The following is a 72,089-nucleotide window of genomic DNA, read 5'->3' as shown; positions in this document are numbered from 1 at the left end:
TGCAGGGCACGCCCCTTAGTGATGTAAATGGTGTGGAATAATACCAAGTCCCTTTGCATACAGGCCCCTCCCCCTTTTCAAGTCCCACGTTTACAGGACACAATGTTGGGAGGTATGACATTGTAGTGATGGGGCTCCTTTGCTGAGATCCATTATTTATGGAAACCGGCCATCTGCAGACATTGTGGAGCCGCTGTCAGGTCCAGGATGGAGGGTCCTGATCCAGCCCCCATGTGATATGATCCTCCAATGGTGGAGCCTACAGAGGGCGAACCGCCATGAAGGATGAGAATCTGAGACACAATAAATAAAAGGCTGCAGGAGGACTCAGCGGTGAGACCACTGGACTAGTGAGGGACTAGTGAGGGGTTACATCTACTGCTAGATGGACTAACGTGGGGATTACAGCAAAGGACTACAAGGAACAGCCGTCATCATCTTCTTGCCTGTATGCTGTACGGCCTCAGGTCACAACAGAGGGGATTGGGGACCTCCTCCCTATACAACAGTATGACAATTTCTAATTTGGATCTTGATTCCATGACTAGTGAGGATGGCCAGATGGCGCTTAACATTTCTGGAGATAAGACTATCGGATACAGTGATGGCGTGTGTAAGATTGATCAGGCATTTAGGACCTTATTCAGAGTCGGTCGCGAGCGCTGAGCGCTCGCAACCGACTCGATGTTGGTCCACAGGGCATGCGCACGACGGAGACGGCTCCGTCGTGCACATGCGCGAGTTCCCGCTAACGACGGATCACCCGTCGTTAGCGGGCTCGAAGCAGACGGAGCGAGCTGTCGATGTTGATTGACAGTTCGTTCCGTTTGCTGGGGGGGCAGGGGGCGTGCCCGGCCAAACAGAGGCGTTCCCGGCCAAACGGAGGCATTCCTGTCGGAAAGCTTGCCGTTTTGTGGGCGTCCCCACTGACATCATCAGTGATGTCAGTGGGGAGCTTCCTGCTCAAACAGAGCAGGAAGCTCCCTGGGGCTTAAGGTTGACGAGACCCTACCCTAGGGTCTCGTCGTAAAGCCCCGATGATCGCGATGGTCTTGACCATCGCGACCATCTCCCTTAGTGGTCGTTAACCCACAGCCTAACGACCGACCTGGAGGCGGCCGTTCAGGATGCAAGCGGCCGCCCTGTTTCTGAGCGACCGCTTGCATCCTACGACCGCCTCTGAATGAGGCCCTTAGTATCCACTTCATAGGCAGGAATGCATTACATGCTACTCCATAAATCTTATGCTCCAAAACTGAGGTGTATGACAGGTGCCTCACCTGACTCTTAGGGGTATATTTTTTTCTACAACTGAGAGTTTTTAGAAGTGGAGATGTTGCCCATAGCAACCAGATTCTAGCAATTATCTTCTAGAAGGTGCTAGTTAAATGTTAAGTAGAATCTGATTGGTTGCTATGGGCAACATCTCAGCTTCTAAAAACTCTCGCTTTAGTAAACATATTATTATTACATATTATTTATAGGGTGCCACAAGTGGTCCGCAGCGCCGTACATACGGTAAAAGGTACACAGAACATTACATTACAATACAGTAACCAAAATATAAACAGAACACAAGTAACAAATAGCAGCACAATTCTCCATACACCGTACAGGTGTATGAAGGCTGTCATAGAAGTGCTAGAGAAGAAGGCTGTGAGAAAGTGGGGAGGAGGACCCTGCTCCTAGGAGCTTACAATCTGGGGGAGACGGACAGATGACATGAGGCATGAGTGTGTAGAGGGGGACCTGAGTGCAGGAAGTAAGCATGGTAGAGATGGCTGAGGCGGGAGGGACAGAGACTATAACATACCCCTTATTGTTATAAATGTTCTCTCCCTGACACTGATCTCCTACTTGGTATGTGGTCATGTGACCAGGTGCAGCTGTTTTGGATGTCTGTACAAGATTATATCACAGGGGACTTCATGGTCAGTTGTGAATGGCCCCCTCTGGGATATATAGGTGATATACCAAGCCTTGGAGGGTGATAAGGTAAATACGTTGCCTAAAGCAGCCAATCGGCTTCTAATTGTCATTTCAAAGACTGTGCCAGACAAATGGCAGTTAAAAATTGATTGATTGCTTTGGGCAACTTCTCTGCTTTATCTCTCTCCAAGGCTTGACCCATCTCCTTTATATGCTGCTCCTTCCTACCACAGGTTATCTCCTGGCATCAGGCTACTTTTAGCGAAGAATGCTTCAGCTGCCAAGAAGACTCCCCTCTCACAATGGGGTCTCTACTGATGTTCTGAGTATGTCACTTTTGTTTCCCCGGATTTCCCATCTCTTATCGATGGACAGGACGGAGGTGTCCGATGCTGTATCTTGGTACAACCTAGAAACCCTTCAACAGGTGCCCCTCCTGTATAATACTGTTACGTGTCTTATTATAGCGCTGCCTAACCAGCATCTCATTCCTTGTTACTCCACCCAGCTGTTATATTGTGTTACGTGTACTCTTTTCTCTTTCTGCTTTATTTTATGTGTTTAACACCTTTATGGACAATTTATCTGGATGTGTGTTTCTGACACTTTCTGTGTCTTGCTTTTATTACCTTTCAATAAACTAGATAAAAAAAATGACAATATAATATAAAGAAATGTAGATGTGTGGACAGGAGATACAGATGTCAGGTGGGTTGTCAGATGCAGTTGTCAGCTGATGGGGGCAGGGCCAGACTATTTCTGTCATTAGGCCCCATCCCATCATGGCAAAGTTTCATGGATCGCGAGTCTGAGAAGATGGGCAAATCCAAAATAATGTCATTATCATAGAATTGCATCATATTGGCCTTGACCCCTCTCCACAGACCACGATTCCCGGGATTATTCTCCACATCCTGCCCACTTTTCCTGAAAATTCTTCACTTATACAGCCTGACGGGAGATTTGTAAACATCTAGATAGAAATGGGAGAAATACCATATAGTTACCTATATGGGGGAATTCTAATTTTAGCTCGGCTCTTACTAATGCTATGTACATGACTCGAAAAGTTACTGTAAGGGTATTCTTGCTGGCCGTGATGTCTGTGTTCTGGACTCAGAGAAAATACTATCTTCCCAACCTACACTTTTACATGCACCTGCAGGTGCGTCACCTCCCTCGGTTCTCAATCTTTACCACCAGCTGATGGCCTGGAATCCCTACTGACTCTCTTCCGCTTGAGAAGGTACAGTAATTATCTGTACCCTGACGTCACATCTACCGACAAGCATCCAATCTGTGGTCTACGTGGCAATGGGACATCCCGCACTTTACCTGGACCTGCTATCATTCTCAGCTCTACTCAACACATGATGAAAGAGCTGGAGGCCAACAACTTCATGATCAAATCCTCAACTCAATAGCCCAATAAGTTATTATGATTCATTGGACATCACCATTGTGTCCCTCCGACAACTACCACCAGCATCCTCAATACAGTTAAAGTAGAATTATTAGGCCCCGCGACCGCATAACACAATTGCAGAAGGCAGACGCTGGCTCCCTTCAAGGTCCTTTTACAGACGGCGCCATTTTGCAGACACTGCATATACAGGAGACAAGGTACTGTATGTTACCAGTTAAAGCCCTATACTGGAGAACGTGCAGCTGCTTATAAACAGAAGTCTTGCAACTCTATACTTCTTTTGAAACCCCAGCTATAGCTGATGATAAATTTGGCAATATTTATGTACATATCCTTTACTCTGGGGAATAGTTACAGTGCCAGCTTCTACCACCAGATGGTGCTCCAGCCCTATTTTTCAAGTTACTTCACAATTATTTGAAATGTAAACGATCTCCTGTCTGTGATCACAGCCATTTCTAAGCAACACACTCCTCAGTACTATCATAACCTGGTGAAAATTAGGACCAATCTCTACATGGATAAGTTCATGGCTCCACAGCCCACCCCCAAGGCAAATCGAGCCAGGGGTAGTAGCAAACGTACAGATCAACCTACAGACTCTGTGGAAAACATGCCACATACACATAGTTCCGAACCCGCTACTACCCATAACACAATGGGCCCGGTTCCTGCTCCTCTCTCATATGCAGAGATAGTTAGAGCCATTAAAGAAACAGTGGAACCACTACTGCAAAACCAAGCGGATAAATTCATGGGGGCACTGGCGGATATTAAGACGCAAATGTCTTCTGTCTCACAACAAGTGCGTGAAAATGAAAACAGGATCGGAGTCAACTTTCATGAACTTTTGGAACTAAAACAACAAGTTGCTACCATGTCGACCACTCAACAACAATTACTATCCAAGGTAGACGATCTGGAAAATAGGTCCAGACGCAACAACCTGAGACTTCTGGGTCTTAAGGAAACGATTAAAGGCAACGATCTCACTAAATTTCTTCAAACCGATCTCCCTGAGCTACTCGGCATCTCGGCTGAACTGAATAATTTTGAGATAGAACGAGCACATAGATTAGGTCCCTTTCGCGATTCTAACATCTCACGCCCTAGAGCTGTTATCTTCAAGTGCTTAAATTTTCGTCACAAGGATCTGATATGGTCAACTGCTCGACAGAAGGGCCCTCTTCAGTGGGATGGCCAACGTATCCTCTTGTTCCAGGACTACTCCGCGGAGGTTGCCAGAGCACGCAGAAATATGTCCCCTGTCTGTTCTCAGCTCATCCAATCAGGGACTCGCTTCGCGCTCTTATTCCCAGCTAGACTTCGCATTTTCTCATCTCAAGGCCCTAAAGATTTCACAGAAGTTGCTGACGCCCAAGCTTTCCTTAATGAAGTAACAGAGTCCTCGGACCCCTCCACGATGGATCATAATGATTGATTACGGGAAGGTGTCCCATACCTATTTTGATGCCTTTACCAGGATTTACCCTTTTCTTCGAAAATATTTTATAGTCTGATTTAGGATTATAATTACATATATGCTTGTGACGTTGCTCTATAGTTATTATTAATACTATTGTCTTTTTTTTTTTCTTTTCAATAGGCTGAGATCAATGACTATAGTTTTGGTTATATGTTTGCATTTGATTCGCAATCTCTGCATATAAGCGTCTATCTTTATTTTCTTTTTATGTCTATGTCCATTTGTCTATTTGTTTCTTTATACTGTATGAATCACGAAGCTCATGACCTTCATAGCTTATTTATGACTTATACTAGAGCCGACATTCATCTTATTATGAACCTACCTAGCACCGACCGGTATTATGGGGAGTATATTAACATTTATACTACACTTTTTTACTATTTGCATTACCTAATTTCCACACCTTGTGATGCCTTCCCACCTTAGGTTTTGCACCTGGAATGTCAGGGGGATTCACTCACCAGTGAAAAGAAAGCGCATATTGACATATCTTAATAAGCTTAAATCCGATATCACTTATTTACAGGAGACTCATTTAACTCCCACAGAACACGCCAAGCTAAACACACTGCACCACCAGGTATTGGCGTCATCATCATTTGGTTCTAAGTCACGTGGAGTGGTAATCCTAATACGCAAGGGTATTCAATTCGATATTCATTCCTCTGATGTAGACCAAGAAGGCCGATACATTCTTATGGATGTCACGCTAGACGGCACTAGATATTGTTTGTGTAATGTCTATGGTCCCAATATATATGATAAATCTTTTTTCCTAGGATTGATTAACAAATTATATTCTTTTGCAGATTCTAAGATTATATTAGGGGGTGATTTCAATCTGGTCGCTTCCCCAACCTTAGATAGGAAAACTTTCTCTCATTCCTCTCCCAAACAACCAAAAATAGGTTTAAATTATATGGCCAAAGAATTGAATTTATTAGATGTGTGGAGAATGAGACACCCCACTGATCTGGAATACACGTACTACTCAGCCACTCATAACGCCTTTTCTAGGCTTGATTATTTTTACTTATCTAACTCAATATCCCCAATGATTATCGATACATCGATTGAAACTATAGCTATTTCGGATCATGCGCCGGTGTGGGTGGATGTACAGGGGAAATTCCTTTTGGGTTCATACTCCCAGTGGCGATTTCCGGCAAAATTAGCCTCATCCCTTAAATTTAAGTCAATGCTAGAGTCTGCTTGGGCCAGTTACGAAATGAACAACCAAATACATAAAGATAACCCAGGTTTATATTGGCAAACTGCTAAGGCGGTGATTAGGGGGGAAATTATCTCCTTTATGACAAAATATAAGGCTGAACAAGACGCCACTTATAGATCTGCACAGACGGCCTTAACATCCGCATTTCAAGCTCTAAGAGCTTCACCCTCACCGGTGACTAGAGCCGCATATGGTGAGTGCAAGTTACACTTTGATCAAATCCTCGCTCAAATGGATGATAAATATGTATACTCAGGTAAATTACATTTCTTTCGATACGGCAACAAACCTAGCCGACTCCTATCAAACATGCTGAGAGGTACCAAGCCACATAATAATATTGCAGCTCTCAAAGATGAAAGCTCTGCCATACAATTCAATGGCAAAGATATCGCGAATATCTTTTTCCGTTACTACCAAAACCTCTATTCCCAAGACCCAATAGATATCACTAAAAAGGAGGCTTTTTGGGAATCACACACCCTGCCACAGATTTCATCTGCACAGGCTGATATATTGATTGGCAAAATTAAACATGAAGAGGTAGATCAGGCTGTTAAATCTCTCAAGACGTTCAAGGCCCCAGGCCAGATGGTCTGAGTGGGGAGTTTTTCAAAATATTACGTCCCCAAATCACAGAGACTTTAACCAATGTATTTAACTCCATAATGGATAGTAAAATAATCCCTCACTATTTTAATTCGGCCATTATAAAAGTTCTGCCGAAGTCAGGCAGGGACCCCCTTTTGCCTTCATCATACAGACCCATTTCTCTACTTAACGTAGACTATAAATTATTGACAAAAATTTTAGCAGAGCGGTTGAAGTTGATTCTCCCGTCTATCATACACCCGGACCAAACCGGGTTTATTTGTGGCAGAAATTCTGTCACAAACATTAGGAAAGTCCTTACGGTGCTGCAGTCTCTGCATATGGGCGAGACGGGTGATCCCAGGTTCTTGTTGTCTTTAGACGCAGAAAAAGCGTTTGATCTGGTAACCTGGGATCACCTGTTTGAATCTCTGCGTCGGTTTGGTATGCCCGCCCTTTTTGTTGAGATCATACGATCCTTATATACTTCTCCCCTTACTCAGATTCTCACTAATAGATATTTGTCACCTGTATTCTGTACACAGAGAGGGACGAGACAGGGTTGCCCGCTTTCTCCACTTTTGTTTGCAATTGCGCTAGAGCCATTGGCGATAGCAATAAGACAGGAAACGGAGGTAAAGGGTATTACTATCAGAAACCAAACATGTAAATTGTCTTTATTTGCAGACGATATGATGCTTTTTATATCTGATCCCCTACGATCCATCCCTACACTTCTGGATCTAATTACCACATTTGGATCATTTGCAGGTTATCGCATCAATGTGAGTAAATCTGAGTTGCTCCCTATTGATGCAGCTACTTTTTTAGCTACACATCCCCACATAGCCTCTCTTTTCACAATTGCAACACATAAATTAAAATACTTAGGTATACTTATACCAGCTCAATTATCCTCTCTATATGCTTTTAATTTTTCTCCATTGCTAAATAGATTAAACTCCCAACTCCAGAATTGGAAAGATCTTAAACTCTCTCTACTCGGACGAGTAACTGTAATAAAGAGTGTGGTGTTCCCGAAACTAGCCTATCTTTTACAAACTTTACCCATTACTTTAACAAGAGCGGATGTACTGAAGTTTACGCAGATCTTTTTTAAATTCATTTGGCAGTACAAGAAACCCAGAATGCCGCGTTCCCGAGCTTACCTACTGAAAAAAAATGGAGGGCTGAGCATCCCAAGCATCTCTGCATTTGCAAAAGCTGCCATATTCCGATATATAACTGATTGGTTATTACATACCGATCACTATACTAATCCTGACTTGGAGGAAGCATTATTTCACCCATATGCCCCAGCAGCCTTGTTACACACCCCTAAAATACACATTCCTAAGATATTTTGTTCTAATATTTTATTCTGGGACACTTACACTACGTGGTTGAAGGTTAATACACATTTGGGGAAAAATCCTTTTTCATCCCCGTACATCCCCTTATGGGGTAACCCCTGTTTTCCCCCTTCACTTGACATTCCTCTTTTTAAAATGTGGAATCAAAAGGGAATCATGTCCATCAAAGATGTATTTGATCCGGGTGGCAATTTGCTCTCCTTTGTACAATTACAGGATAAATATGACATCCCTCGTACACAATTTTTTATGTTTCTACAAGTACGTCATTTCATTCAATCCTTAGATAATCCTTTATGGATCTCAGTTAACACAGATACAATGGGTCGCATTCTACTCTTATGTCGCTCAACCAAATTCAGAATAGCTCATTTATATAAATACCTGATTGAAATTCCTATACATGCTTGGGCACCAGTTGCGGAAGCTTGGCACACAGAGATACCAGAATTATGTGACTTGGAGCCATTTGTTGCGAATCTGGATCGTGTTTTACCCTGCCTTAAGTCAGCGAGACTTCAAGAAATTCATCTTAGAATTTTAAATCGTACATATATGTCCCCGGCCCAACTGAGACATTTTGTGCCACTAGAGGAGGGAAATTGTGTGAAATGTGACTGCTCTAATGCCTCTCTCTCGCATAACCTCTGGTACTGCAGAAAGATCCATAGATTTTGGAATAAAATTTTGTGTTATCTAAATAATACAATACATCTTAAGTTGTCCAAAAATGCGGCAGCTCTTATTTTCGCAGAATTTTCAATATGGGAGTCTGAGTCCTCCTTGGGCCCATGGAAACCTGCTCTGAGAGTCATGGTTACAGTAGCTAAACAACTTATCCTTAATTACTGGATCTCAAAATCAGCACCTACACTAATGGAATGGAAAATTGCGCTGCTGGAGGTAATTTATGCGGAGAGACGTATGGCTATCTTTAACATCGAAAGAGGGGTACGGATTTTTTCCAAAAAATGGGAACCATACATACAATGTTTACCGGTCCAGATTCGGAATAACATATGGAAAGTCTTTGATCACACGGAATGGTTTATGCTAAGAAATATCACTTAAAATGCCCCTATTGTTGCTATTTATATGTAGCTCTCTGTGAATCCCCCCAGACAAGGTATCTCTCACCTTCTGTCAGTGATTCCCCCTCTATTTCACCTTTCTTTCTTCTTCTGTTTCTTTTATCATTTTATTCTAACTCTCCCCCTTTTTCTAATATAATTCTGCATTGATGTAGATTATATTGACGCAACGATTGACTGATATACCGAAGTTGATGTGATAATTGGTTGCTTACACTGGCTCTATAAGTTGCATAGTTTGAGTGACATTGATTGTATATTTACTTGCATTTCTATACGGTGTACTATATCGATTTTTTTATACAGTATTTGTAATTTTGTAATTTTCTACATTATATTATATTCAAGTACTTTGTTTCTTTGTACTTTGACATAATTTCAATCTATATTTGTACTATTTTCCAAAAAAGTTTGAAAAGATTAACAGTAGTTTGTATATTGTTTGTTCCAAGAAACAGACTAGTCGTTTATCAGATAATTTTATTTTCTTTAATTCTTGGATTGTGCAATGTATAATTGTTTTATTGCTGTTCAATAAAAAGATATTTAAAAAAAAAAAGTAGAATTATTAGAACTCTATACTTTGATAGACGGGCAGGGCTTCTAGATATAGAGAAAGGAGTAGAACACTTTGCTAAGAAATGGCAGCTTTATACAAAGTCACTGCCGACAGCTGTGCAGGATAAAATGTTTAAAGTCTTTGAGGCCACCACCTGGTATATGCTCCGACAACTGTAGGACACCTGTCCATGTGGTATATTGCCAGCCTTATATCCTGTTCTCTTGCAGCGATTTTTGATTGACAAGACAGATGCAGTGATACATATCTTGTATGATGGGACAGAGAAATGCACTCTCCTGTATTAAGTGACAAATTAGCATTGCACAATCTTAACACCCATGTCTACTAGTGGAACATGAATATTACAGAGTACGGGAACTCTGAGGGAATGTTCCAAACTGGACATACGCACTTGCTGCAGTAATGGTGTATACCACATAACGACAGAGACAACAGCAATTGTGTATACTGTGATGATTTATAGAGAATGCTGGTTGGGTGGATTGCACTTGCATACGTCAGTTATCACCCACTTTTTGGACAATGTTACACCAGTGGAACATGAATGGTAAGGAACAGAGGGCTTATTCGGAGATGTACGCTATTCCCATTTGTACGCAGTTGACAGATTATGTGTAATGACGAGGAGTCTTATGTAAAAACATCGGAAAACATTCGTACCCAATGTTTAAGACTAAACAATGTTTTGTAAACAATTCTAAATACATAAAGTTGTCATTTGAGAAAATGCGGAGATTTGCCGTAGATAATTCCAGCAAATATACCCAGCATCTTCCTCCAGTCCTCAGACCACAGCTGGGGAATGTACAGAGAGGTCGCTACATTTGTCCATGTATAAGGTGGAACTGTGCTATCAGTTCTGGATGATGCCATAGACCAGATAGAGCTAATTACTGACATACGAACATCAGGTGACCAATCAGAAATAGGCCCTTGTATCGATTAAATCAATTAAATGAATCACATGTGGTAGTGTCTTCCATGGAATGCATTTCCTGATTACTGAACATCACCATCAGATACATCACCATACTGTACATGGGAATCCTGCAACACCGGGACAGACACACAAGCAGGAGATAAAGTGGGCGGAGCTGGAAATCTGTAACTTATAAGAGTTAGAATGGTGACAGCAGCACAGAGTATTCCAGCTCATCCAACTCCGTTACAATTATGTCTAGCCAACACTGACACGGACGCAGCTATGCAAAAGAACAGAGTTTATTATACATAGAGTAAATACATAGAATAAATCCTGAACATAATTGAACTGTAACGTACAGTTATTCAAACAAAGCAATCCCTCTTATTCATGACATATCAAATTATGGTCAAACATTAAACTTTTGTATTAATCACGTATTATAAGCTGTAGGGTATGAATCCTCGCACAGTGGTTCCCAAACGTGGTCCTCAAGGCACCCCAACAGTTCAGGTTTTAGAGATATCCATGGGTGAGCACAGGTGGTTAAATCAAATTGACTGAGGTACTAATTAAGTCATGGATATCCTTAAAACCTGGACTGTTAGAGTGCCTTGAGGACCAACTTCGGGAACCTCTGAATAACACATTATCTAAGACATATGCGCCAACAAAACACAGACATATATCATGATAAGAGATAACGACTGGACAGACCAGTGTACCCATATACAGGTGTTTATCTGACAGCAAATCCCCAACATCGCAGCGGTGTCACAGTGACAGGAGACGGGCGAGAGGGGACACGTGTATGACAAAACCTTTTTAGTTTGGTTTTGAGAAATGGAAACTTAAGACAGTCACAGTATAAATGTACTAAAAGTAAAACTAAAACTAAATACTGCATAACCAGAAACCAGGATATCAGTGTTGTTCCCTAACTTCCTCCTAAACTCTCTGACCTCCTCACTGTAAGTTATTACCATAGCCTGAATTGTCCTCTGGGTGTTGCTCAGTGTTACTGGTCTGGTCCTTACAGATTCCCTCACTGCCAAATAATCTCCATCTCCTGACCCTGCACATTACTGGTGCTATCACCACTGTGGGAGGTGAGACAGTGCAGGACATACTGAGGACAATCTGTACTGATCCTACTTATCCTGTGATGTTCCTGTATTATTCTTCCATTACTACGTACCCTGCTCACATCTGTACTCAGTATTCTGCTGGGGATATTGGGAGTCTGATGCACCTAATGGACATTACCGGTAGTTGTTTATAACAAGACCAGCAGCTTCCTGTGTCCCAACACAAATTACATTATCTAATAATGTACACATTAAATAATCATGATATTAATGTCCTTAACTTTTGAATAGTCTAAATAGTAAGTTACAGAGGATCTAATCAGAAGTAACACAACTTCTGGCTGCTATAAGGAGACTAGAAATCCATTTTACCAGGAAAACCCAACCAGAGAACACGGGAACAAGTGAGATAAAATCAGAGGTTACAGATCTCCTTACATGACCCATCTCACACCGACAATTACAGCCAAGTGATCACATGATGTAATATTTTTTCACTTCCCATAGTACATCCCCAGCAATTTGTCAAGATGACAGATTACTTAGGAGTCTATATTACGCAAGTGGTCTTATTATAGTGCGAAATGCAAATGTAATTTACATTAAGCAAGGACAGCAATCTAAGATTTTATGTATTCTTTGGAATTTTTAAAAAAATTATAGGATTGCAAATACCTCTGCAATTTTTATATTTTTAGACGCTCGTATACATTGTTTTCCTCCTGTGTGACATTTCTAATGACTAAAAAGAGCTGATTTATGTTTACAATATTTCCCACATTAAGAACATGAAAATGGCCTCTCACCTGTGTGAGTTCTCTGATGTTTATTAAGATCTCTTTTCTGTATAAAACATTTTCCACACTCAGAACACGGAAATGGCCTATCACCTGTGTGAGTCCTCTGATGTTTATTAAGATCTCTTTTCTGTATAAAACATTTCCCACACTCAGAACACGGAAAAGGCTTATCACCTGTGTGAGTTCTCTCATGTCTATCAAGTGTTCCCTGCTGTGTAAAACATTTCCCACATTCAGAACAGGAAAATGGCTTCTCACCTGTGTGAGTTCTCTGATGTGCAGCAAGGGTTGAATGATGTGTAAAACATTTCCCACAAATAGAACACGGAAATGGCTTCTCACCTGTATGAACTCTCTTATGTCTATTAAGAGCTCCTTTTTGTGTAAAACATTTTCCACATTCAGAACACGGAAATGGCTTCTCACCTGTGTGAGTTTTCTGATGGTCATAAAGGGTTCTCTGCTGTGCAAAACATTTCCCACATTCAGAACATGAAAATGGTCTCTCACCTGTGTGAGTTTTGTGATGTTCATCAAGTGTTCCCTGCAGTGCAAAACATTTCCCACATTCAGAACACGGAAATGGCCTCTCACCTGTGTGAGTTCTCTTATGTGCAGCAAGTTTTGAATGATGTATAAAACATTTTCCACAAACAGAACACGGAAATGGCTTCTGATCTGTGTGAACTCTCTTATGTTTACTAAAAACTCTTTTCTGTGCAAAACATTTCCCACATTCAGAACATGAAAATGGTCTCTCACTTGTGTGATTTCTCTGATGTACAGCAAGTGCTGACTGGTGTGTAAAACATTTTCCACATTTAGAACATGAAAATGGCCTCTCATCTATGTGAACTCTCTTATGTCTATTAAGAACTTTTTTAAGTGTGAAACATTTTCCACACTCAGAACATGAAAATGGCCTCTCACCTGTGTGAGTTCTCTGATGTTCATGAAGTGCTGACTGGATTATAAAGCATTTCCCACACTCAGAACAGGAAAATGGCTTCTCACCTGTGTGAATCTTTGTATGTCTCCTAAGAACTGCTTTTAGTCTAAAAAGTTTCCCACATTCAGAACATGAAAATGGTTTATCATCTATATGATCTGAGCTGTGTGTAACAATACTGGGATCATCACGGGAACACTCTTGATGATTAGAAGGATCAGATGATAGATCTGCCCTGTGATATGCTGGGTGTATACTTGGGGTAAAGGGGGTTTCTCCTGGAGAGTCCTGTGAGAGGTTATCATCATCTAGTTCACAATCTGGAGATAATATGAGATGTCTCCCCGAGTTATTCCTGCTGTTGTGTCGATCTGCTGGGAACAGAATAAATATATGGGAATTAGCATCCCTGCAGCACTATACCACACTGTGTTACTATAATAAGACGTGGATTGCTGTACCCCAACATTTCCATACACTCAGAGACTTCATTGTCACGTCTCAGTTTGTGACTGAGGAAGTCTGAGATTAAATCAGGTTCTATTACATGCTATGGTTTAACACTGCTGTTTGATTTATGGGTGAAGGAGTAAAATTGGCTTTGTAGTCATCACTAAAAAGGACAAAGGATGTATGAAACCATAAAGAGAGATAAAATCCAGCATTGTAGTTAATTTCTCTTTCATTTTTCTTCATAATGCTTACGAGGAACATAGGGAGCAGGGGAGGAGAGCTCGGGCTATATATAAGAGCTACATCCTCGGTGTTCAGTTCATTAAACCCCATCTCCTGGTTAGGTATTCCTGAAGACCGGATGTTATCGCCAAAACCGGAAGTGGTCATCGGAGTATAGGGCTCCGCTGGAAATATATATTTTTTTAACTCAATAAAATTATATTTTATTATTTCATTTATTTATTATATTATTTTATTATTAGAAACAGATCATGCTAAATAATGAAAGAAATAATGGGAATTGTAGTTTTAGTAATCTGAAACATTCTGTTTACTAAATATTCATCTGGGAGTTTGGAGTTTACATGATTATAATAAAGATATCCAGCAAATGGGATGCTGGAGAATTAGAATTACTACTGCCATAGTCAACCACTTATAGTAAAAAAGGGTTTCTTTGGAACCTAAGTAACCTGAAAAATAATAAGACATGTGACTTAGTGAGAAACATCCTTATTAATAGATCATCAGAATAAGAACAATAATCTTCATAGATAAAAAAAATAAATAAAATTCAGTATATATATATATATATATATATATATATTTATATATATATATATATATATATACTGAATTTTTTTTTTTTTTTTTTATCTATGAAGATTATTGTTCTTATTCTGATGATATATACTCAAAGTCCTTAAATAAAGAACAAGACGGCACTCCAAATCATCAAGTAGAAAAAAGTGTTATATTCAACGTTTCAAAGTCATTTAGACTTTTTCTTCAGGATGTATCACAACAAGTATATCAAACAAGCCGTACATATATATATATATATATATATATATATATATACCGTTATTCATATTTTCAACATTCTTAAAATACCCAGGAGTTGAATACAGGACCTAAAAATAGCAACCAATTTTTATAAAAAGCACTTTAACTCAAATTTCTGATTGAGTTACTTTGGACTCAAGGTCTTGAGTCTGAAAATTTATTTGGCAGGATTCCTTTGGATATTTTTCTCTCTCCATGTGGCTTTAATATGCCAAATTCCCACAAACTGTTTGATGTTTTGGATAGAACAATTATGCACTGGTGTGAAATAATTGGCAAGATGGTGGGCCTACAGAGCTTTTTTTTATATTTCTCAAATGCACAGATATTCTAATTCTTGTTGTTCTTTCAACGTACGAGAGAGACCACAAGTGCATTCAATCAAATAAACGATGTTAGGGGAGCTGCAGGAAATAAAATCTTTAATTTTTAGATTTATATTATTAATCTTTACTTCTGTGTGTTTAGTTAGTGGGTCTTTGATATTTCTGCATCTAATACATTTCCCACAACAGTGGAAACCTTTAGTTCACATAAGATTGTTTGGGACCATAGGTAGTGCACTTTCAACAATATGATTTTTTTTTAGACTTTTAGACTTGCAGTAAATGAATTTTGGTTTCTCTTGAATGGTTTTGCACAAAACTGGATCTTTTGTGAGTAAATGCCAGTGTTTTTTTTTTTTTAATTCTATTTGTTCGTGTGGTGTATCGAAATCTGTGATTAATGCCCACTTCTGTTTGTTATCTTGATCGGGTTTAATATCTTTTCTGTCCTTTGGGCAGATGAGTATGGTTCTATTTTTCTTTTCTGTCTCTTCCGTTATTCTTGTAAGTTCTGCAGCTTCATAGTCTTTTTCTAAAAAGCTGTCCTTCATTTGACACATTTGTTGTCTGCATATGTTCTTATCGCTGCAATATCTTCTAGTCCTCTCATGAACTGGCTTTTGGGGATTCCCCTTAGCCATATGGTGTGATGATGACTGTCTATAGGGATGTAGGTATTCTCATCTGTAATTTTTGATACATTTTAGTGTTAATTTAATTGTCACTGATATAAATTGTCAAAGCTAAGAAATTGATTTGTTCTAGGCTGCAGGTTAAAGTAAAATTAATATTCATATTATTGTTATTCAGAGTGGTAAAAAACTCTTTGAGATTGTTTCTGTTCCATCCCAAAACAATAGAATGTCATCTATGTACCCGTACTACTTAATGAGATTTGTACCCCAAGTTACACTATTGAAAATGTATCTTTCTTCCCAAAAACTCATAGAGATTAGCGTAACTTGGGGTACATTTAATTCCCATTGCAGTACCAGTCAGTTGTACAAAAAAAGTCTCCATTAAATAATAAATATTTTCCAAGATGAACTTAATAGATTCCAAAATTAAACGAGAACTCTGATTTCTCCAGAAACCATGCAATTACTTCTCAGCCTTTATGTTGGATGCAGGTATAAAGAGATGTTACATCTGCCGAAGCAAAAAATAGTCCATTTCAAATCGTTAATTTTCATGAGGACGTCACTAGTGTCCTTTTATGTATGAGCGGTTCCTAATAACTAATGGCTGTAAAGTAGAGTCAATTAGCGAGGCAAAGTTTGATGTCAGACTATTAGTTCTGGCAATAATAGGTCTCCCGGGAGGATCAGGAGTGCTCCTATGAACTTTCGAGAGATTGTATATAGTCGGAGTGATGGAATCTTCTATATTGATAAAGTCATATTCTTATTTGCTAATTCCTCCTTTCTTTAGATGTATTTCTATTAATTTCTGAAAGTTCTCATTTCTCCCATTGGAGCGGTCACTTTTCTTTTTCTTGTAGGTTGTTGCATCAGAGAGTTGTCTATATATTTTGTATAGTCATCCTCATTAAGAATAGCTATGCCTCCCCCTTTATCACAATACTTTCATAATTGCTGAGGTTCTGAATTACCTCCCTTTCTTTTTTTTTTTTTTTTTTTTTTATGTAATCTGTTTTTATTGAAAACGAAAACAGCACAGTACATATATGGCCTACAACGGCCCACAGAAACATCAAATAAAGTCAAATAACAATATGAATTCACTGGACAAATATACTCATACAACATAAAATAAAGGAGCAAGAAAGAATAAGTCTTAAGTCGCTTAGTTTTAAACGTGCTGTCAAATATTACTAACTGAGGTAGAATGAAAAACAAAAAACAATATAAAAGCAAAAATCAAAATAACTAATCAACTAAAATAAGAAACATAAGAATTTAAGAAAGAAAATAATAGAGAGAAAGAAAGATAATAAAATAATGGGGAAAAGTAAAAGAGGATGTCGCCACATCCTAAGAGGCCCTTAAATATTTGTTTTGTACTCAGCCGTCTCTTTAAAGTTCAGCCAGCAATACCAAATGTCAGTAAAATCTAGGGGAGATGATTTAGACAATGAGAGATCTTCCATATGCATATACTGATCTATTCTCTGGAACCATCGAGAGATGGGGGGACAAGTCGAAGACCTCCAATAACACGGTACAGTAGCCCTCGCAGCATTCACCAGATGACGCAACACGGATTTTTTATATATGGATATTGGAATGTCAGATAAATTTAGCAACCAAAATTCAGGTTTATCAGATAAAGGAAGACCAATGATCAGTTCCGATAATTGTCGAACCTTCCTCCAGAATTCGGCTATCACCGGGCATTGCCACCAAATATGGAAAGGAGTGCCCACCGCCTGTTGACAACGCCAGCATAAATCAGATAAATTTGGAAACATCCGGTGGATGTGAACAGGGCATCTATACCACCTTGCCAAAATCTTATATTGGGTTTCTAGAACTTGGAGTGAAGAGGAACTAGCAAAAGTAAAATCAAATATTTGTGACCACTGAACCTCAGTTAGGTCCCTCCCTAATTCACTATGCCAAGCAGAGACATAAGAGGGTAGAGATGGGTTAGAGCACTCAAGACATATTTGATATATGGAAGAAATAAGATGTCTTGGTGGTTCTACTGCCATGCATAAAACTTCAAATTTAGTTGGAGTCCAGCGGGGTTCATTAGCCTTAAGAGAATTCACATAATGTCTTAGTTGGAGAAATACCCAAAAAGAACGAGCCGGGAGATTATATATTTGCTGGAGTTCTGAAAAGGATCGTATTCCACTAGGTGTCACTAGATGGGATATACGTGTAATACCTTTTGTGGACCAACTAGATAAATTAGATGCCGTAAGGCCTGGGGGAAAATCCGGGTTATCTACCAGCGGAGTAGGTAAGGAGGCGCATGGGCTAAACAAGGGGAGGTTTCTACATTTATTCCAACAGCGTAGAGTGGGGCCTAGTGTCGGGTGAGATAAAGATGGACATTTAACAATCCAAGGAAGGACATGAGGTGGTTTACCTACTGTGTGACCTACTACACATGCCCATTGTTTGGTTGCAGACAGACGAGACATTTCAACAATCCTAGACAAGTGGACTGCATGGTAATAAGTAAGGAAGTGGGGTAATTGCAAACCACCTCTCAAACGGCTTTGCGTTAATACAGCCTGTGATAGTCTGGATCTACTTGAGCCCCAAACAAATTGTCCCACTAAGCTTTGCAATTCCCGAAAAAAGGAAACTGGTATGGTAATAGGCAACACTTGCATCAGGTATAAGACCTTAGGTAAAATAGACATCTTAACCGTATTAATTTTACCCAACCAGGATAGCTTCAATAGAGACCATCTCTGAAAGTCTGTCTTAAATTGTTGAATAAGAGGGGGAAAATTTAACTGGTACAAATTATTATTTGAAGGGGATAGAAGAACACCCAAATATTTAAGACTAGAAGAAGTCCAAACAAAGGGAAAAGCACCTCTAAGACTTGTCACAGTGCTGTCAGGTGCTGATACATTCATGGCAATGGATTTGGAATAATTGATTTTAAAATTAGAGATCCCACTGAATCTATCAAACTCATGCATGATGGCAGGGAGAGAGGTCACCGGCAAAGAGATAGTAGCAAGGAGATCGTCAGCAAATAGTGCCAATTTGTACTCATGGTCTCCAATCTGCACACCTTTAATATCCCCATTACACCGGATAGCCCTCGCCAATGCCTCCATGCAAAGTACAAATATAAGAGGAGACAGTGGGCATCCTTGACGTGTACCATTATTGATCGGGAAAGCCTCTGAAAGGGCCCCATTGACCCGTACTCTGGCCGTGGGAAATTTATAAAGGGCTAAAATACGATGAAGACAGTGAGAGCCTAATCCCATATATCGAAGAAGGCCTTCCATGAACTGCCAATCAATCCTGTCGAAGGCCTTCTCCGCATCTGTTGAGAGTAGGATAACAGGGGACCCAGTACCTCTAACAAAATGGATTATATCAATAATCTTAGAGGTATTGTCTTTAGCCTCTCTACCGCGAATAAATCCAACTTGGTCTTCATGTATCAAGCCAGGGAGAAGAGAACCCAGCCTATTTGCCAGCATTTTAGCATATAATTTTAAATCATTATTTAATAAAGAAATAGGCCTATAGCTAGCACACTGGGCAGGGTCCTTCCCTTCTTTAGGGATTATTGAAATATGTGCTTCAAGTGTCTGAGGGGAAAAACCTACCCTATCGGAAACTTCATTACAGGCTTTCAAAAAAAGGGGCAACAGCATAGCTCGAAACGTCTAATAGTAACTTACAGGAAAACCATCGGGGCCAGGGCTTTTCCCAAGAGGGGTATTTGATAGTGCAAGATCTAGTTCCTCGTAAGTAAAGGGGCGATCGAGAGAAGTCAGATCACTCTCATCAAGTTGTGGGAAATCAACTGAAGAGAGGTAATTTCTGATCGCTTCATGAGGCGTTAATGAATGGGTAGGCGATTGTTCCTTACGTAAATTATAAAGTTTCAAATAATAGTTTTGAAAGGCAGCTGCAATCTGAGGAAAGGTATGGACAACATTCCCCCCTGAATCCCGAACATTAGAGACATAAGATTTTAACCTCTGAGTTTTTAGAGCTCTAGCAAGCATTTTGCCAGGCTTATTTCCCCATTGATAAAATGTATGCCTGCATTTCTGTAAATCCAATTTAGTTTTATCCTGAAGAAGCTTATTAAGAGCCTGTCTTGCTTCAGTAAGTTCTCTCAATGTAGTTGCATCTAAAGAGGATTTATGGGATGTTTCCAGGGACTTAATACGGGCTAGAAGTTGTTGCCGCTGAGCCATTCTTTCCCTTTTTAATCTAGAACCCAGTTGGATACAGTGTCCTCTAATCACACATTTGTGTGCCTCCCACACCATTATCTTAGACACATCTGGAGTGTCATTAATATCGATATATTCAGTGATGGCTTTGAGAAGATCGTTTTTAGTACAGGGGTCAGTAAGTAAGATCTCATTAAAGCGCCATGTCCATGGTCTGGGTGTCGAGTTAGGAAAACATATATTTGCAAAAATTGGGGCATGGTCAGACCAAGTAATATGACCTATTTGACTATGGGGAAAATATTGAAGGTTTCTATGATCTACAAGAAAGTAATCAATACGTGAATATACAGAGTGCGAGTTAGAGTCAAACGTATAATCTCTAACCGTTGGATGTTGAGTCCTCCATAAATCTATCAATTGGTATTCAGAAAAGAGCTGACGTACTCTGTGATGGTCACGCAAGGAGACTTGGGGCGATCCCAAAGAACAGTCTAACACAGGGTCCAAAGACCAATTAAAGTCCCCTCCTATTATTACACATCCCTCTCTCAATGGTTCCAAAAGTTTCAAGACCTTGTTAAAAAATTGCCTCTGCTTCTGATTGGGAGAATAAACATTTACAAAAGTGTATACTTGATTATATAACTTACATTTCAATATCTGACATCTGCCTTCCATTAGAATATGATCTCCCTTTCTTTTTTAGTGAGGTTTGATAGAACTTTTGGTTTCTTCAACTGTTCGATTTCTTCTAACACCACTTTAATATGAGCTGGATAGAAAGTAGATTTTTTTGCCTTTTTATTTTATTCCTACAGTGTCTTCCTCTAGATCAATGGGTGATTTTGTTCATTCTCTTTCTCCTTCATGGTGTAAAATTTCTTAGTGTAATTTCTCTAATAAATTTTTGCTCATCTAGAAATATTTCTAATCCATATATGAAGTGGGGGCATATTTCAAGCCTTTTTTCAAAACTTGTTCTTCTTGTTTTGTCAGTAATCTGCAACCAAGGTTGAAAATATGACTTTTTGCTTTAGTTTCCTCTGATAGGTTTATTTTTGCTTTTTTTTATTATTCTTTTGCTCAAACCAGCTCTACAACCACGTTTTTTAGGATTTTTCATCTTCAATGTTTTCTTGTTTTTGGATGGTATTTTTTTTATCGTTTGTGGACTTCTTGTGTGATGATTTTCCCTTCTCTTTCATTCTTCTAAAAAAGGTGATGGTAGGGATTGTGGAGTCTATGGTGTTCACCCTGGTTCCTATCTTTTTTGTATTCTCTATTTTATCTCTTCCATAGCTAAATTGGCGTTGTCCTGGTCTATTAAATCTATACTTTCTTGGTGGAGATGAACATACATCCACATATGTGTGTGTGTTGGTTCCTTCATAGGATGATTTCTTTTTGCATATTTTCCCATAGCAAGATGTTGTAGGTTCTTCTGTTTTCTATCTTCTCTGTGTTCTGTTGTGACTGCTCTGATTCCGATCATGGTGTTAGTCCTGTGTGTTGTAGAATTTATATACCCCTTTCCATTGATATGTGAAATTCCGTTTCATTTTATGATAATTAGATTCTATATGGTGGTATTGACGTTTATTGTGCTGAGATTTTGCGGAATTTTGGAATATTTTGAATTACACCTCCGGCCAGTGGTCTCTATTTTCTCATCATATGTGGTTGGTTTGAACAGTGTACTATGTCCTTTCTTTGTTTAATTATACAAAATCTGTACAAATCGTAGTCTCTATTACGGTTTCCCTGTTTCTTCTTAATAAGAAATACTACAAGATTGCAGGATTGATTGATAAGCAGTTGCAAGTCTAGAACGGTCCATGAGAGGACCGAGGTCGACCTACGATAAAAGTTGGATTTTTTTATGCTTGGTTGAAGTTTAGCCAGTTTACATTGTATTATATGGCTGGATTATAATTATACCATAGTGCCTGGAGGCAGTTGATTGACTGGATTGTTGCCTAGGACATCCCATAAGTACAGTTGGTGAAAAGACAGTGGTCTTTTTTTTTAAGCATTTGAATTGCAAGGAAATTGATTACCATTGTGAGACTGTGGGAAGTAGTTCTATGAGCTCATCATTGCTATAGTGTGTGAGAACTAAAGGTCTGTTTATCATGTGTTACAGATGAACAAAATATACATATCTGTTTCCTGGCTAATAACTACCATCAGAATTGTCAGAATTTTAACCATTGCTGATTCACTGGGTGAAATATCACTACTATAAATAAAAGTGAATTGAATAACTAAGTTGATGTTCATAATTTGGAGAGTGGCCATCGTTGGATTTTATATATATATATATATATACACACAGTCACACAGTCACACAGTCAGGTGCATAAATATTGGGACATTGACAGAATTTTCATATTTTGGCCTCTATTCACCCCCACAATGGCTTTGAAATGAAACAAACAAGAGGTGCTTTAACTGCAGAATTTCAGATTTAATTTGAGGGTAATTACATCCAAATCAGGTGAACGGTGTAGGAATTACGATGGTTTCTATATGTGCCTCCCACTTTTTAAGGGACCAAAAGTAATGGGACAAACTAAACAATCCTAAATCTAACTTTCACTTTTTAATACTTTGTTGCAAATCCTTTGCAGGCAATTACAGCCTGAAGTCTGGAACGCATAGACATCACCAGACGCTGGGTTTCATCCCTGGTTTTGCTCTGCCAGGCCTCTACTGCAAATGTCTTCAGTTCCTGCTTGTTCTTGGGGCATTTTCCCTTCAGTTATGTCTTCATCAAGTGAAATGCATGCTCAATCGGATTCATGTCAGGGGATTGACTTGGCCATTGCATAACATTCCACTTTTTAGCCTTAAAAAACTCTTTGGTTGCTTTTGCAGTATGCTTCGGGTCATTGTCCATCTGCACTGTGAAGCGCCGTCCAATGAGTTCTGAAGCATCTGACTGAATATGAGCAAATAATATAGTCCCCTCTGGGACTTTTATCAAGATACCACAACAGGTGTCCTTATCCCGATATTTATACCCACAAGCATCAAAAGAACAAACCCATAAAACAATCCATCCTGATCAGTAACCCTTTCATGTCACTGATCGCTCCCGATATGTGTTAGGAAGCTAAACGTCGATATGATATAATGGGCTGATGGCTTTTCTCGGAATAAAAATTTTCCTTGCCGATTTCATGACAAGACTGGTGAGTGTGGACTAATTTGGGGAGATTTAAATATATATATTTATATTTTTTCATATTCTGGTGATCTATTATTAAGGATGTTTCGCTCATTAAGTCAGATGTTTTATGAATTTTCAGGTTACTTGGGTACCAAAGAAGAAACCCGTTTTACTATAAATGGCTGACTTTGGCAATAGTCATTCAAATTCTCCAGCATCCCATTTGCTGGATCTCTTTATTATAATCATGAAAACTCCAAACTCCCAGATGAATATTTAGTAAACAGAAAGTTTCAGATGATTAAAACTACATTTCCCATTATTTCTGTAATGATTTTGCATGATCTGTATTACACTCTTTTCAATAAATAAAAAAAAAAAAAAAAAACTACAATTTCCCAGCGAGCCCTATGCTCTGATGACCACTTCCAGTTTTGGCGATAACATCCGGTCTTCAGGAATACCTAAACAGGAGATGGGGTTTAATGAACTGGACGCAGAGGACATAGCTCTTAAAGAGCCCTGGCTCTCCTCCCGTGCTCCCTATGATCCTTGTAAGCATTATGAAGAAGAATGTGAAAGATAAATGAACCGAACGCTGGAACCGGAAGTGCCTTCATTTTCAGTCACTCGTCTTACTATAGAAACGGCTAATCTAGGTGATTCCTCCAGGTCTTGAAAATGAGAGTTTCTATCAACACGCGTTGGTTAGAGGTGGTGTTGTCTGGTGGGACTTTTTTGCAACATCCCTGGAAAGAGGTAGGACCCACATCTTTTATTCGTTTTTACTAACTTTTGCTGACATTCGGGAACCGGACCTGGATCCACCTTTCTGGGTCACACTCAATTCTAGATTATGCCTCCCCCCTATGAGCTTTTTACTGCATTGTATTAGTATAAGTGAGGTATGCCACATCAATCTTATAGAAGAATCTCTGTATGAAAAAAGAATCTCGGGCATAAGGTCGATGTTTATCAAGACCCTGCCAAAGATACCTTTATAGGAGTTTAGCCCATCTCTGAATAGTGAGTTGGGTACGCTCGAGATATTATATTAATTCAACTGTACCGTTACTTGGGAAATACCCTTATAAGATCTGGTTTACACATTGTGATATCCTCTTTAAGCTCCGTACACACGGAGCGATGCCTCCGATCAGACAACGCTCAGATGACCGATGTCTGATCGTCGTGCATGTGCTGGATGTTCGATATCGAACATCCAGCACATGTAGCAACTCCCCCAACGACTATAACGACCCGCTATTAACGATCGCGGGTCCCTATAGTGTCCAGGTTGGCCTGCATGCACGGACGATGGTCGATATCGACCAGCCGTGCCCGCGCATCGACCATCGTTTGAAGAGGTACAAAAATTAACAATTTGAACTATATCGTTCAAATCGATCATAAAAATCTGCCCGTGTATACGCATCTTTTTATTATTTGAATAATATAACACCATCGAGGACATGAATAACACAACAAAAACAAATAAGACAATTTTTTCTTTTAAGTATACATTTTTTTATTTTGTATACTATTAAAGCTACATATATATTTTGTACATCCATCTTTAGGTGACCTGTATTTAAATTAGGGATGTGCAGGCTCGAATAGGTTCGAGTTTGCACGCGGAGTTCGGATTTTTCCCTCCGTAAATGATGTCCAGGAATGATGATGTTCGTCCATGCAAGATGACGTTTTGCCTGTTTCTGAGTTCCGTTTTTTTGGAGGGAAAAATCCGAACTCCGCGTGCAAACTCGAACCTATCCGAGCCTGCACATCCCTAATTTAAATACCGTTACTTTTTTTTGGATCTCTGGGATAGATCCTTAGGTGTTGGCTAGTGGCAGCAATTATCTCTAGTGAAGCGCCTAAAATTTACTTATTTTTCTAGTTGAGACGTTATCTCACCTAGCTGCACCCTGCTGTGAGCTCACACTCTCCAGATCTCCATCTCAGTATATGTAACAGAGTGCAGGCATGGTCTATTATCTCACACACAGGTCATACTAGCTGTATCCTGCTGTGAGCTCACACTCTCTGGATCTCAGTATATGTAACAGAGTGCACGCATGGTCTATACATTTGTTATATCTGTACTTGGCTGGTCGAGTCTAGACTGAATCATTGGAATGGTTGCTGACTTATTCACCTGTTATGATGCTGTCAGCCAGGCGTTGGCCTGATCGACTGTGATTGGTTTGCCAGCAGTTTTAAGCAGGTGCTGGTTTTTGGGCCTGTGTGGGTTGTTCTATTCTGGCTGAGTCTCCCACAGGATTCTGGACCTCATTCAGAGTCGGTCGTTGCGGCCGCACGGTCGTACACAGCCAATGTTCGCTAAACTGCGCATGAGTAAAGTTCGCAAAGCGCGTGCGCAAACTAGCTGCTACGATCAGAAATTTCTCTCTCCTTGAACACAGCCAGGTCGGTAGTTTGAGTGACAGATTGAACCGTTTGTGGGTGGTAACAGGGGAAGGTGCTTGAAAACGGGGGAGTGGAGATCCGAACGCAGGCGTGCCTAATTATGCGAACGGCGTTTAATGGGAGTGCATAATTAACAAAGTAGTGTCATGGCACATGTAACATGGGAGGTTTGAACACTGACTTGATCGTAGTGCTTAAGAGAGGGTATGGTCAACCTTAAGATCTACGACCTACGACCAGTTCCGATGGTTCCCGATTAATCCTTATATCCCAGGAGATGACGTGTGTGGTGAACGAGAAGGGGGCGTGCTTTAGTCTTACGGCCGCTTCTTACCCTCGGTCGTTCAGCTAACGATCTCATCTTAGGACCGCAACTTGTGATTGCTTCATTTGCATATCCGGCCCCTTTCTCCTACGACCGTGCGGCCGCAACGACCGACTCTGAATGAGGTCCTCTATGTCTTGCCTGGACCCTAGTTCTAGCTGTTTGCAAGCTGCCTAGGAAGGATTGCTGGTGTCTTCATCTACTAAGTATCCTGAATACATTCTATTACATATTATTGCTAGCAGATATACACCTGGCTAATATACTACTCTGGATATTCCATGTGTTTTGAAATGTCTTTTCCTGAAGTTTGCTGTATATCTAAAGAAATTACAATTTGTAATTACTCTCATGTTTATTAAATTATCATTCTGGAATAATAATAATTATTATTGCTTAAACATGTATACATTATTAATGCAGTGAAAATATAACTGTATACCCTTTTGTTGGTTGCTTAATTATAAGTAGCTAAATTGAACCCTTGTTACTAGCTTGCAGTGATGTGAACTGCAGGCACTGAATACAAGTGTTATTTGTATTACTACATCAATTAGCTTTAGACAGACATCTTCTGTCTTGTTTGGGAAGCTAAGCAATAAGGACTTGGGTTTATTCCTGGATGGGCAACCTCCTGAGAATATAGTTGTAGTTCTTAGAGTGTCACATTCCTATTTCTATTATTTTGATACCTGTGTTATTACTTTAAGCGCAAAGTCCCCTTCGGTGCGAGACCCATAACGATGGCTTGGCCATCGTTATTCGGGTCTCGCGCATGCGCACGACGGAGCCGCCTCCGTCGTGCGCATGCGCACTTGGCCAACATCGACCAGCTTGCGAGCGCTCAGCTCTGAATTAGGCCCAGAGTGCACACATGGTCTATACATTATCTCACACACAGGTCATACTAGCTGCATCCTGCTATGTCCTCATACTCTCCGGATCTCCATCTCAGTGTAACAGAGGGCCTGATTCTGACCCGGTCACAAGCGCTGAGTGCTTGCAACCGGGTCGATGGTGGCCCAGAGTGCATGCGCACGACGAAGCTGGCTCCGTCGTTCGCATGCACGAGACCCGGACAGCGACGGGCAATCCGTCGCTCCGGGTCTCGCACCAAAGGGGGCATGCTGTCGATGTTGAGTGATAGCACGCCCCCTTTGGTGGGCGGGCCGGGGGGGGGGGGGTGGTTGCCCAAACGGATGCGTTCCCATGAGAACGTCTACCGTTTGGAGGCCGGCCCCACTGACATCACAAGTGATGTCAGTGGAGAGATTCCGGCTCTGTTAGAGCCGAAATCTCTCTGGGGCTTGCGGCAACGAGACCCTACCACAAGGGTCTCGTCGCAAGCCCGATGGTCGCGATGGTCTTGATCTTTGCGACCATCATCATGGCCGCTTGCTACAGCTGTGGGTGGTCACCCACAGCTATGCGAGCGGCCAGGAGGCCGTTCTAAAAAAAAAAAAAAAGGAAGACAGACCAACTTTTTAAACACTGGGGTCCCACCAGAGCCCTCACCATGGACTCCAGGCTGCCAATGTAATACAGATGTATCCCCCTACACTGTGGCTCTACTTACGGCAAATTTGCCCCTCATGATGTGCCAGGTCCCATGTGACTCCGCTGCGCCGGGTGTCTTTCTATCCCAAAGTGTACATCTCATTCACATAAATAAAGCAACTGGGAGCGGCAAAACTACACTGCAGGCTTGAACTGATCTATTTGTGCAACATTTTTATATGTCTGTGAATGGGTCTGAATCTGAGTACGAAGGACTACGATGCCGCTACCGTGATCTTTTCTTATGCCAAGTTCCCTTATGCTTCATCTGCGACTTTATACGTGTTGAAAACTAAGTTATGTGTGGTTAAAATATCAGCCCAACGTCTCTAGTACTCCTTACCTCTCAGAGCAACTCAGTTGCGCTAGGCGCATTGAGCCATATGGCGTATGGACGCTAGGTGTAAGAGGCCACATCTGAACTTATGCAGAACAGAGTATTGTATTTAGATAAATAAGCAGATGTGGTTTAAAGCCCAGTTAAAACAGAATATAATCAGAAAAGACAGCATGTACAAAGATGTTATTACCATCAGTGATCATTGGTGACATCAGGAAGTAGTTGTCAGGAAGGATCATAGGTAATATCAAATGGGATAGCACTTAGAAAAGATCATGGTTAATATCACATGGTGGGACATGGTGAGGATCATAGGCAAATGTCATATTTGTAAGTGACAAGGAGGAACATGGGTACCTGGTAGCACACAACAATATGATGTGAGGAGGACAGCAGGAGTATAATATGGGCTGATGGCTCCTGATGTATGAGATACACCAGAGAGTGTGGAGAGGAGACTGGTCAGATATCTGGGCTGGTAACACACAGTGACATGATGTGAGGGGGAGAGCAGGAGTATAATAGGGGCTGATGGCTCCTTATGTATGAGATACACCAGAGAGTATGGGGAGGAGACTGGTCAGATCTCTGGGCTGGTAACACACAGTGACATGATGTGAGGGGGAGAGCAGGAGTATAATAGGGGCTGATGGCTCCTGATGTATGAGATACACCAGAGAGTGTGGGGAGGAGACTGGTCAGGTCTCTGGGCTGGTAACACACAGTGACATGATGTGATGGAGAGAGCAGGAGTATAATAGGAGCTGATGGATCCTGACTACCCCACATATATTTTCCCTCATTAGTTTTTAGTGACAGAGGAAGATGTAGGATAAGAGATTGTTGTAGTGACAGAGGAGAGTGTAGGATAAGAGATTGCTGTAGTGACAGAGGAGGGTGTAGGATAAGAGATTGCTGTAGTGAAAGAGGAGAGATAAATTAAATGAATGGAAATTAGATAGACTTTGTTTATTACAATAACAAGTGAATTGTAATGAATCAAAGCTTTTGTATTGTAGCTAGATTCAAGATGCTTACACTGAGAAGATTCTGGCACTAGGATAAGAGATGGCTGTAGTGACAGAGGAGGGTGTAGGATAAGAGATGGCTGTAGTGACAGAGGAGAGTGTAGGATAAGAGATTGCTGTAGTGACAGAGGAGGGTGTAGGATAAGAGTGCTGTAGTGACAGAGTAGGGTGTAGGATAAGAGATTGCTGTAGTGACAGTGGAGAGTGTAGGATAAGAGATTGCTGTAGTGACAGAGGAGGGTGTAGGATAAGAGAATGCTGTAGTGACAGAGGAGGGTGTAGGATAAGAGATTGCTGTAGTGACAGGAGGGTGTAGGATAAGAGATTGCTGTAGTGACAGAGTAGGGTGTAGGATAAGAGATTGCTGTAGTGACAGAGGAGGGTGTAGGATAAGAGATTGCTGTAGTGACAGAGGAGGGTGTAGGATAAGAGATTACTGTAGTGACAGAGGAGGGTGTAGGATAAGAGATTGCTGTAGTGACAGAGGAGGGTGTAGGATAAGAGATTGCTGTAGTGAAAGAGGAGAGTGTAGGATAAGAGATTGCTGTAGTGACAGAACAAGGAGAATATGTGACTGTTCTGTACTTAGTGATTATTACTCACCTGTGCTGATAGCTGTAGGGATTTCCTCCTCCTTACACTGCTGATCACCCATCAAATACTTCTCCTCTTCCTCTATTATATCTTCTACTTTAATAATAATTAGACTTTTCCCCTAAAATTGTAAATATCACAATGTAATGAATCCTCAGGTACAGAACAGAGACCATACAGAATATCAGTGTATAATAATATTAGACCCACACAGCCGCTGTACAGATGATACATTGCGGAGTCCCTCTGGTATCTGGGGGTTATGGGGTAAGTAACAAGCATTACACATGGTAATGACCATACTGCACTGAGGACCTGACAGGACAGAGCAGGACTGAGATGGGTATAAATGTACAATTCATTGTTTTAGTGATGTAGAGAAAATAGAGGAATGGAATAAAGTGCTCAGAGTTAAACTGAATACATCAACATGTGAAATAATACATGTGGGACACATACATACAGAGGCAGAACTATGGGACGTGACCTTGGAGTCCTAGTATCAGATGATATGAAGGTCAGCAGGCAGTGTAGTCACCGAGAAGAGGGTGGGGTTAGAAGGCAGTGTAAGTCACTAGAGGTGGGATCAGCAGACAGTGTAGTTAACAGGCAGTGGGGTTAGCAGACTTTGTAGTCACCAGGGGTTGGGGTCAGCAGGCAGTGTAATGACCTGGGAGAGGGTGGGGTCAGCAGACAGTGTAGTCACCGGGGTGGGGCAGGATATTTACACCTGCTGGACACAATACTCATCCACTGCTGAGGTTAGTGTCTGACAGGATGCTGGGAAGGAGCCAACACAGACTAATATATATATATATATATATATATATATATATATATATATATATACACACACATACATACACACACACAATGTACTGTAGACATACATTAGAAGTAACACTCAGCATAATCTGGGTTAGTGTAACATTTTACAGTTAGAATAAAGAAATAATGAAATTCCCCCACCATAGATAACCACTCCACTTGTTTAGTTGGATCAGTGCTAACAGGGGTATTCTAATGTATTTATATCACCAATATCTTTATAGATATCTCATTAATATACAGATCCTGGCAATGGGACAGGAGTGTAACTGATGGATTTTGCATAAAGTTATGGGTATAGAAAGAAAGAGAAGGGGGCTTCTTACTCAGTACACATACCCTTCATTCACATACAGGTGCATATATTATCATTATACGTAATCTTGCGAGATTAAAATATACCTATTAGTGAAGCTCCAGGCCCTGACCGCTTTATTAATTACTTTTATGTGACTTTCCAAGACCACTTAGTCCTGATGGTGACGACCATGTATTACAGGTTACAGGCTCGAGGATTTATCCTCTCGAGATGTTGGAGGCTCAAGTCGTGACTCTGCCCAAACCCAGGAAAGACCGGGTATATTGCCAGAACTACGGACCCATTGCACTTTTTAATGGGAACATTAATCTTTACTCACCTCAACCTTCTTCTTCCCACTCTGGTTCATTCTGACCAGGTGGGGTTTGTGTCCGGCAGACATGCCTCGGCCAATACCCGTGGTGGGTTGGGTAAGTGATTCCGATGGTCGGGATACCACCAGTCAGAATACAGACAGCGGCATCCCGACAGTCAGAATCCCAACACCATCAGGTAAGTACCCAAACGCTAACCCTTACCCCTAACCCTCACTCCCTGGTACCTGAACCTAATCTCACCCCCTAGTACCTAAACCTAACCTCCCCATGCCCACATCCTAATCCTAAACCTCTCTTCTTAGTACCTAAACCTAACTATCCCCCCTAGTGCTTAACCCTAACCCCTGATACTCACCTTCGGGGTGCCGATGGGATACTAGAGCCGGGAACCCGACGCCGGTATTTTGACTGTCTGCATCCCGTACGCCGGGATACGGACTACCTCCCCCCATAAAGTCTTTATTGTGATTGATTGCTTTCTACCTCTAATGCTGGCCTTGGATTACTTTCTTTTGAGGCAGAGAAAGCATTCGACCGGCTGAATCAGTACAATGCTTTCTAGATTTGGTTTTTATGATCACATTTTATCATCTATTCTAGATTTATACAGTACTCCTAATGCCAGGGGGTTTAGTAATGGCTCTCTGTCAGACCCTATGAGCAATGGTACCCGGCAGGCTGCTCCCTATCCCCTCTTATTTTTGTTTTAGCAATTGAGCCATTGGCAGCCAAAATTAGGGCAGACGGGGCTTTCCCTGGTGCTGGAGACACGTCTCATAAACTTTGTCTTTTTGCGGATGATGTTCTTCTATTTGCTAAAGAGACTGTAACCTGATTACCTCATCTTCACTCTCTGTTGGACGAGTACAGTAAGGCCTCTTTTTCTAAGTTAAACACCACAAAAAGTGATGCATTACCCATTACTGACGTTTATACCCATTACTGACGTTTCTCTACTTCGCTCTCAATTTCCGTATGACTGGCGAACTACTTCTCTTCAATATCTAGGCATCCACATTCCTCCACTCCTTTGTTCAGTTTTTGATGTTGAAAGGCCATTTAGTTTAAATGAAGTTTCTCCCTGAATTATCGTTTTATTGTGTGATTCCTGCTAGTTTATTTACAATATTTAGGGCCATATTCAATTACAGGCGAAAACCTGTTACGAAGTCAGTTTCGCCTATTGTAATTATCCCCATATTCAATTACAAAGACTTTTCGCTGGGGCGAAAAGTCTTTGGAAAAAAATGGGGATAACTTTTCTCCAGTGCTTTGCTGGCGAAAAAAAGTGCAGAAATGGGGTTTAGGGGTGTAGGCTTAAAAAAAATAGCCTGTCCCCCCTGGGAATGGCCCCTAAAATTAATGTATGTGAAAAAAAAATACAAATAAAAAAATCGGGAAACCCCCCAAAAATGTACTTTAATTTTGGGGGTAAAAAAAAATAAAAAAATTAGGGAACACACTTCTAAAATAGTGAAATTAAATCCAGAGGGCTTCCAAAGTATGCGGCAGGTGTTTTCTTCATTGCGGGGAGTAGCGGCAGGTGCATTTTTGAAGAATTTTTTAAGATCATTTTAGGGACTTAAAAACATGCTTGCACCCATTTTCTTGTACCCCAAATTTGATGGGCATAGTTATTTTTCCCCAAAAAAAGTTTTCTAAATGCTCTTCTGCATCACCTTCTTCAAAGCCGCATTTATGCACCTGCCGCGGCTATTTTAAAACCCGACTTCCCTTCAGCATACAAAAACGGGGGTACCCATAGTGATCCCCCATGTCTGGACATCTTCAGGGGGGCCCAAGGATGATTTCCCGAAAATTGCCACATTTTTTCCGACACTTCCAGAGTCGCAGGGTCCCGTTATGGCGTCCATGGAAATTGAATACGAGGATAAGCGTGCACGCGCGCGATACTTTTCCGACTGGAAAACAAATTGAATACGGGCCTTAATTGTTAATTAATGTGTATTATTTCTTGTATTGTATAGTGTGTATTCGATTTTCTGCATCCCTTCTCCTTATTTCCTTCCCTACCCATTCTTTTTTTTCTGTACCGGTTTCCCCTGAAAATTTTTAATAAATACTGTTTATGATAAAATATACCTTTTGTTTTTGTTAGTTAAAATCAGCAACAGGATACTGTATGATATTAGAATAAAATATAAAATATATTACAGGTTGAGTCTCCCATATCCAAATATTCCAAAATATGAAATATTCCTAAATACGAAATAATTTTGGCATGGCAGATAATAAAACCTTTGATTTTTGATGGTTCAATGTACACAAACTTTGTCCAAGGCACAAATTATTAAAAAATATTGTATAACATTACCTTCAGGCTGTGTGTATAAGGTGTTTATGAAACATAAATGAATTTAATTTCTGTACACAAACTTTGCTTGAGCCACAACATTTTTTTAAAATATTGTATAAAATTACCTGCAGGCTGTGTATAAGGTGTATATAACACATAAATGCATTCTGTGTGTATATTGGGGTCCCATTCCCAAAATATTTCATTATGATTTGCACATATTCCAAAATACGGAATATTCCGTTATCCAAAATACCCCTGGTCCCAAACATTTTGGATATGGGAGACTCAACCTGTATATAGATTGTGATGTAAGTAGGAAACAGGGTGAGAAATAAAGTACGTTAAAACAATGTGACTGTCTTTATCACAATTATTATTTTCCAATAGATAGTTATTTCTATATATTATGTATGCTTTGTACAACAATTCTTCAGAGTCTGTTTTGTCTTTTAGGAATGATTTTGTACAGTAGTGTTATTATTAAGGTTTACTTTATTCTTTGTAAGAAATGATGTTTGTGATTTGTCATTATTTTTTATTTTTATTATTTGTTATTTTATCTTAACTTATTATGGTTTCCCTTATCCTGTGATGTATATTTTCATGTTGTAGTTTAACGTGTATGTTTTTTCTAAGATTAGTGATCACTATAAAACTAGGTATTTAATATATAATAAATAAAATTTTGTGTGTGCTGCGCTGATTACATGCATCATTTGATGATGAAACTGCGATACAAGTAATTACGGTTAGTTCTCTGCCTAGCATGGAAAAAAATCTTAATATATAAAACTCAGTTCTACAATAAATATCTTCTAATCAAAATGTAACATATTATGGGTTTAGAAAGAAAGAGAAGGGGTTTCTTACTCAGTGCACATACCCTTAATTCACATACAGGTGCATATATTATTATTGTTTAAGTAATCTTGCGAGATTAAAGTATACCTTTTTATTTTTGTTATTTAAAATAAGTAACCGGATACTGTATCAAATTAGAGCAAAATATAAAATATAGATTGTGATGTCACTTCACAGCAAAGTAACAGATATCTGTTTATGTAAGGATACATAGTATCCAGTAACTGATAGAAAGTATCTACTAACTTGATATATAATATCATTTACACCTGACTCAGAATCACATCATTACAAGGTGTAACAGATTGCAACATAAACATCTACCAGAAATGAAGCTGGGTAACCTAGGGGTAAATTTGCTAAAGTGAGAGATTTTAGAAGTGGAGATGTTGCCCATAGCAACCAATCAGATTCTATTTAACATATAACTAGCACCTTCTAGAAGATAATAGGTAGAATCTGATTGGTTGCTATGGGCAACATCTCCATTTTTAAAAACTCTCACTTTAGTAAATATACCCCCTAGACTCTAAATTTTATGTTATGTTTATTGATCGGGAGTCAGACTATAGTTGGATCTTGCTCAATGCTGTTTATATATGATTATCTAATGCGTATTGGGAACGGAGGTTTCTACATTATGTGCCCTAACATTTAAGTGTTAATGCTCTAGCGTAAAATATCTTGTATTCTGCACTGTTTATTTTTTTTTTCGTATACTTATATAATATGTTTATATATGCTGTAAATTTAGTGTTTTCTTTTTCTATGCTATGCTTTTCAATTTGCAAATGTTATTTATATTTGTGATGAATGTTTTACAATTTTGATGTGTGAAAATTATTATTTGTTATACTGTATAGTTCAATTGGAAAACATTTTCAATAAAAAAATAAATAAAATTAAACTGGGTAATAAAAAAACAGCCAGCTTATCAGCACTACTGATAAAAGAGAATGATCACTTTTTGGCATCAATCCCACCTACCTGATCCTCCTGTGGGACACTGTGATTCTCCTCTGTATCATCCTGGGAATATAGAGGACGGGGACATCTCTCTGGGGTATTCCTGTTACTGGCTCCATCTGTAGGAGACACACAGTGACTGATTACACTGTATATATGTGATTATCAGATGATGTGCATCTAGGTGGCCCTGAAATGCGTTATCAGGCGGATATTTTGCACCAGGGATATGGCTAGTGTAAGTGCGCCCTGACAATAACGACTATGAAGTCAAGCGTACTGATAATGGTGGTCCGGCCGCAGAGATGCGTACAACTCCACAAATAAACACATTGCTTTCCCTGCGCGCAATTGCAGGAGCAACAACTCTACATAAGCCCTGTGTTAGCTACCCCAGCCAAGTGTTTCTTCCCTGGAACCAACAAGCACCGTGACACTAATTATGTTTTTATTGTGTATATATCATTAGTATATTCTATTTCTCTATCATTCAGTCTAGGGGACACTGAGATACTTTGGGATGTGGCGAAGGCACTTCTGCAAACTAAGCATGTCTGCTGCTGATGCCGCCTCCACTGGTTACACCCCTCCGCAATCTTAAGCTAGGTAGACACTAGAACAGTGGTGTCAAACTCGGGCCCTCCAACTGCTGTGGGACTACATATCCCAGCATGCCCTTCCACAGTTTTAGCATGCCCTAATAGCAAAACTGTGGCAGTGCATGCTGGGATGTGTAGTTCCACTGCAGCGGGAGAGGCCCCAAGTTTGACACCACTGCACTAGGACAACGAATTGACGTTCCGGCCGATCCGCCATCCTATCTGACAATGTGCAAGTGCATAGACACTTACCAATCACTGGGCGGGGAATTTACCCAGTTGAGCGGTCAGTCACCGGCGGCCTCAGCAGCAAGTGTACAGGTGGTTGGGTGACCTCCCATACACACAGCATGATGTGCCGATATAACTGCAGATATATATATATGGGCCATCGGCTGTGCTGCAGAGCCACTGGTTCCTGCCAGTTCTGAGCCGAAGGGCTGGAGAGCGGTACAACAAATGAGTGTCTGCAGGGAACAACCTCCCTGCCTAGTTCCTTCAAAAACTGTGTGCAAGTGTACCTAGAAGAATTGATGCTGTTGTGAAGGCAAAGGGTGGTCACACCAAATATTGATTTGATTTAGATTTCTCTTCTGTTCATTCACTTTGCATTATTGCATATTGAAAGCATTCTTACTTTGCAGCATTTTTTCCACACCTGCCTAAAACTTTTGCACATTACTGTATATATATATATATATATATATTTACTTATTGTTGCGATCTTGCTAGTTATAATGCAATTTAGAAAGTACCAATAACTTGTCATGTTCTGTAACGATACCCATTTTATATACTGGGCACTGAGTTATAAGCTCACACGTTAGGTCACAATACTCTCTCCATGTATATGGGCTGGACAGTGACTTACTAGCGCTGCTGCTGTGTCACCAGGTTCTTCAGTGAGTAGTGACCACCTGGCTGTCATCACTGTCACCATACACTAATAATGGTGAATGAGTACTATTAGGACTCTAATAATGGTGAATGATTACTGACTTCCTACCAAATCTGTTCCGTTACTTTCGATGTTACTTTAATCAATACCTTACTCCCTAAAGGCTCTGTGTTATGTGTTATGCGTCATCATGCCATACTGGTGGAGTAGCGAGTGTTCCCCCGTACTTCTATGGAGTACTGGCTCGCTGGGTCTCCTGTGTTGTCACTGTCCGCTACCAGGGTTTGTTTTTTTTACCTGTGGACTTAGGAGGACACCAGGGTGTGTGTCTTGTGCAGTGACTTGCTTGCTAGATTATGCAGGCACTGTCCTCTTCCTGGATTCTCTGTTTGAATGGCTACTTAGATCCGGATGTCTAATGTGCGGATCATAACGACACCAGCCTAAGCTCCCGCACTTCACAAGTGGGCACGTGGCAGGGGTGGAGGAGTTGGCCTGGTAATACAGTCACTAGCCCTATCCTTGACATCACAGATGCTGGGCCTCTTATGGTGTAAATGATCCTCTGCTTTTTCATTCCTTTCATGTTTTATAGTCTGATTGATGGTCACAGGCATAAGCGACATGATCTCTACAGTCTCTATGTGTTTGTGTTCCAATCTCCTTCTGTGATACAGCTCTAGTCGCGGATCCATTTGGGTGAGTGGCCAGCTCTGACGGTGTTAATCAGCCATACTATGGACCAAGAGGTCATTCTGGGAGAGTCCTCACAGTCTCCTCTGGTTGTTGTCGCTGTTCGTCTCTGGGAAAACTTATAACAGGCAGTGACCTATTTCCTCCTGTGCTGTGTCAGCTAACAGCAGACAGGCTGAATGCTCAAGTTGGGTTTTTAACACTCTCGGATCCACCTCTGAAAAGATGAGAGTGGAGAACTAGGAGACAGTAAGTCCAGGGTATCAAGGCTCCTATATGGGTAGGGTAGAGATCAGCAATATTTGGATATAGTTGTTATCTGAAGATCAAAGTGCGGTAGGTATAGAGGTCAGTGTCCATAAAATCTGAACCTTGACGCGTTTCTCCAGGTATACCTGCTCCCAGTTTCCTTGTGAGGCTTGATACCCTGGACATACTGTCTCCAAGCTGCTTCCTAAACTTCCCTGGAATAGGTTTGAGTTGGATTTTTTTAGATACATTTATTTCTCTATAGCCGCGGCCAGTCCGTCACTGTCTCCCTAGGATTGCACGGCCGATGCACGGCTGACAAGCATTTTGGTATGGGACTGCAATAACCACCTCCGGTATATAAGCTCCATATGACAGCCGCACTCGGCCCTGATACTGTATGCAAGGGAGCTCGCTGTCGGTGTGTGTTACAGTGATCGGCCAGGAGTATTAGCACTCCCCCTACCCAGCACCACGTATACCAGCTCTGCTCGGCTTCCCTGGATAGGAGCTACTGACTACATTATACATTATTACTCTTAGGATTAACAACATCTACGGGTGAGTTCCTCTAAATTACGGGCTCTGTCATTTACATACCGGGACTAGAACCTTGACAGCATACATGTGGATTACCTCACAGAGTTCTCATACATTCCGCTGCCACAGGGCACTGTATATTGGATAACCTCTTAAAGTTAATGTGAATGCTAGGCAATATTTTTCCATCTTCCTATTGGATACAATAGATGCCATACTGATTATCAGTGTTGCAGTTTATTGTGTATAAGAGCGCAATATTAGCCATTCAAGTAGTGTCCTGTGATTTTTTATTTTTTTTTATTAGATATCATTTGTTTCATCAAGTGAAAAATGTGTTTTATTGTATATTGATACTTGTTCTTCACATCTTCCTGTCTAGTAATACATTTTCTAAATTATTAACAGCACTCCAGCTCCACACTCCTCTTCTCTGTGGTTGCTATTTTTAGTGGGCAGTGTAACCCACTGTGAGAGCTATCGTCTAGACCAGGAGTGGGGAACTTTTTTTCTGCTGAGGGCCATTTTGATATATATAACATTATTCGTGGGCCTGGTGCAGGCCACGCCCCCTGCATGTGATGTCACAGGGGGCGGGGCCATAAACACTGCTGATTACAGCAATCCTCGGAGCATCGCGAGGATGCTCGGGGTAGCTGTAAGGACAGCGGTGTGACCGTCTGAAGCTTCCTAAGGATGCTCCTGGCGATACTGCTGTATAGATTCTGGCTGCAGGGTGCCATTCTAGGTACCCTGCTAGCCAGATGAGGCTAGCAGAGAAAAGCTCAGAGGGCCAGACAAAAATGACTCCGTGGCCTTAAACGGCCCCCGGGCCTGAGGTTCCCCATACTTGGTCTAGACTTTAGGGTGACCCTAAGCATACACCAGCTATACTTCTTTCTTCCTCGGCCTAGTGGGCGATGTCCTAGGTCTCCTCTTCCACTCAGACTTCTCCGGGGAGGAGGACGTTCTAGCCATTTGGATTCGGGCCACAGATATGCTCTCTTGCTGTAGGCCACATTGCTGGTGTCCGGTTTAGGTGACACATTCTGCTCTGTTGTCCCACCGGCCGCTCGTCAGTCCTCTTTGTTTGTGGTGGCTACCGTACCGCTATCTCCATAGGGATCCAGTTGGGTGTGGACATCAGGGACATGGATGCAATGACAGGAGAGGAGGAGAGCAGGAGTATAATACGGGCTGATAGCTCCTGATGTATGAGATACACCACAGAGTGTGGGGAGGAGACTGGTCAGATCTCTGGGCTGGTAACACACAGTGACATGATCTGAGGGGGAAAGCAGGAGTATAATAGGGGCTGATGGCTCCTGATGTATGAGATACACCAGAGAGTGTGGGGAGGAGACTGGTCAGATCTCTGCGCTGGTAACACACAGTGACATGATCTGAGGGGGAGAGCAGGAGTATAATAGGGGCAGATGGCTCCTGATGTATGAGATACACTAGACAGTGTGTGGAGGAGACTGGTCAGATCTGGAACTGTAAAGACACAGTGGCCGCGATTCAATTCAAACCAATGCTGAACAGCCCCGGGAGGGAACTTCTGGAGTTATTCAATTCACCGCAATGTTTAACTGGGTGTTTAGTCGTAAGAACCGGCACGCTCCAACTAAAGTGCAGGCCGCGAGGCTGTTAGCGCCACGCTAAGCCAGAAAATAGCCTCGTGGCTGGCACTTTGGTCGGATTTTCGTCGGATTTGCCCTCGCACCCTCAGGAGGGTGCGAGAAGAAATCTTATTTGGACTAAACAGCGCCCCCAGTGACATGTTGTGTTAAGGAAAGCAGGAGCCTAATACGGGCTGATAGATCCTGATGTATGAAATACACCAGAGAGTGTGGGGAGGAGACTGGTCAGATCTCTGGGCTGGTAACACACAGTGACATGATATGAGCGGTTGATGGATCCCGACTTCCCCACTGGACAGATACTTTCCCTCATTAGTCTGTAGGAGAAGAGATTGCCGTAGTGACAGAGGAGGGTGTAGGATAAGAGATTGTTGTAGTGACAGAGGAGAGTGTAGGATAAGAGATTGCTGTAGTGACAGAGGAGGGTGTAGGATAAGAGATTGCTGTAGTGACAGAGGAGGGTGTAGGATAAGAGATGGCTGTAGTGACAGAGGAGGGTGTAGGATAAGAGATGGCTGTAGTGACAGAGGAGGGTGTAGGATAAGAGATTGCTGTAGTGACAGAGGAGGGTGTAGGATAAGAGATAGCTGTAGTGACAGAGGAGGGTCTAGGATAAGAGATTGCTGTAGTGATAGAGGAGGGTGTAGGATAAGAGATTGCTGTAGTGGCAGAGGAGGGTGTAGGATAAGAGAGTGCTGTACTGACAGAGGAGGGTGTAGGATAAGAGATTGCTGTAATGACAGAGGAGGGTGTAGGATAAGAGATTGCTGTAGTGGCAGAGGAGGGTGTAGGATAAGAGATTGCTGTAGTGACAGAGGAGGGTGTAGGATAAGAGATTGCTGTAGTGGCAGAGGAGGGTGTAGGATAAGAGATTGCTGTAGTGACAGAGGAGGGTGTAGGATAAGAGATTGCTGTAGTGACAGAGGATGGTGTAGGATAAGAGATGGCTGTAGTGACAGAGGAAGGTGTAGGATAAGAGATTGCTGTAGTGACAGAGGAGGGTGTAGGATAAGAGATTGCTGTAGTGACAGAGGAGGATGTAGGATAAGAGATGGCTGTAGTGACAGTGGATGGTGTAGGATAAGAGATTGCTGTAGTGACAGAGGATGGTGTAGGATAAGAGATTGCTGTAGTGACAGAGGAGGGTGTAGGATAAGAGAATGCAGTAGTGACAGAGGAGGGTGTAGGATAAGAGATTGCTGTAGTGACAGAGGAGGGTGTAGGATAAGAGATGGCTGTAGTGACAGAGGAGGTTGTAGGATAAGAGATTGCTGTAGTGACAGAGGAGGGTGTAGGATAAGAGATTGCTGTAGTGACAGAGGAGGGTGTAGGATAAGAGATGGCTGTAGTGACAGAGGAGTGTGTAGGATAACAGATGGCTGTAGTGACAGAGGAGGGTGTAGGATAAGAGATGGCTGTAGTGACAGAGGAGGGTGTAGGATAAGAGATGGCTGTAGTGACAGAGGAGGGTGTAGGATAAGAGATTGCTGTAGTGACAGAGGAGGGTGTAGGATAAGAGATGGCTGTAGTGACAGAAGAGGGTGTAGGATAAGAGATGGCTGTAGTGACAGAGGAGGGTGTAGGATAAGAGATTGCTGTAGTGACAGAGGAGGGTGTAGGATAAGAGATGGCTGTAGTGACAGTGGAGGGTGTAGGATAAGAGATGGCTGTAGAGACAGTGGAGGGTGTAGGATAAGAGATGGCTGTAGTGACAGTGGAGGGTGTAGGATAAGAGATTGCTGTAGTGACAGAGGAGGGTGTAGGATAAGAGATGGCTGTAGTGACAGTGGAGGGTGTAGGATAAGAGATTGCTGTAGTGACAGAGGAGGGTGTAGGATAAGAGATGGCTGTAGTGACAGAGGAAGGTGTAGGATAAGAGAGTGCTGTAGTGACAGAGGAGGGTGTAGGATAAGAGATTGCTGTAGTGACAGAGGAGGGTGTAGGATAAAAGATTGCTGTAGTGACAGAGGAGGGTGTAGGATAAGAGATTGCTGTAGTGACAGAGAAGGGTGTAGGATAAGAGAGTGCTGTAGTGACAGAGGAGGGTGTAGGATAAGAGAGTGCTGTAGTGACAGAGGAGGGTGTAGGATAAGAGATTGCTGTAGTGACAGAGGAGGGTGTAGGATAAGACATTGCTGTAGTGACAGAGGAGGATGTAGAATAAGAGATGGCTGTAGTGACAGAGGAGGGTGTAGGATAAGAGAGTGCTGTAGTGACAGAGGAGGGTGTAGGATAAGAGAGTGCTGTAGTGACAGAGGAGGGTGTAGGATAAGAGATTGCTGTAGTGACAGAGGAAGGTGTAGGATAAGAGAGTGCTGTAGTGACAGAACAAGGAGAATATGTGACTGTTCTGTACTTAGTGATTATTACTCACCTGTGCTGATAGCTGTAGGGATTTCCTCCTCCTTACACTGCTGATCGCCCATCACATACGTCTCTTCTTCCTCTTTTATATCTTCTACTTTAATAATAATTATATTTTTCCCCTAGAATAGTAAATATCACAATGTAAGGAATCCTGAGTTACAGAACAGAGGCCCTGATTCAGAGCCGGACGCTCTGAAAGAGCGCTCGCTCTGAATCAGGGCGTTTTTTTTTTTTTTTGTGCGGCCTCCTGGCCGCTCGCATAGCTGTGGGTGACCACCCACAGCTATAGCGAGCGGCCAGGTTGATGGTCGCGATGGCAAAGACCATCGCGACCATCGGGCTTGCGACGAGACCCTTTTGGTAGGGTCTCGTGGCCGCAAGCCCCAGAGAGATTTCGGCTCTAACAGAGCTGAAATCTCTCCACTGACATCACTCGTGATGTCAGTGGGGCCGCCCCTAAATGGCAGGCGTTCTCATGGGAACGCCTCCGTTTGGGCAGCCACCCCCCCGGCCTGCCCACCAAAGGGGGCGAGCTGTCACTCAACATCGACAGCTCGCCCCTTTGGTGCGAGGCGAGACCCGGAGCGACGGATTGCCCGTTGCTAGCCGGGTCTCGCGCATGCGCATTACGGAGCCGGCTCCGTCGTGCGCACTGGCCCACCATCGACACCGTTGCGAGCGCTTGCGAAAGGGTCTGAATCAGGCCCAGAGACCATACAGGAAGAATATCAGTGTATAATAATATCAGACCCACACAGCTGCTGTACAGATGATACATTGCGGAGTCCCTCTGGTATCTGGGGGTTAGGGGGTAAGTAATAAGCATTACACAAGGTAATGACCATACTGCACTGAGGAACTGACAGGACAGAGCAGGACTGAGTACCGTCTCCTCCTCCTCTCTTATATCTTCTACTTTAAGATCAGTAGTAAAGCTGCATACACACGTAAAGATTTTCTGTCCAACCATCCAACTAGTTGATTGGTTGGAATGAAAATCTGGTAACGTATGGGAGTAACTGATGATCAGCAAGTTGCTTCTAAATGCCAGAAAACAAATGAAAATGGTCGTTCAGACAAGTTTGTTAAATACAACAGTTTTTGCCCATTTTCCGGCATTTGGGAACAAATTGCTGATTATCATTTGCTTTCATACCTTACCAGATTTTCATTCCAACCAATCAACTAGTAGGATGGTTGGACAGAAAATCTTTACGCGTGTATGCAGCTTAGTTTAATAAAGTCTGATTTAATTTAATGAGACAAAACCCCTTTATGGCTGTTATATTATACCTTCCTGATCAGACCATATATCAGATTTGCTGTGTGTCCCTTATACATTAGTAACAGTGAAATAAATCTGTATTGTAATAATATGCATTATGCTGGAGGGAATAACAAGTGATATGATACATGATGGAAAGGGAAGGCAGAATTCACAGCTCAGTGATACCCTGACATTACACTGTAGCTCTATTACACAGGTATCACCTTTCCCCCTATACAGACACCTGCAGCTCCTCCCACATTGTCAGTGTCCTGATGGAAGCTGATAAAGGTACAAAGCTCACACTGAGTTGCTGTGACCTCACTGTCCTGTGTATGAATTACCCAATCTGCATAGTGCTTCTGTACAGCAAGTCTGCCAGGCTGTCACTCAGTCTCTGCCTGCTTACACAGAGAAGCTCCTTCCACCTAACATGTTATCCTGCTGCATAGGAGCGAGAGAGAACGTGGGACATATTTATTTATGTATAAACACTACAGGTATATTATGTATAATATTCAGCCGATATTTAATTACCCTCCTATACTGTAATGTTATATCAATCAGGGCTTAACCCAAATTAATTCAGAAACAATGAAAATAACATTTGATAATGTCAGATTTAATAAACTGAGATTAAATAAAAGAAAGTCAGGTTATATCACTGATACAACCTCACTACAGACCATACAATGAGAAATCACTGATATATTGGTGTTTCCACCTACCTGATCCTCCTGTGGGACACTGTGATTCTCCTCTGTATCATCCTGGGAATAAAGAGGACGGGGACATCTCTCTGGGGTATTCCTGTTACTGGCTCCATCTGTAGGAGACACACAGTGACTGATTACACTGTATATATGTGATTATCAGATGATGTGTATCTAGGTGGCCCCATCTGTAGGAGACACACAGTGACTGATTACACTGTATATATGTGATTATCAGATGATGTGTATCTAGGTGGCCCCATAGCTGCTCTCCCCATTACAGTACATGACAGTCTCCTCTTACCCAGTGATGTGAGGGGCCGGTGATTCTCCATCATCACGTCCTTGTACAGACCACTGTGTCCTTCTATTTACTCCCACTCCTCCATGGAGAAATAGACAGTGATGTCCTCACACCTTATAGGAAACTGACACACACACAATAACAGGACACCAGAGTCTGCTCCACCTGTATTACAACAGGACAGGGCACTAGAGTCTGCTCCACCTGCAAAGCAGGGCATAGGAATCTGCTCCACCTGTACTATAACAACAGAGCAGGGTCTGCTTCAGCGCAACTATAGTAAAGTACACCAGAGACTGCTCCAACTGTACTATAACAACAGAGCAGGGTCTGTTTCATGACAACTATAATAAAGTACACCAGAGACTGCTCCACCTGTACTATAATAACTATTATTACCAGTTACAATAATGTCTCCTGTTTACTCCTCTTCCCCTCTCATCCGAAAGAGATGTTACACACATTACTTCCGGCTTGTGCGTTCCAAGCCTCAATCATCATTTTCCTTTGGGAGTCGGGTTAGTTACAAACCACGGTGAGGGCAGCCGTGATGTATTATTGGAATTGTAGTCTGGAACTCTATTACTCATTGAGTATTGTCCGGGAGTTCGAACTCCAACTCCCAGAATGCATTGCAGGATCAGCCTACTGTGACGAAGGGTGATTACTATATTCTAGTGCTACCATCAAGTGGTTTATATGAGAATGACAGAATATAGAAACTTTACCAGGATCCTTCTCTTCTACTGCCATCTTGTGGCCAAACAATGATGGTGCGCCCTATGAAATGAAGTTTGAGAATAATCGAATATAATACTTTTATATAATTTTGTATTTTCAGCTATGACATCTTGTGGTCAGTCTGAGAATTGCAGCTAATGACATAAATCATCACTGCTCTCCAGTGGTCAGTTTGAGAGATAAATTAGATAATACTTTTATCCTGATCATTGCATTCTCTTACTGCCATCTTGTGGTGAGCTAATGAACTGCAGATGGTTTCATGTGTAATTACTGCTCTCCAGTGGTAAATTTGAGAGTTACCATATATAGTGGATCTGGTCATCATCACTTAATTTCTACAAAAGCAGGTGAAAATGAACATTTTCACCTACTTTTCAGAAATTTAAGGGATAATTTATCAATGAGTTTTATAATATGCAACGAGTGATAAAACTTGTTGCGTATGATAATGGTGCTCCAGCTAATCAGCACCTGTCATCTGTTTGAAAAATGACAGTTGGGAGCTGATTGGCTGGAGCACCATTTATCATACACAACGTTTTTTACCACTCGTTGCGTATGATAAAACTCATTGATAAATAGGCCCCTAAGTTTTGGGGGCATTCGTCATAAAGGTTATGCAGGAGGTATCACAGATATCTCCTGCTTACCTTTCACTAGAGATGTGCCCTGCTGTCTCCATACACTAGTATGGGGACCTAAATTCCTCAAATTCCAAAAATACAATATTTTTGGAGCATGGCTGTGGGAGCTTCTGCCATCTTCATATGGCATTTGCTCCCGCACACCCGCTCTGGAGACCCAGGTTGCTATAAGGGATCCTTTCGGATCCCTCCGCTCCTTTCCGGCTTTTTTTCGCCAGGGCTTTGTGCACCTATGTGAACTCTACCTCATGCAAGCGCACTAGAACTGCCAAGTCAGACTCGATAGTACTATGTAGCAGTGAAAACATTCGGGGAGACAGTTGATTTTCCAAACAGCTGCCTCCGTGCCGAAGCAATGATAATTTGTCCCAGCGCTCGGCGCGAGTTAGAATGTTAATTATAGAGGTCCGTCCATAATGAATATGACATATAATACATTTACTCATATCATTGTATAATCTCCCGCTGCCATTTTATAAATCTGTGAAATGCAGATGGTTTCATATGTAATGACTGCCCTCCAATGGTAAATTTTAAAGTTACACTATATAATAATTTTATCCTAATATTATGTATTTTATCACTGCCATCTTGTAGTCAGCCAGTGAACTGCAGATGGTTTCATATATAATGACTGCCCTCCAGTGGTAACGTTGAAAGTTATACAATACTAGCGTTTGCCGGCAGCTTCGTCCGCGTGGACGTCTATTACAGGGGCATAACTAGGGGCAAGCGGGGCACGTTCCCCGGGGCCAAAGGGCAGTTCCTGTAAAGGGGGGCATCACTGGACAAGGCAGGGTACCTGGTGGAGTGTCTGCTGCTGGACATCCTGCCAGATGTTACTTTCCGACTCACTGTGCTCACACTGCTTTGTCACCGCTCCGGACCAATAAGAGTAGGATGGGGCGGGGAAGCAGCAGGAGCCAGCGTAGCTCCCGGAGGGGTCATAGGTTTCGGTAGGTATCCTTGCTGTATTTAAGGATCCCAATCAGCAGGGTTTTGCCTTCGGCGCTCCTGCATAGTAAATGGGGCTGGCAGTGTGACAAGGCAGTGGTCCCCATAATTACTACAGCAGTACCCATCGCCCTTTTCCCCTGCAGAGGCAATGCCTTGTGAGAAACGATAGGTGGGAGAGGATGGTATGCGCCTCCAACATTTCTTGTGTGACTATATCTATTGTCAGACCAGCAATGATTGCTTTCATTACAAGTAGCAGGAAAACAAGCATAGGTGATTGTATTAGTGGTGAAAGGAATCAATTACCAGTCTATAAATCAGGGGTACTACTCTGTGGCATAGTATAATTTGGGGGTACTACTGTGTGGTACAGTATGATTTGGGGGTATTATTGTGCCATACTATGAATTGAGAATACTAATGTGTGGCATACTATGAAATGGGGGCACTTACTGTGTGGCAACCTATGATTTGCGGGTACTACTGCAGTTACCGCAATTATACACTATAGCCCATATTTTATTCGGCATTGAGGACCGGGGACTAATCTTAAAAAAATTGCCGGGTCCCTGGGGATATGCTGTGGCCAATCCCTGACAGCTGCCCTGCAGCCCTTGAGAGAGAAAGTGCTGTCATTCAAATAGGCAACTAGCAGCCAATCACCAAAGGCACCAGATTTAAATGACGGTGGTGCTATTTTGCACGGGCTGCAGTCCAGGTGTGGCTGCCTGCTGATGCAGGCGTGGTCACCAAATCCACACCTGCTGATACATGTTAGAGCTCAGAGGCTGCTAGAGGAACACAGCGGATTCTAGGTAAGAGGCTGCAGGGGAGACAGGAGGGGAACGGGGGAGCATAATATGTAGGGGCATTACTGCATGGCATAATGTGTAAGGGGCATTACTGCATGGCATAATGTGTAAAGTGCATTACTGTTTGGCATAATGTGTAAAGGCAGGGCATTACTGTGTGTTATAATTTGTAAAGGACATTAAATTTTGACCCACTGTAACAAGCTATAAAGAACACATTGGGGGAAATTAAATGCAGGTGAAAGGTGTGAATTGCTGTTGCCGCGCCGTGTAACACAGACAATGGCTGCCCGTCTCTCACCCTTTACCTGGCCTGCCGAATGCCTGATTTGCTGAAACGTTCTCGCTACCCTACGGGGTAGCGAACTCTTTTGTGCAAGATCCTGCTCCTTTTAAGCGCGCAATCTGCTGAGCTGATTTGCCCGGGCGAATGGATTCACCATTAATTGAAATCCCCTCCATAGTGCACAGGGAGGTAGTTTTTCATTTTGCCCTGAGTGCCAAAACCATAGTTATGCCTCTGTGTTATGGCTCAGCTGAGCTCTTTTTACAAAGACAGTAGTGGCATCTGATATGGTGATGTATATTTAATATGTAGTCTTCATCTTGGTGCGCCATCTACTGGTTTGACATGTATACTGCAACTTCATGAGTCAAGATAAGCTGCCTGATTAGTGCTTAATATATAGTTGGATATGTATTTATATATGCATACATATATAACTGTTTGAGTTCAGGGTGTGCAATATATGTATTATGGACTTGAGGAGCCTGTTCAAATTCCAATAAAAAAATTTGTTGTCTCAATAGTTCATGTACAGTAAAAGTATTCTTGTCCCCCAAAAAATATATATTTATATACATCTAGTAATTTTTGGCTTATTGAGCTTGCACACTACATGCGCTGAGTGTCAAGCATCTGGTTTTTGTCTCCATAGTTCACATACAGTACCAAGGAGTACATTTCGAAAAAAAAAATAAAAATAAAAAAATAAATATATATATATATATATATATAGTATGTACAAACACAACCATTACAATATTATAAGTATAGAAGCTATAGATAACTTCTCTATGAGGTCATCCTGTAAATTGCAAATGGTTTCATATATGACTGTCCTCTAGTGGTATATTTCAGAGATATAATATAATACGTTTGTCATTAATATTATGTATTCTCTCACTGTCATCTTGTGGTCATTCAGTGAGCTGCAAATGGTTTCATATGTAATAACTGCCCTCCAGTAGTAAATTTGACAGTTAACACTATATAATACTCTTATCCTTATATATTCTCCCTCTGCCATATTGTGGTCAGCCAGTGAACTGCAGACGGTTTCATATGTAATGACTACCCTCCAGTCAGGGAAAAACGCAGGATTTTTATGGGGGGGTTCTATATATACTGTACATATATATATATATGTATATGTATATTTGTATACACATATATACATACACACATACCTTACACACAAACATATGTCACATACATTACTAAAAACTTACCTTGCAGCAGATCTGATAGGGACAGGATCTAGCAGGCTTGCATCATGTTCTTAAGCCCCGCCCCCTCACAGCAATGTTGCGGTCATTCGCAGATCAATCAGGAGGGTGGGGGGCCAAATGACTCTAAGCTAATTAAATTGTGTCATATTGGATCCGCCTCCTACATATTGACCCGCGAATCGTGGCAAAATGCAGCGAGGGGATGAGGCTTAAGAACACGTTGCCTGCACTCTAGTTTGTCAGGGGGTGTTTCTGGGTACTCAGAAACCCCCCCTGCGTGCACTACTGCCAGTAGTAAATTTGAGTTACACTATGTAACGCTTTTAATGTTATCATTACGTATCCCCACATTGCCATCCTGTGGTCAGCCTGTGAAATGCAGATGGTTTCATTAATGACTGTCCCCCAGTGGTAAATCACAAAGTTATACAATATAATATACTAGCATTTGCCCGCAGCTTCACTCGCATGGATGTCTGTTATTGCTCAGTGGAAAAAATTTTCGCAGACAGTTGTGGCATCTAATATTGTGATGTATATATATTGTAAACATTGATCACGAAATGTCTTTTTAAACTATATTTGCAGTTTTTCCTTCAGGGATTAACACAAAAAGATGATTGGGGCTGCTAACTCGTGAGCAAGCCACTTAACCTACAGTAACTCTGAAGGTTGCAAATAACATGAGCAGCGACTCTATGACAAGTATTTGTCTTGGTGCACCATATACTGGATTGACATGTACAATGCAACTTTATGAGTCAAGATAAACTGCCAGATTAGTGCTTAATATAGTTGGATTTTCCTGTGAAATAGATTTTAAGAGATTATATATATATATATATATATATATATATATAATCTATGATTGCGTTCTGGTGTACAATATATGTATATATTGCATATATATTTATATAAATATAGTCATTTTGGACTTAAGGAGCCATTGCAAATTCCGATAAATAAAAATGTTTTTGTCTCCATAGTTCATAAACAGTCCCTAATGGTATATTCCCCACCACAACAAAAAATTTTTTATATACATCGTCATTTTTGGCTTGTGGCGCGCCTGCACACACTGAGTATACAATACTTTTGTCCATATCGTTACGGATTCTCTCACTGCCATCTTTTGGTCATCCAGTGAACTGCAGATGGTTTCATATGTAATGAATGCCTTCCAGTGGTAAATGTGAATGTTACACTATATTATACTTTAAATCTTATCATTATGTAAACTCTCACTGCCATCTTGTGGTGAGCCTGTGAACGGCAGATGGTTTCCTATGTAATGACTGCCCTCCAGTGGTAAACTTGAGTGTTGTACTATTTAATACTTTTATCCTTAAAACTGGGGCAGACACACAAGCAGGAGATAAGATGGGTGGAGCTGGAGATCTATAACTAATAAGAGTTAGAATAGTAACAGCAGCACAGAGTATTCCAGCTGATCTAATTCCTTCGGTTGACATGGATGCAGTTAGGCAACAGAACAGAGTAATTATACAAGGCTGCTGTCAAACTGGTGCAGTAATATTGTGCTGTGACGTGCATCTGTATAACTATATGTGGATACAAAATTATATATCCAAAGTGAAGTGATCTGAAGCATCCTGTCATTTTTCATCATGTGTAGTCAATATTTATTAGTTTACTTTTGTTTTTGGTATAATATGGTCCTTTCGTCAGAGATGTAATCAGTCTGTAGTTTGTTATACAGATATTAAATCGTGACAATAACAGTCCTGTAACATCCAGTTATTCAAACATCCCTTTTATTATTGTCTTTACAAATTATTGTAATACATTTCATTTTACGTTAAGTATTATAATCTGCAGGATATGAATACTGGCACAGTGCTGTAATTCAGTCCACAACACAGAAATACAAGAGATAACACATTATATGTACAGGTTGAGTCTCCCATATCCAAAATGCTTGGGACCAGGGGTATTTTGGATATCGGAATATGCCGTGTTTTGGAATATGTGCATTCTATAATTTTAGATCAATAAGACCCAAATTTAAACACAGAATGCATTTATGTTTCATATACACACAGCCTGCAGGTCATTGTATACAATATTTTCAATAAGTTTGTGGCTCAAACAAAGTTTGTGTATATACATGAAATTCATTTATGTTTCTTATACACAGAGCCTGAAGGTATTTTTATACAATTTTTTTTTATAATTTTGTGCCTTAAACAAAGTTTGTGTACATTAAACCATCAAAAAACAAAGAATTCAATATCTCAGTCATGCTAAAAAAATTCTGTATTTCGGAATATTCCGTATTTCTGAATATTTGGATATGGGAGACTCAACCTGTACAAACAAAATGCTAAAATTTATCATAATAAGAGATAATGACTGGACAGCCCAGTGTACCCATACAGGTGTTTATCTGAGAGCAAATCCCCAACACTGCAGCGATATCACAATGACAGGAGACGGGAAAAAGGGGCACACGTGTATGACTAAGGGGTCTATTTACTAAGCAGTGTTAGGAGACAGAGTGAAAAGTGATAAGAAAGTGATAAGGTGCCAGCCAATCAGCTCCCAACTGTCAATTTTCAAACACAGCCTGTGAGACGACAGTTGGGAGCTGATTGGCTGGCACCTTATCACTTTCTTATCACTTTTCACTCTGTCTCCTAACAACGCTTAGTAAATAGACCCCAAAATCTTTTATTATTTTCATTTTGGAAAATGGAATATTAAGACAAAACACAGTGTAAATGTCCGGTACCCAAAGTGACTGAATGAGTCGTAGTAATTGTCTGACTGACCAATATCCACCCGGCTTATACTGAAGTTTGTTCTTCAGTGGCCCTGACCTCAGCCCGTACTCTGGCCTATAGCTGACTGCCCTGTCCCTGGTTACATCTCTATGTTATATTCCCCTGCCAGCTGTGGCCTAGTGTGACTAGCCTGATAGTTCTATACTTCCTTGGGAAATCTCTGGTAATATCAGTGTTTTCATAACATCATGTCACTAGATTCTACACCAAGGCCATCACAGAACATGTGCACCACTGACAGGACAGTTATACACTATTCCAGCTTTACTAACAATGTACAGACACAAACCACCGTCACACGCAGCTGTGTTATGTCACATGGATGTCATTACAGATCAGTGCAGTGTGTTGTTTACTATCTTCCTACCAAACTCTTTGATCTTGTTTATTGTAGATCTTTAATCAATGTATAATTTTCCTCTAAGTATTGCACAGTGTTATTGGCCTGGTCCCTGTGGCCCTGCAGCTTTTCTCACTGCCAAATAATCTTCATATCCTGATCCTGCAAATAACTAGTCGTACATCATTCCCGCTAGGAGTGGATTTTATCTAAATTGTCATATATTCGTATATAGTGTGAACATACAAAATGTAATTTACACCTCATTAAGCAGGGACACCAGTCTAAGCTTAAATTGAATTCATGCTTGTTGTAAACATTTTCTTTAAAAATTATATTACTGCAAACACCGCTGCAATTTTTAAATATTTTTAGACGCTCATATACATTGTTTTTCTCTTGTGTGAAGTTTCTGATGACTTAAATAAAATGATTTTTGTTGAAAGCATTTTCCACATTCAGAGCATGAAAATGGCCCCTCACTTGCGTGAACTCTTATATGTTTATAAAGATCTCTTTTCTGTGAAAAACATTTCACACACTCAGAACACGGAAATGGCTTCTCACCTGTGTGAGTTCTCCTATGTGCAGCAAGTGTTCCCTGCCGTTTAAAACATTTCCCACAAGCAGAACACGGAAATGGCCTCTCACCTGTGTGAGTTTTCTGATGTTCAGCAAGTGATCCCTGCCGTGTAAAACATTTCCCACATTCAGCGCATGGAAATGGCTTCTCACCTGTGTGGATTCTTTGATGATTAATAATCTCTGATTTCATTTTAAAACATTTCCCACAATCAGAACACGAGTATGGCCTCTCATCTGTATGAGTTTTCTTATGTACAGAAAGTGTTGAATTCTGTGTAAAACATTTCCCACATTCAGAACATGAGTATGGCTTCTCACCTGTGTGAGTTCTCTGATGTACAGTAAGTGCTGCCTGGTATATAAAACATTTCCCACACTCAGAACATGAATATGGCCTCTCACCTGTGTGAATCTTTGTATGTCTATTAAGCTCTGCTTTCAATATAAAACCTTTTCCACACTCAGAACACAGAAAAGTCCTCTCAGCTGTGTGAACTCTCTTCTCATGTACATAAAGACGTAACTGATTTGTAAAACTTTGCCCACATTCAGAACATGTAAATGGTTTATCATCTGTATAATCTGAGCTGTGTGTAACAATACTGGTATTATCAGGGGAACATTCTTGATGATTAGAAGGATCAGATGATAGATCTGCACTGTGATATGCTGGGTGTACACTTGGGGTAATGGGGATTTCTCCTGGAGAGTCCTGTGAGAAGTTATTATTGTCTAGGTCACAATCTGGAGATAATATGAGATGTCTCCCCGAGTTATTCCTGCTGTTGTGTCCATCTGCTGGGAACAGAATAAATATATGGGAATTAGAATCCCTGCAGCACTATACCATACTGTGTTACTATAATAAGACGTGCATTGCTGTACCCCAACATTTCCATACAGTCAGTGACCTCATCGTTGTCACGTCTCAGTCTGTGATTTAGGAAGACAGAGAGTAACTAGGTTCTATTACATGCTATGGTGTAACATTGCTGTCTGTCTTATGTTACATGTTATGGTAAGTAGTGATCACACTAGACACAGACGTGTATTTGCTGATGTTTGTAATGAGGAGGTTTAGGGTGTAGGAGTAACACTGGCCGGGGAGTAGTCACTAAATAGGACACAGGGGGAGATGTATCAAACCTTAGAGAGATAAAGTGGAGAAGCTGCTCATAGCAACCAATATAACATGTAACACTAATAATGTAGTTTATGCCATAGAGTGTAAGTGTAATACAGGTTATATAGGGCAGACTACGAGAGCATTAACAGTCCGGATTAGTGAACATTTGAGAAATATAAGCAACAAGGTTTGAAACCCATCACTTTCAGCACATTTTATAAGGGCACATGGGGGCATAAAAAATGTCTATGGTATTAAATTAGAGCGAGGTGACTTCCGGTTCCGGTGTAGATGGAGTAAGACGCTCCCTCCTGGGCTCCACAACCACCGCACGGCAAACCACCGTTTACAAGGCATCTGCCTCCCAAACCGGAACGCTGACCAACCGCTCACACTCTGACCGCTTAATGGAAAAATATTTATCCTCTCATACGCCGTCAAAACCACAGCCGCAGCGCCTGGAAAAGAGACGGGTGGATCCCAACATGGCGGCTGACGGGGAGAATGGCGCGGCTACTCCGGCATAAAAAAAAAGCAACAGCGGGACCACCAGACCTACACTCCCCACAACTACCAGGTACCCCAATAAAATGCCTTGAGGTAGTAGAAGCCATCAAAACCACGATGGCACCGCTTCTTTGTCAGGCAGTGGCTGATATCACAACACAGCTGCAGCAGCTCTCACACAGAGGACCTCATTCAGAGCCGCTCGCAAAATGCGAGCGCTCACTCTGAATGAGGGCGGCCGCATCTCTAAAATAAGCCAGCCTCCTGGCCGCTCGCTAAGCTGTGGGTGACCACCCACAGCTTTAGCGAGCACCCAGGGTGATGGTTGTGATGGTCAAGACCATCGCGACCATCAGGGCTTGCGAAGAGACCCTTGTGGTAGGGTCTCGTCTGCCACAAGCCTCAGTGAGCTTTCGGCTCTATTAGAGCCAGGAGCTCACCACCGACATCACGAGTGATGTCAGTGGGGCCGCCCCCAAACGGCAGGCGTTCCGTCAGGAATGCCTCCGTTTGGCAAGCCACCCCCCCGCCTACAAAACGGTGCAAGCTGTCGATCACCATCGACAGCCGCCCCTTTTGTAGTAAGCCCCGGAGCGAGAGAATTTCCCTCTCGCTCTGGGGCTTGCGCACGCACAGTGCGGCCGCTGCGCGTGCACAGGGCCTCTACATCGACCCACTTGCGAGCGCACCGGCGCTTGCGAGTGGGTCTGAATGAGACCCAGAGTCACTACAGTGTAACATAGACAAGGTGAAATGTTCCAAGACCTAACTGGTCTAAAAAAAGAAATGAAACATCTGAAAAAAGATAATTACCATCTGATAATCAAAATTGAGGATTTGGAGAATCGCTCAAGAAGAAATAATTTAAGACTAATAGGTCTTCCTGAAAGTATTAAAGGGCAAGCTCTGTCTAAACTACTTGCACAAAAACCTAATCTGGTCGGCATCAAGACGCACTTCTCCCCTAATGTGGGAACATTTTTATCTTTCAAGACATCTCAGCCCAACTTTCCAAAGCTAGAAAAGCATTCTCTCCCATATGCACCCGATTGGTTAAAGCACAAAGAAAGTTTGCTATGATTTATCCGGCCCCCCCTCTCCGCATCTGAGAGAGATACCTTTCAAGATTTTACAAATCTAGCCGACGCAAATGCGTTTCTACAAGAAGATTCTCAAACCCGTAACACAGACATTGCCGATACTTAGTGACAACTTCAGTACATACAGCAGTTATAGGAGAATGATCAGGGGAAAAAAAAGACGTTTGTGAGCCCCATTTAAGTTAACGCTTCACACCTTTGCAGCGTCAGATGTCGTCTAGTTTTAAATGAGTATTCTAAATGCCGGACGGTGGTTTTAGCCCACAGCCGGATTAACGTTTATTGATTTGTATACACCAATAGGTGTTACTACTGCACTAATGTCTCACCTGAAGTCTTTGCTACTTTATTTTTGCTCATTACATGCAATATATGTTAATGTTGTTTCCTCAGTCCCTCTTGTCTTGTTGTGTCTCTTACCTAGTGTGTCCTTTTCCTCCCAAGAAGGTTTAGATTAGAATTTACAGTTACTACCTGATAAATCCATGTTTCCGCGCTCATGTACTATAAATATCAAGTTTCTTGATTTTGGCTGAGATATGGCTAAATTGAAGATAGGTACTTGGAATATAGGGGGTATAAATTCCCCGGCGAAAAGACGCAAGGTCTTATTATACCTCTCTAAACAAAATATTGACTTAGCATTTATCCAAGAAACTCGTCTTGTGTCATCAGAAATCCGAAAACTGAACATGGCTAATTCTAGCCGCTGCTCCATACACTTCAAAGGCCGGAGGTGTCGCTTATACTGGTAAGAAAATCCATAAGTTATGACGTGACAAATATGGAATGTGATGTAGATGGTAGATATGTTATTGCAGAAGGTAAAATTGAGAATTCCCCATTTACTCTGTGTAACATATATGCTCCAAATGTATACAAGAAATCCTTTTATCAGACTATCCTTACAAAATTATCTAAATTCATTAATTGTTCGCTTATCGTAAGAGGTGACTTTAACCTCGTATCCTCAACATATCTGGATAGATCGAATCCCAATAAGAACACCTCACCCCTCCCTAAATTGGGAGTACCATTACTCGCTAAAAATCTTCAGTTGGTAGATATCCGACCGAACGAGAGTATACCTGCTTGTCATCTGCCCATGGCACATTTTCAAGAATCGATAATATTCTTCTGTCACATTCATTATTACCCAATGTATCTTTAACCACAATTGAACCGTTTGTATTATCAGATGAAGCACTCATGTGGTGTGATCTAATGGTTCCTAAAGGCCCTTACAAACAATGGAAATTCCCTTGTTTTCTATCCCAATCCACCAAGTTCAAACAGAAACGTGAATCTTCTTGGGAAGAATATAGGTCAAATAATCTAAAGCACTTCAAAACGAATCCTAAACTATTCTGGCAAGCAGCCAAGGCTGTCATTCGAGGCGAAATAATTTCCTATATAGCACTGCGTAACAGAAAGTATTCAACCTCTTACCTAACTCTTCAACAGGCTTTAACGTTAGCAATATCAAACCTTTAAAACCTCATCCTCGCCCATAAGCAAACAAAAATATCTCCAGGCTAGAATGCACTTAAATGAATTTCTACAAGGACAAGGAGATAGATATTTATTCTTTATAAACTACCGATACCATAAATTTGGTAACAAAACAGGCCGACTATTCACAAACCTTCTACGAGGGACCCATCCCCCTATGATTATTCACCCTCTAAAACTACCCTCCGGGAACTTAACCTCATCAGCCTCACAAATTTCAGAAGTAATGCATAATTTCTATGTGGCACTATACACTTTCACCCCATCTGGAGAAATATCCCCCCCCAATCCTCCCCTATAGATGAAAGGCATTTACCACCCTCAACAGATCCAGGATCTCAAACATTCTGGAATCTATTAACATACCCCCAAATATCTGAGGAAATTTCTCAGCAAATCACTGAGCCAATAACCCTTCAAGAGGTTCTAGAAGTAATTAAGACTTTGAAATCAGGCAAAGCCCCAGGACCGGATGGATTCGGAAGCGATTTCTATAAAATACTTATTCGAATAATAGGAGAGCCTTTAGTAACCTTATTTAACTCTATAATATCTAGTGGAAATATTCCTCCTTATTTCAATTCTGCCATCATCAAAGTCCTCCCCAAACCTGGCAGAGACTTATCCTCACCCACCTCATACAGACCGATATCCCTACTAAACACAGAGTACAAAATTCTAATAAAAATACTAGCTAATAGAATAAAAGATGTCCTCCCTCATGTCATCCATAAAGACCAAACAGGTTCCATCACTGGCAGACACTCTGTAGTGAACATCAGAAGAGTAATATCCACGATATCTCATCTAACTAGACAATCCTCAGATACCCCAGCTGCCATACTGACTTTAGATGGCGAAAAGGCCTTTGACCTTGTGTCCTGGCCACATCTATTTCATAGTTTATCTCGTTTCGGCTTCTCTAGTATTTTTATTCAGACCCTCAAAGCCTTATACAATAACTCTAGTTCTCAAATCTCAAGGGTCAGTCATCTATCCCCTCATTTTCAAATTCAAAAAGGAACCAGGCAGGGATGTCCCTTGTCCCTGATCGTTTTTGCTCTAGCAATTGAGCCTCTAGCAATAGCACTTAGAAAGTCTTCATCATTTCAGGGCATATTGAAAGGTTCGGTTGAACTAAAAGTAGCTCTGTTCGCAGACGATATGCTCTTATTCATCTCTAATCTACTGCTATCTATTCCCAATATTATTCATTTAATAGACGCATTTGGTCAATTCTCAGGATACAAAATCAATACAGACAAATCGGAGCTTCTCCCAATAAAAGGTTAGTCTTCAAACTATAATTCCCCACAAATTTAAAATTTTTTTTAGCCAAATTACCCAATCCTTCAAATACCTAGGGATAGAGATCTCAGCAGATCTCTCACAAATCTATAAACTAAATTTTTCGCCAGTAATTTCAAAAATTACTAATATGCTTGCGAATTGGAAACAGTTACCCATCTTTCTTAGATCGGATCACTGTAATAAAAAGCATCATTTTCCCACAGATATTTTATGCAATGCAGATGCTTCCGGTAAGCCTTAATGATAATGACATAAAAAAATCTAACACGTGCTATAACTCAATTCATCTGGTAAGGAAAAAAGTCTAAGATTGCTAGAAACCAAATGGTTAAGCACTAAATCTAATGGTGGACTGGGTTTACCAGACTTACACTCCTATTCCTTATCTATATTCCTTAGATATATAAGCAATTGGATGTTACAAAGAAGCACCACTATAGATCTCAAGTTAGACAAAAAATTATTGAAGCCATTCGCCCCAAGTGGACTATTACATTCCGCTAGTTCGGAAATTCCCCAAGATATTTTAGAACATATCTTTAAAGATACATACTTAGCTTGGATTGGGATTAACAAAAAACTAAAGAGAAATTTCACAATCACGCCATACATCCCCTTATGGGGAAACCCTGTGGGCTCGATTCAATTCTGCGCGAAGTGAATAGCGCCGGGAATCAGCTCCCGGAGCTATTCAATACACCACGCAGCTAAGCCCGACTATGCGAGCAGAAGTATAATAGGGACTGATGGCTCCTTATGTATGATATACACCAGAGAGTGTGGGGAGGAGACTGGTCAGATCTCTGGGCTGGTAACACACAGTGACATGATGTGAGGGGGAGAGCAGGAGTATAATAGGGGCTGATGGCTCCCGATGTATGAGATACACCAGAGAGTGTGTGGAGGAGACTGGTCAGATCTCTGGGCTGGTAACACACAGTGACATGATGTGAGGGGGAGAGCAGGAGTATAATAGGGGCTGATGGCTCCTGACTTCCCCACTGGGCAGTTACTTTGTCCTCATTAGTCTGTAGTGATAGAGAAAGGTGTAGAATAAGACATTGCTGTAGTATGAGAGATTGCCGTAGTGACAGAGGAGGGTGTTGGATAAGAGAGTGCTGTAGCGACAGAGGAGGGTGTTGGATAAGAGAGTGCTGTAGTGACAGAGGAGGGTGTAGGATAAGAGATTGCTGTAGTGACAGAGGAGGGTGTAGGATAAGAGATTGCTGTAGTGACAGAGGAGGGTGTAGGATAAGAGATTGCTGTAGTGACAGAGGAGGGTGTAGGATAAGAGATTGCTGTAGTGACAGAGGAGGGTGTAGTATAAGAGAGTGCTGTAGTGACAGAGGAGGGTGTAGGATAAGAGATTGCTGTAGTGACAGGAGGGTGTAGGATAAGAGATTGCTGTAGTGACAGAGGAGGGTGTAGGATAAGAGATTGCTGTAGTGACAGAGGAGGGTGTAGGATAAGAGATTGCTGTAGTGACAGAGGAGGGTGTAGGATAAGAGATTGCTGTAGTGACAGGAGGGTGTAGGATAAGAGATTGCTGTAGTGACAGAGGAGGGTGTAGGATAAGAGATTGCTGTAGTGACAGGAGGGTGTAGGATAAGAGAGTGCTGTAGTGACAGAGGAGGGTGTAGGATAAGAGATTGCTGTAGTGACAGAGGAGGGTGTAGGATAAGAGATTGCTGTAGTGACAGAGGAGGGTGTAGGATAAGAGATTGCTGTAGTGACAGAGGAGAGTGTAGGATAAGAGATGGCTGTAGTGACAGAGGAGGGTGTAGGATAAGAGATTGCTGTAGTGACAGAGGAGGGTGTAGGATAAGAGATTGCTGTAGTGACAGAGGAGGGTGTAGGATAAGAGAGTGCTGTAGTGACAGAGGAGGGTGTAGGATAAGAGATGGCTGTAGTGACAGAGGAGGGTGTAGGATAAGAGTGCTGTAGTGACAGAGGAGGGTGTAGGATAAGAGTGCTGTAGTGACAGAGGAGGGTGTAGGATAAGAGATGGCTGTAGTGACAGAGGATGGTGTAGGATAAGAGATTGCTGTAGTGACAGAGGAGGATGTAGGATAAGAGATTGCTGTAGTGACAGAGGAGGATGTAGGATAAGAGATTGCTGTAGTGACAGAGGAGGGTGTAGGATAAGAGTGCTGTAGTGACAGAGGAGGGTATAGGATAAGAGATTGCTGCAGTGACAGAGGAGGGTGTAGGATAAGAGATTGCTGTAGTGACAGAGGAGGATGTAGGATAAGAGATTGCTGTAGTGACAGAGGAGGGTGTAGGATAAGAGATGGCTGTAGTGACAGAGGAGGGTGTAGGATAAGAGATTGCTGTAGTGACAGAGGAGGATGTAGGATAAGAGATTGCTGTAGTGACAGAGGAGGATGTAGGATAAGAGTGCTGTAGTGACAGAGGAGGGTGTAGGATAAGAGTGCTGTAGTGACAGAGGAAGGTGTAGGATAAGAGATTGCTGTAGTGACAGAGGAGGGTGTAGGATAAGAGATTGCTGTAGTGACAGAGGAGGGTGTAGGATAAGAGATGGCTGTAGTGACAGAGGAGGGTGTAGGATAAGAGATTGCTGTAGTGACAGAGGAGGATGTAGGATAAGAGATTGCTGTAGTGACAGAGGAGGATGTAGGATAAGAGATTGCTGTAGTGACAGAGGAGGGTGTAGGATAAGAGTGCTGTAGTGACAGAGGAGGGTGTAGGATAAGAGAGTGCTGTAGTGACAGAGGAGGGTGTAGGATAAGAGAGTGCTGTAGTGACAGAGGAGGGTGTAGGATAAGAGAGTGCTGTAGTGACAGAGGAGGGTGTAGGATAAGAGAGTGCTGTAGTGACAGAGGAAGGTGTAGGATAAGAGATTGCTGTAGTGACAGAGGAGGGTGTAGGATAAGAGATTGCTGTAGTGACAGAGGAGGGTGTAGGATAAGAGATGGCTGTAGTGACAGAGGAGGGTGTAGGATAAGAGATTGCTGTAGTGACAGAGGAGGATGTAGGATAAGAGATTGCTGTAGTGACAGAGGAGGATGTAGGATAAGAGTGCTGTAGTGACAGAGGAGGGTGTAGGATAAGAGTGCTGTAGTGACAGAGGAAGGTGTAGGATAAGAGATTGCTGTAGTGACAGAGGAGGGTGTAGGATAAGAGATTGCTGTAGTGACAGAGGAGGGTGTAGGATAAGAGATGGCTGTAGTGACAGAGGAGGGTGTAGGATAAGAGATTGCTGTAGTGACAGAGGAGGATGTAGGATAAGAGATTGCTGTAGTGACAGAGGAGGATGTAGGATAAGAGATTGCTGTAGTGACAGAGGAGGGTGTAGGATAAGAGTGCTGTAGTGACAGAGGAGGGTGTAGGATAAGAGAGTGCTGTAGTGACAGAGGAGGGTGTAGGATAAGAGAGTGCTGTAGTGACAGAGGAGGGTGTAGGATAAGAGAGTGCTGTAGTGACAGAACAAGGAGAATATGTGACTGTTCTGTACTTAGTGATTATTACTCACCTGTGCTGATAGCTGTAGGGATTTCCTCCTCCTTACACTGCTGATCCCCCATCACATACGTCTCTTCTTCCTTTTTTTTTAGATCTTCCACTTTAATAATAATTAGGTCTTTCCCCTAGAATAGTAAATATCACAATGTAATGACTCCTGAGTTACAGATCAGAGACCATACAGAAGAATATCAGTGTATAATAATAATTAGGTCTTTCCCCTAGAATAATAAATAACACAATGTAATGAATCCTGAGTTACAGAACAGAGACCATACAGAATATCAGTGTATAATAATAATTAGGTCTTTCCCCTAGAATAGTAAATATCACAATGTAATGACTCCTGAGTTACAGATCAGAGACCATACAGAAGAATATCAGTGTATAATAATAATTAGGTATTTCCCCTAGAATAGTAAATATCACAATGTAATGATTCCTGAGTTACAGAACAGAGACCATACAGAATATCAGTGTATAATAATAATTAGGTCTTTCCCCTAGAATAGTAAATATCACAATGTAATGATTCCTGAGTTACAGAACAGAGACCATACAGAATATCAGTGTATAATAATAATTAGGTCTTTCCCCTAGAATAGTAAATATCACAATGTAATGAATCCTGGGTTACAGAACAGAGACCATACAGAATATCAGTGTATAATAATATCAGACCCACACAGCTGCTGTACCAGGGCCGTAACTAGGGTTGTGCGGTATGTGCCACCGCACAGAGCACAAGGCTGGAATGGGCGCTGGCTTGGCAGTGCAGCTCCTCGCTGAGATCAGTGCTCCCACTCACAGGGGAACTGTCAGGTTCCGTTTGTTTCCACACTTTCTTCTTATGTACAAGCAACGCTACGGCCGTACCTCTAGCAGCCAGCACCGCCCCCGGGCTGAGATCAGTAACACCACCACCACGGATCAGAGATCTGGACGGATTCTCCCCTCTGCCCGTCCTTCTCCTCCCTGTCTCCATCCTCTTCAGTCCCTCTCACTTCCTCTTCAGGAGCAGACATATGGCAGGTATGAGGAGGATCTGCATCCCTTGCACTGGAGGAGCCCTCTGTGTACAGCACAAGGTAAGCTGGCTACTACGGAGGGGCTGTGGTGGTCAACTCTGAATCCTCTCCCTGGGCTGCCCTTTGCTATGATTAATCCCTCTGGTTTTGAAACTCTCCAAAGTCCGTCTGCAGCTGTGCGGCTGCCTAGTCCCTGCAGGGTGCCGGCAAACGAGGGGTCCAACAGCCGGAGCCAGGTCATAGGTTGTGGGATGTTTATGTTTGTAAATAATGACTATGCATCATCCTCATCCAAATGATTGACGGCCTGGTCAGGGAAGGGGGGAAAATTAGAGTACAACTCGATAAACATGGCATTCTAATGGCGGGTACACACTATACAGATATATCTGCAGATGATGGTTGTTCATACACACTGACATCTGTGTCTGCCCGCAGGTCCCGGCGACTAGGGGGCGTGTCCCGCGCCCCTCCTCGCTGCTGCCGCGGTGTGTGTACGGGCGGCCGGCCGACCGCCCGTACACACCTGCTGATGGACAGATATGTCTTCAGATATATCTGTCCATCGGCCACCGACATATCGCGGGTGGGCACTGCACGACGGGCAGCAGATACATTGGCCGATCAATTGATCGGCCAATGTATCTGTCAGTGTGTACCCCAGCTTTACACCTGATGTGAGCTGGCTCTTGTACAATAAAGGGTCCTTATGTGAGAAGACTGTCAGCATTATGTAATCACTTTCCATTGTGTATTTTTTTTTAGAAGTTTTTATCTACACATTTCACAAAAGTCTTCCCAATTACTATTTGTGTAGCATACTATACTGCAGCTGTGCAAAGGTTTAAACATATTTTTATACTGGGATTAGGCAATGGCTCTTCAATTGTTCTGGAACTACAAGACCCAGCATGCCCTGCCAGCTGTATTTTTAACAAATGAGCAAAATTATAGAAGAAATTTAAAGTTCCCTTTTCTGAAAGAAAGAAAAAAAGGATGTTTACAGGGAATATTCAATTCTGGGTAATATTAGAAAAATGTTTGAATGTCTGCACCTCTTGGCCACAGTTTTCCTTGAATCCCTTAAAGGTGCATAGAAAACTTACTCCCAGTCCTCCCCAGCTATCAGGGACAGGGCCGAGGCGTTGACACCAGTGTCAGCCAATGGCAGCTTTTTAGACACAACAAAGTAGAGTGTGACCAAGGAATGGCTGTGAAGTGGCCTGCGTAGGATTCCTTTTAATACGAGACCACACCTCATTTAATTTTTATTATTATGGGGGGAGGGGAGGGGGTGCCGATGCTCTTTCTGGCACAGGGCACCAAAAGGTCTAGTTACTGCTCTGTACTGTACAGATGATACATTGCGGAGTCCCTCTGGTATCTGGGGGATATGTGGTAAGTAATAAGCATTACACATGGTAATGACCATACTGCACTGAGGACCTGACAGGACAGAGCCAGACTGAGATGGGTATAAATGTGCAATTCATTGTATTAGTGATGTAGGGAATATAGAGGAATGGAATAGTGCCTAATAGTGCAGTTAAGCTGAATACATACACATGTGATATAATACATGAGGGTCACACATACATACAGAGGCAGAACTGTGGGATGTGACCTTGGAGTCCTAGTATCAGATGATATGGAGGTCAGCAGGCAGTGTAGTCACCCCGGGAATAGGGTGGGGTTAGTAGGCAGTGTAGTCACTAGGGGAGGGTGGGGTCATCACTCAGTGTAATCACCAGGGGCTGGCACACGCGCACGCAGGGGGGGTTTCTGAGTACCTAGAAACCCCCCCTGCCAGCTGCTCCATCGCCGAAGCTCAGGCAACTGTGCCTGCTGTTATACTGTGCTGGCTGTAGGGGGAGCTGCAGCGGCAGTGCGCAGCCCCTCCTAGGCAGTTCACATGGGAGCACCAGCATTGTGAGAGGCTGAGAGCTGCTGCCGGGTGACAGAGATCGTACTGCCGTGCCTGCAGTCTCTCCTGGAGCCGCACCGCAGGTCTGTGTATCACATGTGGGGTGCGCTATGCTGGCGAGGTGGACTGGGAAGGGGGTGCTGGCAGGGTGGGGGTTGAGGTTTAATAAATTATGCCAGAGCTGTATTCATTTGTGTTTGTGGGAGATGTGTGTCAGTGTGTGTGTGATTATTGAGTACCCGAGGAGTGCTGCCTGTATGCATTTAGATTTTTTTGTCATTGGTTGTGTAACCTAGTATTTGGAAACCCCCCTTTGAAAATCCTGCGTTTGCCACTAGCTGGGGTCACCAGGGCTGTAGAGAGCTGGCCAGGGGGTGTGGCTTATAGCGGTAGATGTGGTCACACCCCTTCATGGAAAAAAAAGTATTTTTGCAGCGCTGCGCACTGGGGAGGAGGGCGCTGCAAACCCCACAGCCCAGCACAAATCCAGGAGGAACGCGATCAGTGTAGTGACTGGGGAGAGGTTCAGGACAGCAGGCAGTGTAGTGACTGGGGGGAGGGCAGGGTCAGCAGGCAGTGTAGTCACCAGGGTGAGGTCAGCAGGCAGTGTAGTCACCAGGGTGAGGTCAGTAGGCAGTGTAGTGACTGGGGGGAGGGCAGAGTCAGCAGGCAGTGTAGTCACCAGGGTGAGGAGGTCAGCAGGCAGTGTAGTGACTGGGGGGAGGGCAGGGTCAGCAGACAGTGTAGTCACCAGGGTGAGGTCAGCAGGCAGTCTAGTCACCAGGGTGAGGTCAGCAGGCAGTGTAGTCACCAGGGTGAGGTCAGCAGGCAGTGTAGTGACTGGGGGGAGGGCAGAGTGAGCAGGCAGTGTAATCACCAGGGTGAGGAGGTCAGCAGGCAGTGTAGTGACTGGGGGGAGGGCAGGGTCAGCAGGCAGTATAGTCACCAGGGTGAGGTCAGCAGGCAGTATAGTCACCAGGGTGAGTTCAGCAGGCAGTATAGTCACCAGAGTGAGGTCAGCAGGCAGTGTAGTCACCAGGGTGAGGAGGTCAGCAGGCAGTGTAGTCACCAGGGTGAGGAGGTCAGCAGGCAGTGTAGTGACTGGGGGGAGGGCAGGGTCAGCAGGGTGAGGTCAGTAGACAGTGTAGTTACGAGGAAGGGGCATTTGGAGGTTCAGCAGGCAGTATAGTCACAGGGGGGCAGGGTCAGCAGGCAGTATAGTCACAGGGGGGCGGGGTCAGCAGGCAATTTAGTTACTGGGAAGCGGGGTCAGTAACACTTGATTATATTATATAATGAGAGGTATCAGTAGCAGGCAGTATAGTCACTTGGGGCGGGGTCAGCAAATAGTGCAGTCACCAGGGGACGGGGTCAGTAGAACACTTGGTTATATTATATAAGAGAACAGAAGCAGGAATATGGAGGTTATATGGTCACTGGGAAGATTAGACAGCTATGTGTCTATGTGCCTTGTAATGATGTGGTTCTGAGTCAGGTGTACATTATATTATTAAGTTAGTAGATTCTTTGTATCAGTTACTAGATACTATGTATCCTTCCATAAACAGATATCTGTCACTCTGCTGTGAAGCTGTATGCAATTGTAGCTCATAGGTAGCGCTAGTATACAATAATTATCTATATCATTATAGATTATAGTCTATTTTTATATAATATGACTGCGATTTAAACTAAGGTCCCAGTTATTACACAGTCACTGAATTAGCTGAAAGCCATTTACAGAGTGATCTTAGGACCTCATTCAGAGCCGCTCACAAAATGCGAGCGCTCGCTCTGAATGAGGACAGCCGCTTCTTCTTTAAAATCCGGCTTCCTGGCCGCTCGCTAAGCTGTGGGTGACCACCCACAGCTTTAGCGAGTGACCAGGTGATGGTCGCGATGGTCGAGACCGTCGCGGCTTGCGACGAGACCCTTGGGGTCGGGTCTCGTCTCCCGCAAGCCCCAGGTAGCTTAATGCTCTAACAGAGGAGGAAGCTACCTACTGACATCATTGCTGATGTCAGTAGGGCTGTCTACAAACGGCAGGCGTTCCTTCAGGAACGCCTCCGTTTATCCGTCCACCCCCCCTCCCCGCCTACAAAACGGGGTGAGCTGTCGATCAACATCGAGCGAGCCCCGGAGCAAGTGAATTTGTCACTCGCTCCGGGGCTAGCGCACACGCACTGCGGCCGCTGCGCGTGCACAGGGCCTCACCATCAACCCGCTTGCGAGCGCATAGGCGCTTGCGAGCGGGTCTGAATGAGGTCCTTAGTCTTTTTACTAACTTGTAGTGTGACTATAATTAATTCCATAATTACTATAATTGGCAGACATGTTTTAATTTACTTTAGTTATCACACTTTTTTCTGACATCACAATCTATATTTTATATTTCGCTCTAATGTGATACAGTATCCCGTTACTTATTTTAATTAACCAAAATAAAAAGGTATACTTTAATCTCGCAAGATTACTTAAACAATAATAATATATGCACCTGTATGTGAATGAAGGGTTTGTGCACTGAGTAAGAAACCCCTTCTCTTTCTTTCTATACCCATAATATGTTACATTTTTATTAGAAGATATTTATTCTAGAGTTTTATATATTAAGATTTTTTTCATGCTAGGCAGAGAACTAACCGTCATTACTTATCGCAGTTTCATCATCAAGTGACGCATTTAATCAGCGCAGCGCACACAAAATGTTATTTATTATATATTAAATATCTAGTTTTATAGTGATCACTAATCTTAGAAAAAAAAAAAAGAGAATTATCGCTTTTTGGAAAAATCCCACCTACCTGATCCTCTTGTAGGACACTGTGATTCTCCTCTGTATCATCCTGGGAATAAAGAGGACGGGGACATCTCTCTGGGGTATTCCTGGTACTGGCCCCATCTGTAGGAGACACACAGTGACTGATTACACTGTATATATGTGATTATCAGATGATGTGTATATAGGTGGCCCTGAAACGTGTGTTATCCGGCGGAGATTATGTACCAGGGATATGGCTAGTAATAGTGCGCACTGACAATGATAACGACTATGAAGCCAAGCGTACTGATAAGGTCGGTCCGCCCGCAGAGATGCGTACAACTCCACAAACAAGCACATTGCAGTTGCAATTGCGCACGGAAAGTAGTTACTCCCAACTGGCGCACAACTCTACATAAGCCCTGTGTTAGCTACCCCAGCCAAGTGTTTCTTCCCTGGGAGCAACAAGCACCGTGACACTAATTATGTTTTTATTGTGTACAGATCATTAATATATTCTATTTCTCTATCATTGGGGGCGACTCAAATCCTTTGCCGGCGGGTTTTTTTTTTTTTTTTTTTATAAGACGCCTGACAGAGCAATTCAATTGTTGAGAAAGGTGTAGGATAAGAGAGTGCTGTAGTGACAGAGGAGGGTGTAGGATAAGAGAGTGCTGTAGTGACAGAGGAGGGTGTAGGACAAGAGAGTGCTGTAGTGACAGAGGAGGGTGTAGGATAAGAGCGTGCTCTAGTGACAGAGAAGGGTGTAGGATAAGAGATGGCTGTAGTAGTGACAGAGGAGGGTGTAGGATAAGAGAGTGCTGTAGTGACAGAGGAGGGTGTAGGATAAGAGATGGCTGTAGTGACAGGGGAGGGTGTAGGATAAGAGATGGCTGTAGTGACAGAGGAGGGTGTAGGATAAGAGATTGCTCTAGTGACAGAGGAGGGTGTAGGATAAGAGAGTGCCGTAGTGACAGAGGAGGGTGCAGGATAAGAGATGGCTGTAGTGACAGAGGAGGGTGTAGGATAAGAGATTGCTGTAGTGACAGAGGAGGGTGTAGGATAAGAGATTGCTGTAGTGACAGAGGAGGGTGTAGGATAAGAGATTGCTGTAGTGACAGAGGAGGGTGTAGGATAAGAGAGTGCTGTAGTGACAGAGGAAGGTGTAGGATAAGAGATGGCTGTAGTGACAGAGGAAGGTGTAGGATAAGAGATGGCTGTAGTGACAGAGGAGGGTGTAGGATAAGAGAGTGCTGTAGTGACAGAGGAGGGTGTAGGATAAGAGAGTGCTGTAGTGACAGAGGAGGGTGTAGGATAAGAGAGTGCTGTAGTGACAGAGGAAGGTGTAGGATAAGAGATGGCTGTAGTGACAGGGGAGGGTGTAGGATAAGAGATGGCTGTAGTGACAGAGGAGGGTGTAGGATAAGAGATTGCTCTAGTGACAGAGGAGGGTGTAGGATAAGAGAGTGCCGTAGTGACAGAGGAGGGTGCAGGATAAGAGATGGCTGTAGTGACAGAGGAGGGTGTAGGATAAGAGATTGCTGTAGTGACAGAGGAGGGTGTATGATAAGAGAGTGCTGTAGTGACAGAGGAGGGTGTAGGATAAGAGATGGCTGTAGTGACAGAGGAGGGTGTAGGATAAGAGATTGCTGTAGTGACAGAGGAGGGTGTAGGATAAGAGATTGCTGTAGTGACAGAACAAGGAGAATATGTGACTGTTCTGTACTTAGTGATTATTACTCACCTGTGCTGATAGCTGTGGAGATTTCTTCCTCCTTACACTGCTGATCACCCATCACATACGTCTCCTCTTCCTCTTTTATATCTTCTACTTTAATAATAATTAGATTTTCCCCCTAGAATAGTAAATATCACAATGTAATGAATCCTGAGTTACAGAACAGAGACCATACAGAATATCAGTGTATAATAATATGAGACCCACACAGCTGCTGTACAGATGATACATTGCGGAGTCCCTCTGGTATCTGGGGGATATGGGGTAAGTAACAAGAATTACACATGGTAATGACCATACTGCACTGAGGACCTGACAGGACAGAGCAGGACTGAGTACCGTCTCCTCCTCCTCTTTTATATCTTATACTTTAAAATCAGTCAGGTAATCACCCTAAATACCACAAAACAATAAATAAGAGTTGAATGTCTGATTTTATGAAATTAGATAAACCGGTTTATGGCTTGAGGGAATAACAAGTGATGATACACGATGGAAAGGGAAGGCAGAATACACAGCTCAGTGATACCTGTGTAATAGAGCTACAGTGTAATGTCAGGGTATCACCTTTCCCCCTATACAGACACCTGCAGCTCCTCCCACATTGTCAGTGTCTTGATGGAATCTGAGTTGCTGTGACATCACTGTCCCTGTCCCCTGTCTATGAATGACCCAATCTGCATAGTGCTTCTGTACAGCAAGTCTGCCAGGCTGTCACTCAGTCTCTGCCTGCTTACACAGAGAAGGTCCTCCCACCTAACATATTATCCTGCTGCATAGGAGCGAGAGCGAGGGACATGTGCTATGTATAAACACTGCAGGTACATAATATAAAGTATTCAGCTGATAGTCAATTACCGTCCTATACTGTAATGTTATATCAATCAGATCTTAACAAAAATTAATTCAGAAACAATAAAAATAACATTTGATAATGTCAGTTTGAAAACAATGAGATTACATAAAAGAAAGTCAGGTTATATATCACTGATACAGCCTCACTACAGACCATACAGTAAGAAGTCACTGATATATTGGTATTTCCACCTACCTGATCCTCCTGTAGGACACTGTGATTCTCCTCTGTATCATCCTGGGAATAAAGAGGACGGGGACATCTCTCTGGGGTATTCCTGTTACTGGCTCCATCTGTAGGAGACACACAGTGACTGATTACACTGTATATATGTGATTATCAGATGATGTGTATATAGGTGGCCCCATCTGTAGGAGACACACAGTGACTGATTACACTGTATATATGTGATTATCAGATGATGTGTATATAGGTGGCCCCATAGCCGCTCTCTCCATTACAGTAAGTTACAGTCTCCTCTTACCCAATGATGTGAGGGGCCGGTGATTCTCCATCATCACGTCCTTGTACAGACCCCTGTGTCCTTCTATATACTCCCACTCCTCCATGGAGAAATAGACAGTGACATCCTCACACCTTATAGGAACCTGACACACACACAGTAACAGGACACCAAAGTCTGCTCTACCTATATTACAACAGGACACCAGAGTCTGCTTTACCAGTATTATAACAGGATAGGACACTAGAAACTGCTCCACCTGTACTATAACAGAGCAGGGTTTGCTTCATCGCAACTAAAATAAAGTACACCAGAGACTGCTCCACCTGTACTATAATAACTATTATTACAAGTTACACTAATGTGTCCTGTTTCCTCCTCCTTCCCTCTCACCAGGAAGGGATGTTACACACTACTACCGGCTTCTGCGTTTCAAGCCTCAATCTGCCTTTGAGTCTCGAGTTAGATACAAATCACGGAGGATTGCCGTGAGGCATTATGGGAATTGCAGTCCAGACCTTCATGACCCTCCGAGTATTGTCCGGAAGTTCGAACTTTAACTCCCAGAATGCATTGCAGGATCAGCCTCCGGTGATGAGGCCGTCATGCAGTCTGAGCGCTGCAGGTGATTACTGTATGCTAGTGCTGCCCTCCAGTGGTTTGTATGAGAATTACAGTATTACCAGGATTATTCTCTCCCACTGCCATCTTGTGGCCAGGCAATGAAGGTGCTGGCATCCTGTATGACGCTCTCTGAAAGGAAGTTTGAGAATAATATAAATAAAATATAATACTTTTATATAATTTTGTAATTTCGCTCTGACATCTTGCGATCAGTCTGAGAATTGCAGCTAATGACATAAATTATGACTGCCCTCCAGTGGTCAGTTTGAGAGTTAAACTGGGTACACACGTCAGATATATCTGCAGATCGAGTGATCTGCACATATATCTGCAGATGATGGTTGTTCATACACACTGAACAACCATCATCTGTCTTTTGTCCGTGGGTCCCACTGCCCAGGGGCGTGTTGCTCCCCCCTCCCCGCAGCCTCTGCTGCAATTGTATGGGCGGTCAGTAGACCATCTGTACACACTGCACGATAGACAGATATATCTGCCATCGGCTGTGCAGGACAGCCAGAGCGATATGTCTGTTATACCTTATACATCTTATGGTGCATACACACGATCAGATTTTTCCTTCAGATATGAACGATAACGATTTAAAAATCGTTCAGTCGTTCATATCTGAAGGAAAATCGTTCATATCTGACATGCCTGAACGATGGACGATCAACGATGCGCGTTCCCGTTTGTCAGATAACGATATCTGACATCTGATGGGTTTGCAGTCAGACTTGGACGATTCCATTCA

The 72,089-nt window shown here is 42.2% G+C and overlaps 1 long non-coding RNA gene and 1 pseudogene across 2 annotated transcripts; both read right to left on the bottom strand.

Annotated features, from left to right (window-relative positions):
- Nucleotides 1–12,461: 12,461 nt before the first annotated feature.
- On the bottom strand, nt 12,462–71,780 carry LOC148500808 (uncharacterized; annotated as a pseudogene). The gene is made up of 7 exons (XR_015870128.1): nt 70,733–71,780; nt 70,444–70,541; nt 69,399–69,510; nt 67,698–67,795; nt 61,952–62,066; nt 52,811–53,700; nt 12,462–13,550 (listed from the first exon to the last, which is right to left on the bottom strand). The product of XR_015870128.1 is annotated as an uncharacterized LOC148500808 (transcript).
- On the bottom strand, nt 39,988–44,977 carry LOC148500809 (uncharacterized). The gene is made up of 4 exons (XR_015870123.1): nt 44,505–44,977; nt 44,216–44,313; nt 42,228–42,339; nt 39,988–40,170 (listed from the first exon to the last, which is right to left on the bottom strand). It is a non-coding gene; the product is annotated as an uncharacterized LOC148500809 (long non-coding RNA).
- Nucleotides 71,781–72,089: the final 309 nt, after the last annotated feature.

Source organism: Taudactylus pleione, unplaced genomic scaffold (genome assembly GCF_031769625.1).
Source record: "Taudactylus pleione unplaced genomic scaffold, aTauple2 ptg000547l, whole genome shotgun sequence".
In the NCBI taxonomy this organism is placed as follows: Eukaryota; Metazoa; Chordata; class Amphibia; order Anura; family Myobatrachidae; genus Taudactylus; species Taudactylus pleione.
Note: the sequence above shows the minus strand (reverse complement) of the source record. Positions and strands in the feature narration are given on the sequence as shown.